The sequence below is a fragment of the Falco biarmicus genome, chromosome 4 (assembly GCF_023638135.1).
Source record: "Falco biarmicus isolate bFalBia1 chromosome 4, bFalBia1.pri, whole genome shotgun sequence".
NCBI classification, from domain to species: Eukaryota; Metazoa; Chordata; class Aves; order Falconiformes; family Falconidae; genus Falco; species Falco biarmicus.
Window position 1 is genome coordinate 16,793,494 of NC_079291.1, and position 72,089 is coordinate 16,865,582.

A 72,089-nucleotide genomic window follows, 5' to 3' on the forward strand; every position below is an offset into this window, starting at 1 on the left:
AGAAGGAAAACGCCCAAGTACATTGTTAGTATTAATAAACTATTAATCTAGAGTATACTTCAACTCTATGTTGAAATCTCTATAGACTTCTGCTGTAGATACAATTTTTCATAGCAAATTCACCCCATAAAACTAAAGACTAGCTGTCAGAAAAAATACTGTGATCTATAACCTTATTTAGGATTGTCGTATCTGAGTATTCTTTTTCCAACTGAAGTTGTGCACAATAGAATCTGAGTGTCATGGGCTTCTGTGGTGGATTTCCAGATGTGAACGTCATCTGTATTTGCATCTGCAGGATTTCTGTTACATCTCATCTAATGCATTGTACTGCGATACACACGTGTTATCCAACATGTGTGCGGGTTTTTTCAGGAAATCTTATGCAAAGATCTCTTCCTTGTTTTATCTTGGGCATGGTTGTACAGTACAGCTTGGTTTTTGCAACTGTGAAGTTTTTTCTCTCATATAACCTGACAAAGCTACAGTGGCAATTTCACCCAAGATAAATCTGGCAATACGTGAAGTACCTTTCTGAGAAAAGGGGAGGAGGGAGAAGGGGAAGAAGGAAGGGAAGAACAGACCTGTCACTAACCAGACTTAGTAATTTTTTTTTTTATCACTTAAACTAAGAAATGCAAGCAAAAGTAGTCCTTGGGAATTGGCTTCCCCTGGTCTAGGAGAAGGGATGTTGGCTAGCAAGTATGAATTTTTGGCTTTGGTTCTGACCCTGGTGGGTCATCTAAACAAAAGTAAATTGCTTTGCTTCTGTCCCTTTACCTCTTTCCCACTGATGGCTGTTACTGTGGGCTCTAAATGTGTAAGCTCTGCAGCCTGGAGGCTGAGTGGCTTGCATGGTGCTGGTAGGAGCTAAAGGTCTCCATATTATGCACAAAAATTTCCAGACAAACAACCCTACCCAATTAGTGTTCTTAAGACAGATACACAGGTTAAAATATTGTTTATAGGAGCATACTATAGCAGATGCAGGGGAATAAAGCTTACTCCTTAATGAAGCTTTGTGAGTATCCTATTGCAATAAAGTGTCATTCAATTAAAAAGAAATCAATTTAGAAATTTCCAGTGGGCTCAAAATACAATTCTGACTTCACAATTTCTAGCCAACACGGCTTGTATAAATGCAGCCTTTTGACACGAAACCAACTTGAAATGTGTCGAACTCCTTGAAGCTGGAGTTTTCATTGTGTCAGTTACCCACTGTGTATATTGTGCTGAAAAAATCCAGCACCTGGCATAGAAAGATTAAATCAACCTGATTTTCTTCTTAGAACACTCTCCAATCAGGCTTCTATTCAGCACACAATGCTGTTGCTGACATTACTAAAGTTTATAATGACATATTTTTCTTGCTGCAACACAGGAAGGTTTTTTTAAAAATTACTCCTGCTATTTATGGACCTTAATAAGGCCTTGAATGTTTTGAATCATAAAATTCTTGTCAAGTGGTTTCTTTCAAAAGGCATCTAGTGGTCTGGCTGTTTGTACAAGAGTGGCTAGTAGTGGCAGATTGGTTACTGGTTCAGGCTGTATACTATTTTACTCGGTGCTGAACAGCTTAACTTAAGGGCATAGTCTCTCTAAATTGGGATTGGCTGTTCAACTCAACTGATGTTAAGTCTTTGACTAGGAAATTGCTTCCTAAGGGATTTCCCTCCCCTATCCCTTTTATTATGTGTGTAATTCTAATGACTCCTGATTTATGAAAGGCAATCCCAGAAAAAGAAGTGAATTGACTTGGCATTTGCAAAAATGGATTTTGGGTGTGCAGGTGCAATACCATTGAGCAACAAAAGTAATGAGGAAGAATCCTGAAGTAAGACAAGGGAGGCAAATGGATATTCACTGATATGTGGAATCAGGGTTTTTCTTGGCTGTGGGTGTAAGGAACTCTTAAATTGTCATTGTAGGTTGTTTGTTTCGTCACCGTCCAGCTTTGGCCTGTTAATTTCAAGGTCCAAATTTTCTTGTTGTGAACAGTGTATTTTTAGTTACTTATGGCTTCTGAATGACTCAAGCCCTTGGCCCCTTTTAATGTTAAAAAACTAAGACTTGCAAAAGTATCTTATCCCAATTTTTGACAATTATTTAAGAGTCTAGACTTTATTGGAAATCAGTAAGACTGTGTAACTAATATCTGAAAATAAGTAGTACAATTACAGATCTCTGGGATGGTTTTGGAAATGTTACATGAGAATAAATATTCTGACATACTTTGTGGGTGGAAGGATGTGCACTCCAAAAGCAGAGTGTACTAAAAAAAAATCTGCAGCTTTTGCTTGTATTTTATGTATTAGTTTTCTCCAACTGTTTAGGTACCTGGATTTCTTGGATTTACTTTCCATAGATGTTCAGGAAACTATTTAACCATTAAATCTGAAGCTTCAGACCTCTCAAGTCAAGGGTCAAGTTCAGGGGTCCTCAAACTCTTTAACCAGGGGGCCGGCGCGTGGATGAAGTGGCAGGCAGTCATCTGCAGCTGCTTGGTTTCCCCCCCCCAACCCCCAGCGGGGGTGGGGGGTTTCTGTAAATACTGGGAGCCGGATTGAGGACCCTGGGGGGCCCTATCCAGCCTGCGGGTCATAGTTTGAGGACCCCTGGTCAAGTTCAAGGAAAGAACAGAGTCATGGCAGAGATGGAATGAATCAGAATGAAATTAAATCAATAACAACTTGACTATTGTCAAAAGTTGCAGACAATGCTCCAAATACAATTTTTCAATGACAGGGGTCTTTGCAAAAATAATATCATCCTCCTATAGGGTGAATTGTTACTTGTTATTTCCCCAAGAAATATGTATGTGTTGTGGAATGGCCAAAAGCAGACGGAGGCTTCTTTTATGGGAAGTGCTTTAGGTATGATGTGCTTTCTCAACCATAATACCCTCTGTGAAAACCAAGGACTGCTATAAAGAGAAGGGATCCACCTGACCAAGTGGGGCAAACCCATGTTTGCCAACAGGCTGGCTGATCTAGTAAGGAGAGCTTTAAACTAGGAATTGCAGGAAAGGGAGATGTCAACCTACAAACATGTGAGGGCAAGAGAGACGCTATAAACAACAGAACAGGGATGAAACGGGCCATCTCAAGTGTATGCACACAAATAAGGGAGTGCTGAACAGACTGGGAAATCAGCACAACTGGGTACCTCTCTAAGTGCTAATGCTTGCAGCATGGGAAACAGTGTTCATCTGTGTTTGTGGGGGTACAATCTTGGTGGCATCACAGAGACATGGTGGGATAGCTCACACAACTAATGTGTTGCCATGGATTGATACAGGCTCTTTAGAAAGGATAAACCAGGACACTGGGGAGGGGGAATTGCCCTTTATGTGAGAAGGTAGAAGAACACTCAGAACTCTGTCTTGGTATGGATGATGAGCTGGCTGAGTACTTATGTGTCAGAATTAACAGACAGACCAACGTGGATAATATGGTGGGTGTTTGCTACAGACTTCATGATCAGGAAGATGATGTAGATAAGGCTTTCAAACTTTTGGAATTTTTGGAAAAGGCCTCATGTTCACAGGCTGTGGTCCTCATAGGGAACTCCCCTAATCTGTGTTAGAGAGGTAACACAGCAGGACACAAGAAAACTAGAAGGGTTATAAATAAATTTATATTTTTTTATAACAAAGATAATAAATTCCTGACACAGGTGATTGAGGAATCAATGAAGGAAGATGCTCTGTGGGACCTGATACTTACGAGCAAGGAAGAACTGGTTGGAAGTGTGAAGGCCTTGGCTGCAGTGACCTTGAGATGGTGGGCTTCAGGATCCTGAGAGGAAGGAACAAGGCAAATAGCAGGATCACAGTCTTAGAATTCAGAGAGCTGACTTTGGCCTGTTCAGGGACCTGCTTCTAATAATCCTATGGAATGCAGTCCTGGAGAGAAAAAGGATCTGAAGACCTGGATAATTTTCAAGAATGACCTGCTTCAAGCTCAAGAATGATCCATTCTGTTTTTCAGGAAAACAAACAAGGGTAGCAGGAGGCTTGCAAGGCTGAACATGGAGCTCCTGACAGAACTCAAATATAAAAAGTAAGAATATAATGCATGTACTCAATTGACCTAGGAGAAACACGAAAATATTGTCTGAGTGTGCAGGAATGAGATCAGGAAAGTCAAAGCTTGCATGAAGTTGAATCTGGTGAGTGACATGACAGGAAAGGAGAAGGCCTTCTACAAGTATATCAAAAGGAAAACTAGGGAAAATGTGGACCTGGTACTGAATGAGGTGTCCTGATGACAATGAATATGGAGAAGGCCAAGGTACTTGATGCCTTCTTTGCCTTGATCTTCATTGGGAAGATCTGCCCTTGGGAGTCCCAGCCCCCTGAGACTCCTGGGGAAAGCCTGGAGGAAGGAGGACTTACCCTTGGTAGAAGATGATCAGGTTAGGGAACACTTAAACTGGACCTACACAAGTAGATGGGACCTGATGGGAATACACCTGTGAGTGCTGAGGGAGCTGGCCTGTGTCATTATAAGGCTACTCTTGATTGCCTTTGAAAGGTCATGGAGTTTGAGATGGGAGTCCACAGAGGTTTCATCTTTAAGAAGGGCAGGCAGGAGTCTCCAGCAAAACTGCAGGTCAGTCAACCTCACCTTGATTCCTGGAGAAGAAGAGGTGGAGCGAGTTTCTCCTAGAAGCTATTTCTAAACACATGAAGGAAAAGATAGTACAAGCTGGGTGGAATGACTGATAGATTGCCCAGGGAGGGAGGCTGTGACATTGCCATCCTTGGAGTTAGTCAAAATCCAGACACAGACTTGAGCAGTGTGCTTTTGTTGACCCTTCCAAGCCAGTGGGATTGGACTGCATAATCTCCAGAGGTCCCTTCCTACCTTTACAGTTCTGTGAATCTGTGTTTTAAACAGTGAATAGTTGAAGGAACTGATCTGCTCATAGCCATTCCACACACACAGAATGGTCTTAAGTCCGTGAAAAGTATTTATTACAGCTTCATTTGTTCACTTCAGAATTAAATATGCTGAATTAGATTTCTCTTGGATCATGTGTGCTAGAAAACTAATAAATTCACTTTTCTGCATAGATCCAGAAAAGTTTGCCAATGAATATTCCAGGCTTATTTTTACTTCTCTCACTATTTTTAACTGCTCTTGTACCTCATTTCTGAGCTCAAGAGCTGCCATCTTTTATAATAACTGTACTAACAGCCTACTGGTTTGGTTTCTTGAAATAATTCTGAAAAGTTGTGTTAGCGGAAAGGTTTACTACTCTGGATTCCAACGTTTTAATGCATTTTCTCCTATAAATCTAAAAAATAATCTTTGGGGTTTTTTCAGTTTGCGTAAAGATAGCAGTAAATACTGACAGAGTATTTTTCATTCTCAGTGCTCTAAATTTATTGGCTAATTAATATTCACAATAGTCTTGGGAGATTCATGTATTTAATTATCCTCATCTTATAAGCTCTGGGAATATGAAACAGTGGCACAATGGACCCAACAAGCCTTTGTTTTGCATTGCTGACCCAGTACCAAAAAGTTTATTTCCTGCATGACGCATCAGAAAGAGTACAAGTGGAAAGAGAAATGCCCTTGAGCTGATATCTGCTTTAGCCCCTAGCCTGCTCCCAAGTAAAAAGCTTTTTTTTTTTTAGCCATGAACTTTACTTTTATTTCATGACATCAAGTCCAATTAAATTTGTCTTGGAGGGAGACAAACAAATCATTGGTCCATTTCTATTGAAAGTGGTTGCAAGATTTTTCTTAAGCTCTGTTTTGTAAGCTTTGTTTGTGAACCTGTTGCAGCGAGTGACAAATGCATAGACTAATATAATACTTTTAATAATTTTTTTGTAAGAAATTAGAATTCTACTTAGAAATGCTACTGACATTTCAGTAGCATTTGTTTTGTGTCCCTTTCCAATCTTTTCTTTCTAGAGAAGAAAAAGCAAAGTACTAATTTTTTTTTTTCCCCCAGAATGTTTGGAAAGCTTATAAACTGTTACTTTTCCAGAAGCGTGCCATAAATTCAGGGCAAAAGTAGTTGAACTAGGCTCCTGCACAGCACTAGTGTACTTAATAAGGATGCTTATGAAAGAATTAACAAATGGTGGGCCTTTATATGGTGATTCTTGATGATTCACTTAACTTTCAAATACAAGAAAGGAAGTACTTTACAAGTGTTAATACAAATACAGATCAAGTAATTAAACTGACTTGGTTCTTCCTGTGTAGTAAAGTGAGTCTTCTGGCTTGTCACCTTATGTGTATAAAGAAAACGCAAGTATTCAGTTTGTCTAGCTCAGTCTCTCTAGATAATGTCCTGATTTGGCTATGGAGGAGGTAATTAGTAGTTTTGTGGTCAGATTTTCTCCACATGTGAAGAGAAAGAAAATAATTTTTTACTCTACTAGGAACTGTTGCTTGCTCATATCAAACAGCTGCTTATACTTGTTGGCTTTGAGCAAATAAGTTTTGTGGCACATGACCAGCCATTCCCCAAGCCTTCCCCAGTGGTGTTTTGCTTTGGTGCTTCTGAGGCAGGGAGCTACTCTTGCACAGTAACCCAAATGTCATGTCATCAATTAATACTTTCATAGGTAAACCCTGGCAAATATCTAAGCCGCAAAATGAAAGCATCTAAGCTATATATGTTTCTTGAGGAAAACTTAGGCTATGTTGGAAAGCCTATGTTATGTGAGAGGTTAACTCCAGAACTCTTCATGTCTCCCTTTCTGACAAGTGCTGTTAAACTCAAGTGGTTTCTTGACTAAAGCTGACCTATCAAATGCTACTTTATTTTTGGGCTGTATGTCTGTGAAGTAGCTACTGATGGGCTTTCTCCTGTGGTTTTGATAAATTTGTTCTATTCATACTGATTCTATCGGGTTCAAGGCTGGGGTCCCAATTTAAAACAGAACTGTCTTTTGTCTTTAGTCAGATGCAGACTAAAAAGTGTTGTGAATAATTTCCAGGTGCTGCAACTTAATTCTGCACTTACTACTATTAAAACAGCAGTCTGTTGCCAAGATTTAAATGGGAGTTTTACTTTAGTGTTGTGGCTGTTTTCTCCTGTATAGATTGAATCATAGAACAGTTTGGGTTGGAAGAGATGTTAAAGTTCCAGCTCCCCTGCCATGGGCAGGGACACCTTCCACTAGCCCAGGTTGCTCAAAGCCCCATCCAGCCTGGCCTTGAACACTGCCAGGATGGGGCATCCACAACAGTTGTATGAATTGTAACTTCCATTGGAAAATAGTACCTTTAGAGGTGATCTAATTAAACTCTAGCCGAGGGGGGGGGGAAAAAAACCCAGTCCTGGTAAAAGTGATAGTGAGGAAGAGGGAGAGTAGTTAGTTGCCCAGTCATTCAAGACACCCTTCTGGCCTTAACTAGAGCACCAATGTGAACTGTTATCACCCACAGCTGAGATGAGTTCTCTTGTTGGCTGTTCAGATGTGGGTCTGATCTGAAACTGATCTGTGGGTCTTGCAGCAGAAACAAACTATCAGGCCGCAACAAGGATTTTCCATTGGTCAGACTGAACTGTCTGTACTGTATCTCCTTCCTCCAGAGGTCAGACCACACTGCTCCTCCTCCATCTGACCCCCTCTCCCACAATCCTCAGGGCTATTTAACCACTTAGCAGGAACGAGCTACAGCTGCTCATCATCCATGTCAATCAACCCACTGCCTCTGAGCCCAGGCCACAGCTGCATGTTATCATTGCTAATCAGCCCACTGCCTTCATTCCTCTACAGGTCTGCTTTACACTTCATGGGAAGAACTAAATATTCCCTGAGTTTCCTATCAGCCTATTGCTTGATAGGATGCTTCCTTGAACATTGAGCTCCTGCTCAGTCAAGTGAAGCAGGATTTTCAGGATAGCCCCCATCTTATGTGAGTATGCTAACCAGTGAGCAGGTCAAGTCGCCTGTTCTGAGAGGATGAGTGGGCTGATGGTTTGTTTCTTTGTTACTTCTTTGTTTTAAGACAAACCTGTTTTTTTGACAGACTTTTTTTCATATGAATCCTGAGCAATGGGTTTTTTTATCTGCAGGGTGGAAAACCTGTTTTGTTCCCAGGTTGTTTGTTATTTCACTTTCATTCAAGCAGAAGGGGCTTGTGAAGTGTGTAGGAATATCCTTGTTGAAGTGCTGCATGCTTCTATTCTAGGGCTGACCAAATTTGTTGTGCTGATCATAGCTGTACCTGAGTGTTAGTACACATATTGGTATGCAGCAGGGGGTCACAGCTGGGTATACTGACACAGACTAAACCTCATTCTTTCTCCTTTTTTTATATGTCATTACTGGAAAAAAGAGGAGCGGGGGTAAATGTCAAAAGAACAGTAACAATAGAATACTTATAGTGGGGTTAAATAATTTTATGATGTTATTTTTGACTGATAATTTATACTGTACTCTATTAAATAGAATAAGTTCTTTTTTGGGGGAAGGAGGATTAAAGAGATATATCATAAAGAGCCATCTTCCACAAATAACTTTAAAAAAAACAAACAAAAAACCCTGAACTGAGTGTTGCACTTGTTGAGGGTGCTCATAAATATCTGAGGTAATACTGATTTTAAACCAGCTAGTTTTTCACTTTAGTTATGAGATCTTTTAGCTTTAAATAAAATATTGATTTATGCAGATGGCAATATAACAGACTTTGACATCCCCAAACATCCCTTCACACCCTACTTCAGTCTCTCTTCTCTCCCTGTCCTTCGCTGCCTTATCTGCATGAAAACCCCAAACTACTACATCTTGCTGTCCCCTGTGGGCTAAAATTCCTGTTAAGACTTGTGTGCAGACAGAGCTAATAAAATGAATAAGTAGCTCTGTCAGTCTTTATCCCAGTGCCAATTTGAACTCATGATCAACCTGAGCTTTAGTACATTGGTAAGGCTCCGGTGTATGGTGTGGGTCTCCTATGGGCTCAAAAGTCCTGTGTACAAACCTGCTCTAGCATGGGCTTCTTTCTCCACAGGTCCTAGCAGAAGCCTGCTCCAACATGGGATTCCCATCAGGTTGCAGCCTCCTTCAGGCACCCACCTGCTCTGGTGTGGGTTCTTCCACAGACTGCAGGTGGCTCTCTGCTCCATTATGGACCTCCATAGGCTGCAGGGGGACAGTATACTTCCTGGTCTTCACCATGAGCTGCAGGAGAATCTCTGCTCTGGTGTCTGGATCACCTCCTCTCCCTCTTTCTTTGTTGACCTTGGTCATAGAACCACAGAATGGTTTGGGTTCGAGGGGGTGTTAAGGATCACCTAGTTCCAATCCCCCTGCCACGGGCAGGGACAGCTTCCACTAAACCAGGTTGCTCAAAACCTCATCCAGCCTGACCTTGAGCACTTCCAGGGATGGGGCATCCACAACTTCTCTGAACAACCTGTTCCAGTTTCTCACCACCCTCACAGTAAAGAGTTTCTTCCTAATACCTAATCTAAATCTACCTTCTTTTAGTTTAAAACTATTACCCCTTGTCCTGTTGTGACAGGCTCTACCAAGAAGTCTGTCCCCATCTTTCTTATAAGTCCCCTTTAAGTACTGAAAGGCTGCGATAAGGTCTCCCTGGAGCCTTCTTTTCTCCAGGTTGAACAACCCCATCTCTCTCAGCCTTTTTGCACAGGAGAGGTGCTCCAGCCCTCTGATTAACTTTGTGGCACTCCTCTGGGCTCACTCCAACAGGTCCATGTCCTTATGCTGAGGGCTTGAGAGCTGAATGCAGTACTGTAGGTGGGATCCCACCAGAATGGAGTAGAGGGTGAGTATCACCTCCCTTGACCTGCTGGCCACCCTTCTTTTGATGCAATCCAGGATACAGTTGGCTTTCTGGGCTGCAAGTGCACATTGTTGGGTCATGTTAAGCTTTTTGTCCACTAGCACCCCCAAGTCCTCCTCTTCCTCAGGGTTCTCTACCTGTTTTCTGCCCAGCCTGTATTGATACTGGGTGTTGCCCCAACCCATGTTCAGGACCTTGCACTTGGCCTTGCTGAAGTTCACGAGATTCACGTGGGCTCACCTCTCAAACCTGTCAAGGTCCCTCTGGATGGCATCCCTTCCCTCCAGAATGTCAACTGCACTGCTCATCTTGGTGTTGTCTACAAACTTGCTGAGGGTGCACTCGGTTGCACTGTCCATGTTGCTGATATGAATGTAGAACCACACTGATGGCAGTATGGATCCCTGTGGGACAGTGTCAAAAGCTTTGCAGAAGTCCAGGTAGATGCCATCAGTTGCTCTTCCCTCATCTGTCAATTCTGTAACCCCATCACAGAAGGCCCCCAAATTTGTCAGGCATCATTAGTGAAGCCACGTTGGCTGTCACCAATAACCGCCTTATTTTCTGTGTGTCTTCACATAGTTTGTGGGAGGATCTGCTCCATGATCTTGCTGTGCACTGAGGTGAGACAGACTGGCCTGCAGTTTCCCAGGTCTTCCTTATTTCCCTTTTTAATAACGAAGGGTTAAGTTCGCCTTTTCTAGTCCATGGGAGCTTCACTGGATGGCCTCAGTTTCTCAAATATTATGGGTAGTGGCTTAGCCACTTCATCTGCCAGGTCCCTTAGGTCCCGTAGATGCACATCATCAGGTCCCATGAACTTATACACCTTCAGGTTCCTTAAATTGTTTCAGATCTGATCTTCTCCTACAGTGGGTGATTCTTCATTCTCCCAGTCCCTGTCTTTGCCTTCTGTGAGGTGGATGGTGTCGCTGGAGCACTTGCCAATGAAGACCAAGGCAAAAAAAAATAATCATTGAGTACCTCAGCGTTCTCCAGGTCTCCTGTTTTCTTCTGGAGAGGGAGGGCCCACATTTTCCCTAGTCCTCCTTTTATCCCTGATGTATCTATAAAAGTTTTTCTTGTTGCTCTTGATGTCTCTGGCCAGATTAAAATCTATCAGGGTTTTAGCTTTTCTAACCTGGTCCCTGGATGCTTGGACAGTTTCTCTGTATTCTTCCCAGGCTACCTGTCCTTTCTTCCACCCTCTGTAGGCTTCCTTTTGGTGTTTAATTTTGTCCAGGAGCTCTTCTTTCATCCATGCAGGCCTCCTGGTGTTCTTGCACAGCTTCATCTTTGTTGAGATACATTGCTCCTGAGCTCAGAGAAGGTAATCCTTGAATATTAACCAGCTTTCTTGGGGCTCTCATCCCTCTAGGGCTATATCCCATCCCATGATACTCTACCAAGCAGATCTGTGAAGAGGCCACAGTCAACTCTCCTGAAGCCTAGGGTAGTGTTCTAAGGACCTTGAACTCCACCATTTCACGGACACTGCATGGTTGCCCATGAGCTTCGCATTCCCCACCAGCCCCTCCTTGCCGGTGAAAACAAGGTCCAGTGTGGTACCACTCCTCTATCACTTGGAAGTTATTGCCAACGCATTCCAAGCACCTCCTGAATTGCCAATGCCCTGCTGTGTTGTCCCGCCAATAGACACTGGGGTGGTTAAGTCTCCCATGAGGACCAGGGCTTGTGAACACGAGGCAGCTCTTATCTGCTTGTAGAGGGCCTTCATCCGCTTGGTCTTCCTGGCCCAGTGGAAGAGTTGTTTCTCTCACTTCTCTCTCTGGCTGCAGTTCCTGTTGCACACCAACTTCTTTCCCCACTTCTTAAATATGTTATCAAGTGGATATCAATTAGTGGAGTTCTTCAGGGACTGGTTTTGACGTTGATCTTATTTGTTGTTTTCACTAATTACCAAAGAGTACGATAAAAACAAGATTGTGCTAATGAAATTTGCTAATGGCTTTAAGCTGGAACTACATAAAGAGGACACAATCCTACAGGATGGACCTTGAATAGTGATGAATTGGAGATGGAAACTAGTTAGTATCAAACTCATGTGAAGTTACATGCTTGGAGGAAAAATACTGAGTATTCCTGGCGTTCTTCATTCATTGGGAGAACAAAGAGTTTGAGGAAAGCTCAACTATATAGTTTAGTCAGAGGGTGGCTGTGCATCTTGTTTAAAGTACAGAGACGTCTGATACTCCTGCCACTGGAGGGAGACAAGAACCAACGAGAACAAATTCAAGTGAATGTGAGACGACAGTTGAAGCAAGCCTGACCCTCATGAGGTAGAAGATATTATTTTGGATAGGTTTATCTCTCTTCAGTTGCACCGTGATGAGATGGACAGAGTAGAAGACGGTGAATGTCCCATGGGAGGGGGAGATGCACGACATGTGCGATGAGCTGCTGTTTTAGTTTTATTCGTGGCACATGTGGTTTTGAGGTAGGCAGTTTAAGAAAAAGAGTAAAAAAAAAAAAACCCAACAAATATAAACCAAACCCAACTAATTGGGAAGTGCAGTTGTCTTGAATCAAAACAGTTCTAAGGATGATGATGGAAGCATCTCTTAAATAGCTGCTCTTAGTCTGTGCTCCCTGTAAAACTCTGATCAGTTTATTTTAAAAATATTTTGTATTTAATTGTAGTGGAGTTGTTCTGTATTACAGTTACAAAGTTGGTAACTGTATTGCAGTTCAGTTAATAGACTAATTTCTTTTCACGTCTTTGTAATAGAAGATAAAGAAACTACAGGCAAGCTAGCTCCATTAAAGATAAGGTGTATGTAGAGTTATGAATAGAGATGTTAATAACATCAAAACTGAAGAAGAGGAAGTATTTGCAAAGAAAAGAGAATAATCGCATAAGCACTTAATCCTATTCTCGGATCCAAATGAACAAAACTGCAATATTCCAAAATTTTGCTGCTGAAGAGCCAGGACACAACAGTAGCAAGTCTGACAGGCTGCATCTGCAATGATTGTTTTCTGAATGTGGAAAAAGAATAGTTAAAGGGATAAGCATAAATCAGATGGATCCTAATGTAGTGATTGTTCCCACTGTTCTTTTGCAAACTATTAATCTGGATGTCATGTCTGCACTGTGGAAAACGCCATACAGCCAACACTTTCCAGCTAGCATCTACAATGCTTGGTAAACAGATACCTGTGGTGTATGGATTTCATAGTCTATTTTAAAAGGTAGGATTGGAGGAAATGGCTGAAAATCAAGATGTATCTATGCAGTTTGCAAACCAACTTTTTCCTTTCATTTGCTAGAATATTACTTCCTGACTGGAAACTCCCACCTTGCTCTCTTTCTCATTTCTTCCTGTTTCTTTGCCCTTATGGTGGCTTCTTTAAGCCAGTGTCCGTACCTAAAAAGAGATTTTTTTATTGTGGGGTTTTTTTTGTTTGTTTTGTTTTTTAGCTCCTGAAGACTTATATGAACACTTGCCTGTTTTGGTAGAAGTCTCGGTGGTGCTATAGCAATCACATTCACAGGATTTAGCACCTTTTGTTCGAACTTAGCTCTGGTGGTACTTATGCTAGTGTTTCACCTGAAATCTGCAGTTATTTTACTCTCTCATGAATATGTTAATGAATTATTTCACACTCTCTTAAAAAAATATCGTTGCAGTCACAGAGCCAACTTTGCATCTTGGGGTGGTATTTAAATAACTTATCTTCATGGAAAATGTATAAATCTAGGTTAAAAAAAAGGATAGTGAATAAATTCAGTGTGGCACGAAACTGACATCTGCATTGCAAAAAATATTCAGTGCAAGTAAATTATGCATTTTTTTGTTACAATAGTTCAGAAAATATACTTTCAAATGTTATTTTAATTACTACCTTTATTCTACTGTTTCTAAATAAGATTCCTACTTGGCAACTTACTACCTGAAATCTGATATTCTAAATGTTTCCTTATTTCCTGATGTAAGATGTATCTTTTATGATCACTTTTATATTCTAATTTTCCTCTCAATCAAATTGGTATTTCAGCCTATTGTTTTCATTATATCCATAAAGACACAGGTGCATAATATTGCTATAATTTTCTTCATGTCTTATCTTTTCACTTAATTTCCTTTCTACATGGAATTTTCTGTAGTGATTATCTGTCACCCACTTTATTGATGAAATTTAAGTTATTTTTGCTCTAGATAATTTCTGGACATGCTATCAGACTAATAAGTATTGCATTGTTTTAAAGTACATTTAAATCAGCATATCATATATAAACTGGAATGTATTGGTACTGAATGTACGAAGAGTTACAAGTACTTTTTGTGTTTGTAGCTTCTATTTTTGTGAACTGTTAGAAACCTCATTAAATAGCTTGACAATGAGCCATACAACCTACTTTCTAGATCAAAGTAGTTCAAAGAAATCTAGATGTGCATACGTATTTTAATGAATATAAAAAATATTTTTTCCAAAGCCTGCTCCAGTCATCAGGCATTTTTTTTTTTTTTTTTTTCAAATGGCATCAGTGAGTTTGAACATGAGTTTTTATTTTACAATACCTGTAGCATTCTGGGGTGATTTAGGCAAACTAATATTAATCCATGGTTTGACTTGGGGGGTGCTTATTGCAACTGTTATGACCACTGAACTTCAATACCACATAATCTGTACTATCAGCCCTCTGTGGGAAAGAACAACAGTTATTTCCATTGATGCTAGGGGAACTGACAGCTGGGGAACCTTGTTTTGGAGAAATGCTGTGATTTACCCAGGACCGGCTTGGAAGTCCTTGGCAGAACAGGTTCCAGGCTAATGATCAGACTCATCTTTCTGTTTGTTTCTGCATCCTATACGCATCCTGTCCTCTCCCTATCAGCACCTTGATAATATGATTTAGCTGATCTGTGTTACTGGAGCTGTTGCTGGCTGTGTTCTTTAGCCCCATGAAAATGCAAGATGGGGAAGGGAAGTCTCCTCCCTGGTATTCCAGGTTACTCATAGCCTCAAAGGGTCTGCAGGTAAATAGAAGGGAAAGTACTGTAACATAGACAGTTGAAGAGAGCTGAAGCCTAAACTGTAATATTCAAGTGTCAGGAGGAAATACTTCTGCATCCTCTAAAAATAATGAAGATTTGCCTAAAAACAACAGCAAGAACTTTGCCTCTTTCTGTATATGAATTAATAGCTTTTAGGTTTTAGCTGTAAAGTAGATGAGGTGTATTCCAAAACATCAGTTACTCCTTTCTCTGTGAGTGTGCTCAAGGGTGCAAAGGGTTCTGTGCACTTGGGTGCAAAGGAACTCCAGGGTTTCAAAACTTCAGAAAAATAATTTATATTGATCTTTCCCACTGCAGTAGTCTATGTTTGGGTCTCTAGAAGTCATTACTCTTAAGATTGGTACTGCACATGCCATGATTAATGGAGCACCCAGGGAAGAGAGTTCAGCAGAACATCAGAGTTTGCTGTTGACTGGTGCCAGGCCCAGTAAGTCATTTAGACATACGGAACATAAGACTGGGATTGTAACTTAATTGAGAGGTTATAACTGAGCCCTCCAGAGAACTAAAAATATTTTTGTTCTGGTTGTAAATGTAATGTGGTAGATGTTCCTTGGTGAATCGTTTATGGTTTAAGTCTTCCTGAAGATAAGCTGGGACATAAATTGGCACTGTGATTTCATGATGTGAATCCTTCATGTCTCTCATGTTATGAATAGGTTTCTGCTGAGCTCTTTGTCTTGGGGTGTCTTCAGCGCTGAAAAGAATAGCAAAATTATTTTGTGAAATTTCCTTGTATTAATGTTGGGGGTGAATTCCCCTTCTTTTCAATATGGGCATTGTTTTAAAACATGTTAGCAGGTGCATTTGGGTTAATTCTGATCAGCTGGTGTGTTCTAATATGTAACAGTCTCTTTCACATCAGATGCCAAGTTGTCTTCCCCTTACTGCCCCACAGTGCAGGCAAGCCTTGAAGGGGTATGGACTTGAGCCCACAACGCTTGGCCACTTGTGGAAGGAGAGTTCTTTGATTATACTCAGAACACACTAATTTTAAAAGGAGTTCTGCTTGAATGTATGTTCCAGGAACAAAACCATCATCTGGAAGTTAAAGAACACTTAATTTTCAAGTAAGATAAGAACCGTAGTCTTAAACTGGGGTATGAATAGTTTTCTATTTGAATGCTTAAAAAAAAAAAGTGTATAGAACTTGCTGTTATGTGTGGTTGTGTGTCTTGCTTTAGTAACACACCACTTTAATTCTGTTGTTGAGGAGTTGAAAATCACCACTGTGGAAGATTTGTGAGAGATCTGGGTGTTTTGGATCTTAGTGAGCTCTACCAGGATGCTTACATGTAGTTAGACAGGAACTCAGCCCATCCACAGTCTGAAACAACTGGTTGTGAGTCAGCCTGACAGCTCTGTCAGCAAAGGGCTGTGGCTGAGGGATTGATTTTTGTTGAACAGTGAACTCTGTTTTCGAAGAACGCACAGAGACACAGACACTACCTGTGAATAACAATTTCATATTTAAATTTTGTCTTTAATCCTTTACTCTTTCTGAACAGTGGTCATAATTGGAATACTTCTTTTTTGTAAACTGGCTGATTGTGGAAAAAGGTGTATTACTGGGTTGAGATGGAATCAGTTGCATATGTGAGAGGATGCTAGTTAAACTGGTCCAGCCTAAAGGGATGGTGACTATTTGTACGCTAACAAAAGTCTCAGTTCATTTTGAGAGCTCCACAGTTCAAGAATCGATTGGATTTGCATATCCCAAAAGTTCAGGAATTGATTTCCTAAATGATGATATTCAGGGCATAATGATCATGTCTGCCTGCTATTATATGATCAATTCTATTCCATGGAGGGTGAATTATTTAATCTCTGTGGAAACATGGAATTTTCATGATACATTAGGACTGTAATGGGCACTTATTTTTGCAAAGGAATGAAATTGTTCTGTCTTCTAAACATATGATCTGTGATGCCTTGAAGGCTGCTTGGAGAGGTAGATAATTAGCTACCCCACTGCCTAGAGAAATAGCTTGGAGATTTTTAGAAGCCTTATGCAAATGGTTTGGGATATTATACAAAATTAGTTTCAGTTAGGCTTAAATTTATCTAATTTAATTATTGGGAAAAGTAAATCTTTGACTGAGGAAAAGAAGGAAACTTGACAGAGGATAAGACATGGCAAAAAATACACTGGCGTATGGACTGCAACGATTAGATACTGATGGATTTATAGCTGCCATTCACTTTGTAGATGTTCACCTCTAAGGCATTGGTAATGACTTCGTTTTATAAGACTCTCAGAATTAATACCCTAGACCACAGGTGAATAATTACTTAAGGGAATTAAACCCTGTTGCTGAATATGGCTGTATCCTATTTTAGTGGACTGTGAGCTCAGCTGGTGATCTAGAGTCTCCAGGGGTGTGAGTCCCTGCATGTTTTGCTTGATGTTTCAGGGAGTCTTTGGCATGGAGTAGACAGTTATCTGAAGGGGAAATCTGACAATTTTGCCAGGCCTGGTTGCCTGGTATGAACTGTGGTGGTCTGTTTTTATGCCTGTGTGATGTCTCCAGCAGCCTTTCCATCCCTGACTTGGTTATGAGTGCATCAAATTTCTCCTTAATCCAGGGAAAATGGTTGGAAGATTAGAGGAACAGGTGGTGCACAGCTGATTGCTGATGGCTAACTGTTAGCTGCTTCTTCAATATGCAGGCCTCAGGCAGAGAGCAACAAGGAAAAGGAAATATATTGGAAACAGCTCAGGCCTTACAGCTTGGCCTGTGGTTTGGTGGCTGAACTTAGACCAGAGGAACGGGGAACTGGCAGTTGTGTTGCCTGAGGTAGGTAGGAAGACTGCCAAAGCAGGACTGTACAAGCAGGCAAGACTGTTGCGTGGAGGATAAAATGGGGTATGCAGCATGTTGGGGTGATGTGGCTAGGTCAGTGTCTCTAAAGGAAGAAGGAAGTGCAGATCACTGCTGGGATTGGTAGACAAGGGAGATTATCACAGATAGACCTCTGCTGACTCCAGTAGAGCTTGTAAGATTTATACTCACTCTTCATTAGCTGAATTTCTGCAATTTCACTGAGCTCTTATTTTGTTCAACACGTGATGGTTTTGTAGAGCTATTTTAACAACTTCAAATGTGATGTGACCATTGTAAGAGCAAATTCATTGAGCAGCCTGAATACGTTTCTGAAAAAGCTTCAGGCACCACTTGGTTTATTTGCTGCTTTTGGAATGTATGCTGAATTTTTCTTCTAGGATGCTTCCTTGTGAGGTCTGCATTTTTTTTTTTTTTTTTGAGCAGTATGTTGTGGGCAACTTCAAGAATACAATTTGGAGTCTGATTAACTGCAGTGAAAGCTTTTTTAAATGGAAAGTGACAATTTTAAATAACAGTTCTTCCACATACTGATCTGTAAAGGACCCATGCTACCTCACAGAATGAATACAGTTTCAAAGAAACTCAGAAGCAGATTGAAATGGTTTAGGTAACCATCACAGTTCAAAGAACATATATAGTACATTGTTACTATAAGATACTTTAAAAATATAATACTGAAGATAGAGGCACAATTTATTATATAGCTCTGAACACAGGGTTCTGTTGACCTTAGTTAAACCACTTTTGAAATGTGAACTTCAAATGCTGTCCTAGAAGTCCTCCCTGAGTCTTGCAGCTTGGGGAAAGGAACTTAAAAGGATATATTGTGGGGCTGGGAAGTGTGGTGTTTCGTTTTGGACATATCAGTATATGCTCAAACGTTATTCCTTAAAGGAATAAGCAACTTAGGGTTCTGTACAATTACATATTTAGAAGAAACTGTATTTTACAGTGTTTGCTAGTTTTTTTGCATATTCAGGGTGTTGTATCGTTCCATCTATGTATAGCAGATGATGAGGACACTCTTGTTTTGTGTTCTCTGTCACTAGAAAACCTAAGCCAGACCAGTCAGTTGAAGAGCCAGGGAAAAGCAGACACCTGATTAGCTAAAGGACAGGTTAACAATCTTTTATCATAAAAGAAAACAAAAACCTGAACACTCACACGAGACGTTAGCTGTTCTGTTCTGGGACAGCAGAGCTGTCTTTTCTGCCCAGAACAATTTGTGGCAGTAAAAGAAATTTGCCTGTATCTCACCCATGTACCCTGGAATTCTGTACACATGTGGGATCTATTCTGTAGGTAATGCAAAACTAATAATTAAAAAATTTTTGCACTTAAGCTACATCTAGTTGGAGAAAGACTTTGTTAGGCTTTGCTTATACTATTTTAAATAGATACTTATTGCTTTTTGCTTGCAATAATAAGCTGTTGAAACTTGACACTATAACCTTTTCTTTACTAGAAACTCATCTTTCTGTTTTACAGTATTTTATTATTACTTTGATGTTCCTCAGGAAAGACTCAAGAATCCTTTCTAGGACCTGCTGCTCTTACCCCGTAATGAATGCTGTTCTTGCCCAAAATCTACAGACAGTGTTGAGCAGAAACCACAGGTAGGTCAAACATTGGTGTTACCTTCCTTTTGATTTTCATTTAAACACCAGGGACATAGTTTTTAAGTAGACTTAAGCTTCATACATACTGATCTGGCTTTATCTTTGTTAATAGACTCATTTGCTTCACATAGCAGTATCTTGATGATAAGACATCCTGAAATCTTTGAGCATCTGCAATGTAACTATCGACTTTCTTTTTAGCCACCTCAAATACACATGAAAATCCCTAAAACAGCAGAGAAGGAAGCTGTCTTCCAATACGCAAATGTTCATAAATTCTGCTTTCCACTCTTTATTCATGTTTGCAATGTGATGTTAAAACTGGAAACCAAATACGAAACTTAAATGAAATCCATACTTTTGGGTCTGATTTTGGCCATTACTAGAAATTCTCAATGTTCTGACTTTGTAAAACTAGCTTTTAATTGTTAAAGGATGAAAAAAAATAATTCAAGCTAGACTTGATATTGTTAATAAACTTAGACCTGAAGAAGAAGCTAGTACTTGGAAGACCTTGGTTGAAGGAAAAGTAGAGAAACAGGTTTTTTTCCACAATACCATCATTTTTGTTATTGACTTATCTCCGAGGTTAGAATAATAAATCCTCCTTAGAACAAAGAATGAAAATATTATTCTTGCATGTAGATGTGTGCCACAATGCTTTGTTAGTTATGAATGGGTCTTAATATCTGTTTAAATACTTAGAGAAATTCCTCAGTATTTGTGATGGCAACAGTGCCAGTAAAAATGCAGACAGGGGAACACATGCTGTTTGGCTCAGAGGCAAGAAGGAGCTAATGTTCTGTAAGCATCCAGAGGGAGATTTTTTTTTTCCAGAGCATAGAAAAGCACTGGTTAAAGGCAAATGAGCTGCTAGATAGCAACAAATAGTCCTTTGTAAGCCAGCACTCTTTGCCTCTCAAAAAGCAAAGGAACATCTTCTCTGGATAATTCATCCTGACTTTAAAAAATATCAAGTGTTCCCTTCCTTCAAGGTGCATATTGACTTGCTAACCTTCTAATCTGTCTTAATCTTTGTCAATATTTACCTCTTTATGCAATAAATACCAAGAAGTTGACAGAACCAACTTCATCTTTATTTTTGAACTTGTGCCATTTCTTTGCCCATTTCACTGAAATTCATAGAGCTTGAGATGAAAAATTAAACTTGTTATATAACTGCTGGTATACAGTTTGTAGTAATAAACGTGATGAACTGTTTAGACCTCTGGCTGTAAGCAGGACTCTTCCACTTCTAAAGAACTAAAGAATATTAGATATTTTTGACCTTTGACAGGTATTTCTTGTGAGATGGAATGTAGTATTGTTATACTGCTAACCTATTGAATTCTGTATTAAATTAAGTGTATTATATGACTTCTCATAAGGTTCTTTAGATGGCTGGTTCATTAGACAATCATGAAGTATCCTGTGAAAGCACATACTTCTCTAAAAACTGAAGGACTGCAAGTACATTCTTAAAAGAAAATGCTGTTATCTGTTCAGATCACTGATGTCCTATGATGCTTCTTGCTGTACTCACCTGTTTTGCAGCTTCTGAGCAAAACCTGTAGAACAGAGGAAGTAACCTGAGAAATTGCTGCTTTTGTTGTGCATTGACTTCAGTATCCAGTCACACTGCTGACTGAGGTGGCAGGAAGGGGACATTTCGTGGTGTCAAAACCCCGCTTAAGCCCCTTGATTGCTATGCAGATACTGAATCAAGCAGTGCTGAGCTGCAGCATAGTGCTGAGGACATTCTTCCATGGCTCTGTTCTGGCACTGAACAGTCTGAGTCAGATCCCTCTAAAGCCTGCTCCCTGTGAAATCTGAATATGTAAAGCTGCTACTGCTGCTTGAGGGTTTTGAGGATGTGGGAGCTGTTGGGACATCTGCTGCTTGCACAGAGCTCAACTGAGCTGGTCTTCCTGGATGCATTTCTTCTCTGCCCTCATTGCATCCTTAAACTTACTTAACTAGGCTTCCAAAAGTCTTGTGAAAATGAGATATATACAGGGTTGCTGCTCAGGGCAAAACACTCCTTGCAAACTGCTTCCTGATTGCAAACAATTGGTTTTGAGCTAGATAACGACTGTAATTGTGTGTAAGGCTTTCCCTGTACATGCCTTTTGTTCATCTAAATGTTAGCCTGCGTGTTTCACATGTCAAACATATCAAGAGAAGTATAGTTCAGCTCTAAGAAGCAACCACTCAGATATAGGTGTGTGCATGGAGAGGAAAGTCCAGTTTAAATGCAGAAATGGAAGTACTGGTATAACTCCATGCTGGCTATGGGGAGGTGAAATATGGGAGGGAAGGGAAGGAGCTGAAGCATACAACAACAACAATTACTGCTAAAAAAGGGGAGCTTGGATTGTGATCTACTCCCCCAGCTGTGATCTATACCCCATCTTCAATCCCTCAGTCACTATGTGGAGGACTGATGTCCTACTGTTGTGGTTCGCTGTCAGTGCTGAAATGCCCAGAGCATGTGTCTTTGGTGCTGATTAGGAAACTGCTGCAGACAGAAATTAACAAAACTCTAATAATTGTCACGGTATTTAATAGAGCTAGTTGTGTATTTTCCTTCTGAGTGTTTTCCCTTCAGAAAATTGAAACGTTTCCTGGGAAATAAGTTATTTCATGGAAAACTTGTGGCAGCAGACCATTGGAATGCCTTGTTTCCCTTTACATGCTTTCATGGCATAAAACTCAAAAGGATAGATTAGCCATGAAAAATTGTACAGTTTCCTTTGCCAGTTTGAGCCAAGAGAGATTTCAAAGTGCAGAAATTTTATGAGATCAAGGGGAAAAATTGGGCTCTTCTGCAGAGACATCATGAGTTTGAGACCTGAATTACATCTTGGGAGAGAACTGAGTTGACATCCAGACCAGTTTTGGCTGAGTAAGTAGCCCTGTTAATTAGCACCATATCCCGACATAGCTATGTTCCTTGATACTCATTAGTAGGAAATTGTAAAATAAATTATAAAACCCAAAGGGCATTAAATGTCTCTTACCTCAGAAACTGAAAACAAGTAATGTAGTAGGAATAGGGATAGGCCATTCACACTACTGCTTTCTCTTCCTCTGAAATTTCATGTCTTATTAAAAACCTTCCCAGTAGGATTATTGGGCTGGTATTATACATTAAAAATGAAAACACAGTAGTTATTCTCTTGCCTACAAAAATAAATGGTTAACATAACAGTATATTTCTTAGATAAGTCAATTATACCTTAAAATAGGAGGAGGGAGAATTTTTTATCCATGTTTTTAAGGCTAAGCCTCTGCTGAGATGCATTGGATAAAAGAGCAGTGATGTAGCTGGGGGTACACACAAGTATTTTGGTGTCTGCCTTTATGAAGATTTGGGACTGATTGAATCAAACCCCCTGTGAGGGTTACAGTCCCATTATGTTTGTTACAGGTTGACTGGTGTAATTGTTTTTCTGAAGTTATCAGCATGTTCAATCAAAAAGCTAATATGTATGTTATTGCTTTGTTAGTTTTTAAGCCCTTTTCTCATTATAGGTATCGATCTTGATTAAAAGCTGTTCTCCAAATGTTTGGTTCCATTGACATGAAGCAATTCTTGTTTTCCCTGCTACCAGAGGGAAGGTATCTTCATTCAGGTTAATTGCTGGTGCCTGATGCTAAATGCAAATACCAAAGCACTGCTTGAGGTGAAAATTCAAAACTCTGTGTGTGTGTGTGTGGGAAGGGGGGGGTAGGCAGAGAGCAGCTGTTAAAATATCCTTTCTTTCTGTATTTACCAGAACAGTGTGCTTTCTTTCGGCATTGCAATATGCCAGAAAAAATGTCATGAATACTGTTTTGAAGACAGATAATTTTCAGTTTTTGTCAGCGACTGTGTATTGTCTCTGTCCTTTAACCAGAAGCAGGGGGTGGGGAAGATAGTAGCAGACAGCACTGGCTTATAGAAGTATTCAACAATCAAAATACAATAATCCAGTGCCAAAGGGACAAGTGATGTACAGTTATATTGAGCTTAGACAAAACCAGAAGCCTTGCTATTGTAATCTGAAATGCGTGGGTTGGACCCTTGTGTCAATGATCGTGATGATGTGCACAGGCATAAATCTCCAGTCAAAGTTTGCAGGAACACTGTAGCCTTTCACAATAGATAACTTGTTCAAAAATAATACTTAGAGACACATACATGTACAAATGGATTCTCTGTCCAAAGCTTGCTTTAGTTAGGGCCTTATAATGATGCTTTATTTATTGTAACTTTATTTATCAGGATAAAAGAAAATATCTACTAGGCTCAAAATGTCCTGATGTCTATCTACACACTACATCCCAGTTTTACAGGCAAGAGAAAAGGATGGGATAATCAGCACTGGTTCTGTAAAGCCTAGGAATTACGTACGAGATGGACTGGAGGGAGCTTTTTAAGGCTAGCAGTGATACGTGGCTTAAGAATTTCCAGGATTGTTTGGTTTAAAGTGTTCATGAACTTTAGTAAAATGTTTCAATGGCAAATGATCCTCACTTAACATTTGGGCTTTATTCCTTGTCTGAAATGGTTTTGGCTCTGTTTCTGGCTTACAGATCTTGCTATGTATTTGTCTGCTGGATTGGGATCCTGCCACTATAGGCTTCTGTGTTTTGCAGGTAGAAATCATCATTAAGTTACTTTTATCAGTCAGTAGGCTGATTTTATTTATTTATTTGCAGTAGGTCAAATCATATTTTCTAATATTTTTCATTACTCTTCCCTGAAATTTTCCCACTGATTTTTCTCTGCCTAAAGTAAAACCTGGAATCTTTTGTGACAAAAATGAATGCTTCATGAACCTGGTTTCAAAAGAACCCTAAATGAAATGTTTTGGTTTCTTGGTTGTCTATCTAGAGGATGGTCTTGTCAATATTTCCTCTCGGTGTGCAACACAAAGGGAAAAAAAAAAAAAAAAGGAGGCTTGGCTGTCTTGGAAATTAAATGTCTTGTCTGTCTGTGCTCTGCTGGTGTCGAATATGTTTATCTGCCCTCAAGCCAGCCATAGTGCCATAGCTGTCTTTGTGGAAGACTCTTTTGTCAGATTGAAATTAGCAATAACTTTCCCAACGTGTAGACAGAAACCCCTCACTTCGTTTTTTCTGATGTATTATTTTTTTTTATTAAATTCAGTATGTCATGATAAATAGATTAATTTGTTTGTTTGTTTGAGAGGTGGGAGGGGAATGGGGAAAACAACTTGAGCAGGGATTCCTAAAAGGGCTTTACTGAAAAACATATCTTTCTGGGGTTTGTATTTCTTTTTGCAGTGTGCCTGTGAGAACCTAAGTCCAATTAATACAGCACCAGAAAAAGCTTGAATCCTAGAGATTTTCATGAGAGAATTCCTCTTCGCTCTCATCACAGAATCAAGCTTTGTTGTTTCTGCTCGAACTGAGCAGCACCTTGATCCCAGCAGAGCTATCTTTCCTTACTCTTTGGAGGGACTGTTCATCGTGTAGGCACCTGCCAACATGAGTGAAGGCTTTTAGGCCTTTCAGACATTAGCTCGGAAAAAGTGTCTCAGGTCCCTTGAAACAAAGCAAGAAGTCTCTCAATCCTTTGCTGATTACTGTGTCTTGTCATCACAAAGGTCCTTGGGGCAAGGGTCATTTCTTGCAATGCCAAGCACCTGACTACTTACCTGGCTACTATATTTGGGATAGAAATTGGTGCAAAAAGCTAAAAGAATGTTTCTTTTTAATACCAAGGGCTTATTTCAATCTAACTTATATCCATTCTTTAAAATAAAATAAAGACAAGTTGCAGATGTGTGATTTCACCTGTCTGCTATTGTTATCTCTTGTCTGAGAAGCAGAGAAATTCTGCCACACACATTTCAAACATGCATTAACTATTTACCTTACTTCACCAAAAATGTAGCTAAAAGATAAATGAATAGTATTTTAAACAGAAATAATTTCTTTTTTACTGATATTCCAAATCTATTCAAACGGTCATTCTTAATTTTCTTTGTTCAACTCTAAATGGAGGTGCACCCATTGTAATAAAAAAAGTCACTCTTCAAGGGATTTATATTTCTTTTTAGAAAGTCTTATATGTTAATGAAGCAGATGCTCACTATTGATTTCCTTTTAAGAGCCAAAATAATTTATATTTAATTGTATGGCATGAGTACTCTTTGGTTAAGTCAGAAAGTAAATAGAGATATGCTTGAACACAAATATTGATATAAAAATGCACTTAAAATGTTCTGTCTTGAAAAATTTTCAGACATACCTTCTATTCCTACCCTGGAATACTCTATTTCTGAATTGCATTAAACTCCTACAAGACAGGATAAACTTTTAAGGCAGGGGTCCTCAAACTTTTTAAACAGGGGGCCGGTGTGTGGATGAACTGGCAGGCAGTCATCTGCGGCTGCTTGGTTTCACCCCCCAACCCCCGGCGGGGGTGTGTGTGTGTGCGTGTCTGTAAATACCGGGGGCTGGATTGAGGACCCTGGGGGGCCATATCTGGCCCATGGGCCATAGTTTGAGGACCCTTGTTTTAAGGTTACTTCTTCAAGGTATTGGTCCTTAAATCTCATTTGTCATTTATCTTCTCACTTGAAGTGCTACATGATAAATGACCTGGTGAGGATACAATATTTGATGCCACGTACCTCTATGCCTTTAATAAAAATCAGGATTTTGCTAGGAAATGCTTTTCCTTTAATTACTTTCCTGCTGTGTTTGGATTTTAAATAATGTTTTCATTTTGTCTAGTTCTGTGTGACATTATTCTGGTTATTGTGAATGACATTTAAATGGTTATTCTTGGGTAATGAATATAATTCTATTCAGAGAATTAATTTTAGAGAAAGTCTCTCTACAATAGAGGTTGTGTGTGTCGTCGTTCCCCTCTTCCCCCCCCCCAACACACACACACAAGAATAAAGGAAACTGGCTTCTTCGGTATCTAGTTTCCACTATGGAGCATCAAAGGAATGAAGAAGTCATCAGCTGTCAGTCATCACATCAGTGACACTGTTTCCAATTTGATTTAGCTTCAGATTAATTGAAATGGGCAGTATTGATTGCTGTCACTAAAAGAACTGGAAGCTATTTCATACAACAAGTCAAATGGGATGGTTTGGAAGATGAGTCCAACTCTTATGCAGACATGCTTATTTTCTGTTTGGAATTTGTCCTTGAAGGAAAGAAGCCTATTTGCATTTGGAAGGAGATGCTTATTCATAGTTAAATGTGTCATGCATGATCCTATTTACTGCAGTTTGTGCAGGCTTTCTGGTCCTCAGGTGGTTCTTAGATGCCATCTTGAAAGATCACGTTTGGGCTAGTGGTTTTTTCTTATCTCAGGACTTTTTACCTACAGAAACCTACATCTTCCTACTTCTGCCAGAATTAACCACCTCATATTCTGACACTTGCTGCCTGCCAGAAATTTCAGGGTCAGAAGTAATCAAAAGCTTGTTTCTGGATCTTGCTTAATAGACTGGGCAATGAAGCCCACAGCATCAGAGCAGGTCAATGAATTAATTGCTCTTGAAAAACTAGGAGCATCACCCAGCAATGTATTTAATTTCATTTGGTTCAATGAATAGCTGTTCCATTCCTGGATCGAGCTTGAATCTTGCATACAGCAGCCAGGCAATTTACTAATGCTTAGTTATCAGGCTCATCCTAAATGATGCTGTTCACTAGTTTTATTTAGTGTTTGAGTCTAAATGAATAAGAAAAGCCTGAACCAGATTTTCACTCTCTTCTTGGAAATAAGGCCAAAGTATACAAAGATACTACAGGAAATTGAGCTACAGGTTTTTAATGAAAAATTTTACCTACAAAGTTGTTCCCCACTAGGGAAACTAAAGTAGGAAGGAAATTTTCTTCTGCTTGCCACACCACTCTGAAGAAATAACATCACATACTAGGGCAGTAGCACTGCTTTATTGCTTCTTACTGGAGAAGAGTCTTGTAAACCTGTGTCACAATTCCACATTGTGGAACAAGGGACCCTGGCATGTGTGCATGCACCATTAGTTGGCTTCCTCTTTCCACCAAATTCTGTCTCTGTTCCTACAGTGTACTGTGGGAGAGGGAGGAATGTCTCAAAATCTCATGTTAATTCCTGAGAAGTTATTTAATGTTTAACTCTATATAATGCAGTCTGAGCACTTTGAGTTTCGGTTAAATTATCTACAGGGGAAGGACTTTTCCTGGATGTAAGTGTGGCATAAAGCATCGCAATGTCCGTGCAGGAGTAGCTTTTATGCCAAATGAAAAATAAATCAATGTAAGTTATTGATACTTCAGATTAGTGTGGCTGCTCCAAACTGTCAGTCTGTACTGGACAATTATATTCTGGGTCTTGGCAGTATGCATAGAGATTGTGGGGGTTGGCCAGATAGTTTTCCCTTAGGAGGAGGAGGAATTTTGCATTTCTTGTAATATGCTTTCTGGTGTTTGGTAGAGGTGTATTTCTACTTCCGTTGTGTTCAAACTTAATGTCATGTTCATATTCTAAATGTTTTTTAGGAGTCATCACAACTGGTATAAAGTGATGTTCAACACTGGTTAGCCTACATAGATGGCTGCATAACTTTCTATTGTAGACCAGACTTTAAGTAAAGTTTTTGTCAAGGTTCAGAGTTACCAGCCCCCTGGGGTGAGGAGGACTGGGTCACTGTTGTTCTCAAGCTGCCTGCAGACCTAACATGACAACCCTGCTTAAATCTGGAAGGATGTTTTTTTGAAAATAAGTGTTATTAATTTTTTTAAAGGCAGGTTAAATTCTGCTCCAGAATGTTTTCTATGATCTGTACTCTAGTTGTAAACTATTCAAAACTCTGCTTTTCCCCCAGAAATAATTCTTGACTCTGCGTCAAAGTTGTTTTATATAATTTAATCTTTGGTTTAGGTATAAAAATGATCAAGTTAAATAATTAAATAATTGCTTCCAAATCAAAGTTGCAGTCATATCCTCTTAACCCATCCGCATTTCAAGGTAAAATAACTGTGTGTGTCTTCCACCAAGGTGTTGACAGATGAGCTGCAGCAGTTGAAGTAACTTCTCCCAGGTGTCCAACCTTCCCAGGAGGAGAGTGAGGGAGACAGAATGTGTCTGCAAGCCTCAGGCTGTTCAACACTGAGTCTGGCAGTCTTGCTCCAACCCATCAGAAGTGTAAAGCAAGCCGTCAGATTTTGCACTGAAGTGGGAGAAGTGAGAATACATTCCCTCCTGCTGACTATGCAGGCAGGGTGGCAACCTTTCCCTACAGTGATAGCTAACTGTTGCCAGCATCTTGCACTGCCACAGACAAGTGTGTATCAAAGACCTAAACACTTTTGTATGTATAAAGCTCCACCTGTCTTAAGAGTGTGCTCTGCCTAGGGTTGGATCAAGGTCTTTAACATCTGCTTCAGGTTGATAGTGTTTCATTCATGGCAGTGTTCTTGGACATCTACCTAATATTAAACTGAAAGCTCATATTAATGCAGAATGAAAGTTTCATACATTCAGTACATAGAAGTCGGGAGAGAAAGTTAACTATCTCATTGTAATATCAATTCACCTACTTAGTTTTTCTAAATTACTCGGAAAAAAGCTAGTGTATGTAGGAACGCACAAGGCGTGCCCGATATGATAATTAACGTTAAACATTGAGTTAGAAGCTTAATTTTTATTTCCTTATTTCTGTGTAGCTAAAACTTAATGCCTTTAAAGGTGACTTCAAGGCTTTTTTTCTTTTCTTAATTTGTGCTTTGGGTAGATTCTTAAAGAATCTACCTTTTTATCTTTACTGGAATGTCAGTAAATTCAGTCCAGAATACAAAGATGGTGCTTCTAGTAGTCAGAGTGCTGTCTGAAGGAATCAAACTTTGGTAAAAACTCCAAAGCTGGATCTTTAAAATAAGAAATAATAAAAAAAAAAAACCAAACCCAAACCCACCCTACTTCTTCCTAAACACGGCATAAAACTTCTTCCTTCCTCCTTCCCAAACAATCTTTCACCTTTAGTACTTGTTACTGCCTATTACCTTACTGTTAAAAAGCTGCTGGTTATCAGGAACCTTCTGTCCCCTTCCCTTCACAAGTATATTTGGTAAAATGATCAAGATAATGTACTAAAAGGATTCAAATACAGAAACCAGACTAACTACATTTTCCTTTGCTGTTTGAAGCTGCGTATCTGCATTCTTTCCAGAGCTGGCTAAATCACTGCTGCTTTGAAGGACTGTTTTGCTACAAAACCCTCTTCTTGCTTTGCAGGTTATGTGCTGATTAAGTGACTCATGTCATAGCTTTTGATTGAGAGGTCTGTTTTGGTGATTACATGAGAGTAATAGTCTAGTGCTCTTAATACGTTTGAATCACTTGTAAATGACTTGCCTTCATTTTGTCTCTTGCTTCTACTATTGTGTGGTACCTTCTTACTCATATGTCAAGGTGAGCTATTTCCTTATGCCTAAAGAATGGGCTCATGTAATCCCACAAAGTATGAGGAAAACATGGCACTTAATAAGGTTTCAACAGTTACTTATGTTATAGGGTATGTATAGATTTCCATTAGACAAACAGCTCATCTACCAAGTTGAACAATTTCCTTAATTCTCTTCACCTGAGTAATTGTGTAATTGTATCAATTCCAGAGGACAACTATTGACAAGTATTACAGGGCTGTCTTGATCTTTACAATGGGGCCTTCAGCAATGATTCTCTTGTCATACGTTTGTTCTCTGGTCCCTACAGTGTCTGAGTTGGTTGTTGGACTGCACAATATTTTTACTGTTCTCTGAGGCATTAAGTCTTTTGGAGGTGAAACCATCCTTTCTCTGTGCTTGCTGAGCATGAAATTGCAGGGGTGGTCAGGCAGTATAGCTGAGACTATGCAGTGGGTTGGGGCTACTGAAGGGTGGTAGGCTGTTCCTTCTTTTCTCCTCCTCTCCCTTGTGTTCTGTTCTGGGCTATGTAGTCTTGTCTACTTGTATCAGCTCTAGCTCTTTTACGACTTTGCCATAAACTAATTGAACTCACTACCCCAGAAGAAAGGTGGTCATTGCATTTGTTGGGTTAGTTTCCTGCTGGATTAACGAGGTGAATTCTTTCACCACACAGTTACAAAAAACATTGGAGTTGTGAATAATTGTCCAACAGGAAAAGTAGTAGAGGCATCCTCCTCCCAAGTTTCATTCATCTCTATATGTATAAGTAACACAAGAAATGGCTTCTTTTCTATAAGCCATACTAAGGTACTAAGTAATTTTTTTTACAGTGAAGTGCTCTCTTTCCCTCCCCAGTATCTGTAAAATAATATTTTTGCAGCTTGTTACCATCTAATCAGAGACAGGGTTTTACTTTCCCCTTTACAAGCTACATACCTTACCTCAGATAATTGCTCGTGCCTGTTATTAGCTGATGAAATAGATGACCATAACATTGATTTTAATAGTCCATTATACCCTGTGTGCACCCTGGGAGACTAAAAAGGCTAAGATCTTTGAGCATAAAAAAGAAAAATATAAGTCAATTTAATTGTATTGGATGGAAACGACAAAGTATAGAACAAAATCAATCTTTGCAATGTCAGGTAGTTATTGTTTTCTTCATGTAGTTTATCTTTCATATAGTTCTCTGCATTAAGATTATAATTTTATTTTGAAAATGTTTTGATTCTTTTGATACCTTTATTTTGAACTGATACTAAGGAAGAAGATTGGAGTTCCCCGAAGGGAAGTTTAAAGCCACCTAACTGCATCTGAGTAGTCAGAACTTTTTGGTTTGCCATTTGCTTTTTTCTGTGTTGTTATGGAAATGTTGATTCAAAAGGCAAATAGAAACACAACTCTGAAACGTAGAACAATTTATTAAATTTTTATATGGTTTTACCTAATTATCTTAGTCCTCTGACCTATGGAATATGTCTCCATTTCTAGTGTCATTTGAGGAAACAGGAGATGCTTGAGAATTATCAGGACTTGGCTCACCTCAACCAGAAAGGAGCTTGGAGCTGGTAAGCAGGAATATGACTCCATGTTAATGCAACTGTTCTCAGGAACAGATGCAGCCTCTGCAGGAATGGGCAGGCTGACCAGCCCTAATCAGATCAGCTGGCATGGAGATGGGATGCCTGTCTTTCTTACCTCCTTCCCCCACCAAGTACTGGCCAGCAACGTCCCTAGGGACTGGAATAAATCTACACTTGTTTAATAGTATTGTTGATTCTATCCAAATTTAGGAACGGTGGCAGCACATCAGCATGTAATATCTGTATTCCAGTATTATTCACGTAGTCTGACTTTGTTAGTGAGAAAATAGTAGCCTTTTTCTTCTTTTGAGTTGTTTTGGTACTTAAATAAAAGACACACCTTGATGCTACCCTGATATCTATTGACAAGTATACTTGTTAATGTTGTACTTTTTAAAGAACCTTCCTTGTTTAAAGGCTAAAAGGTTAATAACTGAACCCAGATTGTCTCCAATGAATCAAGATCAATTTTCTTGAGCCTATTGAAAGCAATCTGCTCCAAAGAAGGTAATTACAGTGAAGGATACAGAATGTCTGGGTAATACTGTCTATGTGTTTTCATGTGTATTATGCATTTGCTTTCTGCAATTTTATGAAATCATGTAGTTGTGTCTAGCTTACTTTACCTTGTGGTGGTGAAATCAAAACATAACCCCCTCCAAAATGTCTAATTGGACCTGGTCTGATTAAACAACAAAGATGTTCTGATACTGGTAGGTAAATAACTTTGCTAATAAAAATGATACTGTCAGATTTATCGGCTCCCTGCTGTTGAATTGATGGCTATTGGCTGGTTTAGATGACTGAAGAATGCAAACACCCACATCTATTTAATTAAGGATACTTACTTGAGGTTTGCAATGTTAAGCAAGTTAAGTGTGCTTTTCTGCTTTTCATCTGCATTTATATTTAAAGTCACATTTGTCTTACTCTGTTTTTTTGGTTTGGTTTTGGTTTTGAACTACAGAGTAGTAATTGAGAAGCCATCATTGTCAGGTTTTGTTCCATGCAGGAGGGTAATGTTTCTTCATTATATAGAAGATAACTATATCACCTCACAACTGGATGTAGATGACCTTGAATTTAACGGTTGAATTGAAAAGTTTAAAAAGCAGACTCGTGTGTTATGTGGGCTCTGGATTTGCAAGTTTTAGTTTTGACAGCAGTTTCAAAATTATTTGCTTTTAATTAAACTGCAATAGAACCTGTTACAGTTTTGAACTTGCTTGATATCCCTTAGGCAAGGTGTTTGGGAAACTGGTGGTGGATCAGATCTGATGTGGAGTTCATCTGAATCTGAGCCCTTTAAGGGCTTTTAAGCCTTTTGCTTCTGAGAAAGCATTTACACTGGAATATCTACCACCCGCTTCTTGTATCGTTGGCCTGAGAAGTCTCTACTGTGAATATTAAGAATGCTGGCAGTAATCATGTCTATCAGAAAATGCCTGGATATTATGAAGATGGGTGGGTGGCACATCCCGCATAGATAGGGAAATGCCTGTCTTTCAACAACGACTTTACCGTTTCAGAAGCTTTCCTAAATCCTTCTTTGCCTTCCTTAAAGCTATGTTTTAAGATAATCCAATTCTGCTTTTAAGCCCCTAAATGTTACAGCTAAAAATAGATGCTGAAGAGGGTTTTATTGTTTGTTTCTTTCTTTTTTTTTAAAAAAAAAGAAGCAGCACCAAATATCAAGGGGGTGGAGGGAGAAATATTTCCAACAGCTTGATCCGCCTTCTCTTTGTATGAGATGGTGAACATGAAAATCTGAGAGCAATTAATCAATGTGAACTTTCCAGATTCATCATTGTTAAAAGTGCACCTGTGCCAAGCAACATTGTGCTGATTCTGGGCAAAAAAATTGCAGCATATTCATTAACTACCTCTGTTTTTTGTGCCTCATTTGCAGAGCAGAGGCCAGGGAGAGGTGGAATTTTGGTTCATGCTGAGCCAGTGCAGTACAAAGCAAGCAGAGACTTTGCCTATAACTGCACTCTGTGCTTTTTTTCCCTTTGTTGCTTAAACTTTTTATGAGAATAGAGGCTGTACCTTGACCACTGATGCTTATTTAGCAAGTCCTGGTACTACTCTGTGCCTGTAAACATGTTTTTAAAGATGTTTAGTTAGGTGGTGGCTTGTGCATAACTAGGAATACATTTAGTGGTATGTAGTTTTGGAGTCTATCTTCTAATATATTGGAAAAGAGTGTGGCTGCACAAGCACTTACTAGAAGTGGTGGGAAGGTCTTGAAGCTGTGGAGCTGATGTCCTCTTTGGTTGTGAGGTGCCTGAGAATTCCTTCTGCCCAGTGGTGATTAGTGTCCACTGAATGGTCTTGCTTGTGTTAAGCATGCTTGTGTCTCAGCTTTGCTTGCTGGCTGGTGTATACAGCTGTCAGATGTATTTATGCATTAGCCTTGTCTAAGCAAATGTGGTCATAAAGTTTATTTTGTTGGAACTAATTTTTCTGACAAAATTTTACCTGTGTTAATAAGGAATTAGAAAAAAAATTAAATGAAATGTGAAACTTCCCAAACAAAAATTGGTGAACTTCTGAAATGTGTTCCTTTTAATTTTTTTTTTTGTAATATATTATCTCTGCTGTTACAGACACAGGACAATTTTATTTTATTTTACATGCTTTTGCATCAAACTACTTAATAAAAAAATAAAATAAAATTTGAGATTCTCCAAACAGTACTAACAGTACTAATTAGACATTGCCCTAGAGGACATAGAAAATAATAGAATATCCATATACTGGCATCAATAATAGTAATATATAATTATACAGTACTACTTATTTGTCATGAAATAATGAAAATCCCTGTCAAATGTGGAAGAAATTGGACGTTATAATGTAGTACTTCTGAAGGTTCAACACAGTTTTCTGTTCAGAATTGCTTCTTCATGAATTCATAGGAATGAAAACTAGTTTTTGTTTCAAAATTTCCTACAAAGCAGAAAATAAAAATTTTGGTCAGCTTTCATACTCTGATAATTAAAACAACCTTTTCTAGAACAGGAAAGTTATTAATAATCTGTTTATTATTATGTTTGAATTATTAGACTTCTGGCTAAATAATACAATCACGGATTTGAAGGAGCTCTTACTCCAACTATGTGGCTACCAACCAGCAGAGAAATTATCTGAGTGTATGGTAGGGGAGTTAATTTATCTTTTTTTTTTTTTTTCTTAGAGTTTAGTCTGAGGTATTTTTCACAACTGTGTTTAAAAATAGGAAATAGATACTGGGGTGTGACTGGCTGCGAATTCGCTGCACCTGGATTATAAATAAATAATAGAATATATGGATTTATTAAATCCTGCAGAGAATCAATGAAAATTATGATCCATGCCTCCCACGGGTCCCACGATTTTTAGCTGCCCACCTTATACATTCTCTGCAGAGGCTGCACTATACCTATTCCTCCTAGTTTGTATGTTGTGTCTGGCTTTTAACTACAGGCATTTACAATGCTAGCAGCTCTGTAAACTTGGCCAAGAAAAATATCTTGAATGCTCAGTGTGTATATGCAGACTTGACTGTTACTAGTCAGCTGCAACGATGCACACAAAGTCAAATAAAAAGAGCCATTGTGGAACTTAAAAATATCCCTCTCCCTAAGCTCAAAGCCCTGTACCCCAGCCTTTAGCCAAAGCTATCAAAAGCCAGTGTAACAGGACCAACTGTAATCATTTCATGTATGGATTGGTAGTATGAGTTATTGAACTTGATAATATTGATGATAAACTAGAGCGGCAACTTATGGTGTTTCAGTCCTTGATTATGAAGTGCTACTTGCCGTTAAAATAGATAGGTGCTGAAGGCAATTGATGGGTGTCAGAAAGCTCAGATGAATCTGGAATACCTCGTGATGATACAGTGCCATCCAAACTATTTGGCTAATCTTGTCATTCACCAATATGTTAATCATATTGATGACCAATATACATTTTTGTTTGCACTCCTGCCACCCCACTGCAGGTATGGGAGGGTAAAGAGATGTCATGCAGTATTGTAGCAACCATAGGGTGATAGATAACTGTCAACGTGAACTGTGTAAGGACATGAGGCATGCTGGAAAACAAGCTATTAAATGTTTGGTGTGTTTCAGCCTTCTAAGTTTTTGTTTGTTTTTTGTTTTGTTTTTTTTAAAGGTGTCATTGTTCCTTGGAGGTTTCTTCCTCTTGAAGACAGTTGGAAAGCTGAATCTCTGCTAGCAGGTAGAAACTAAGACAGTTGCGTTAAAAGTATCATCAGGCTGATGTTCTTATCTTGGAATTCCACCAGTTCATGATGATGTTGTTGGTTTGTAGACTGCAGCAGAGTTGTGAATGAACAGAACAGGCCTGTCAAAGTACTAGAGCTTGGGATACTAGACACAAAAGCTGAGAGAAACAAGGTCTTGATGATGTGGTGCACTACTCCTAATGCCAGTCTCTTGAGACTGCAGTGTGCTTCAAGGCCCACTGGGCTCTGGTAGGTTTTCTACCTCTTCTCATCTCTGTGAAAGTTTAAGGTTTTCAACTGATTAGGCCACGCTCAGTCATGTTCAGTCATGGGTATGCACTGAACCTGACTATGTAGTCTGTAGATCATAAAACTAATGTCTAATGTGTTTTGAGAGCTACTTCCTTTCCCTCTTCACCTTCCCCCAAAAGACATTTATATTCAATTCTCTTGGGATGCTCCAGGATCTAGCTACTGGGAACCAAAACAAGTCAACATAATGCAGGGCAATCTGACAAGGAATTGAGGACTGCAGTTTCAGAAAGAGTATCTCACTGTAGTAAATCAAAAGCACTCAAACTGTGGCTCTTTAACATGCCTTGAGGTTATTCATACCTCAACTTGACCCTTTTAATGAGACAATGCTTTAGCAGTATTTTATGTTGAGTAATATTTCTTGCCCAGTCCCTCCTGGTAGTCCTTGGTAGTCCTTACCAACCTTTGCTTGTGATGTTGACTGACTTTCCTAGTCAGAAGAAAATCTTGCTTTTAAATGCAGCCTGCGTTTCTACTCAAGGTGAGAAACTCCAAAATTGCTGCTGTGGTTTTTTTTCTCCTCACCTTTGTCCGTTTCAGATTTGTGTGAGACTTATTGCATGAGAAGAGTCAGTATTTGAAATGTAGTCAAAATTCCAGATTTGCAGCCTTGGTGGCTGTCAATAGACTTTTAATCAGGTGTCTGAAAACCAAGCAGCTGTCTGGAACGCTGTGTAGCAGGGGAGGCTTACAGCTAGTGTTCGTGGCAAAGAACAAAATAGAATATATAATTTAATATAAATTCCACGCTCTCCCCTGTCCTGTGCAAAGATAATAATATGGCCTTTTTTGTGTGGCTTAGTGTTCCTCCTTAGGATGCCTGCCAACAGCCCCCTGCATCCTTACTGCCCAGCACCTTGTTATGGCTTTGAAGAAAACATGTGTGTGTATCGCTAACCATTGCTTTGTGAAATATACTGCTTTTAGAACTGTCATCAAAAAACTGAGGTTTTAACTACTGCTTTTAACTGTCCTTATTTCACAGCTAAAAATGCCTTAATGGAAACAAAAAGTTACTGTATTAAAAATAAGTTTTCTTCTAAAGAAGGGGGAATTGAGATGCCATCTGTACTACTTCTGGCTCCCATTCAGCTCCTTCAAATGAATGCCAAATTAACAGCAGCACTTTTCCCTCCCTGCTTCCTTCTCCATCCCATAGCTCTTTTTCTGAGGTTCATCCAGAAGCCTTGTGAAAATAGGGAATATCACCTCTGCAAAAACTTGTGGAGGGGAATTTTTTATTTATTCTGTGTTTATTCTTTTTGGCTGTTCACAGCCCTAGTGTTTCGTTCCTAAGGTCTGACCTCCCTTCTCTGCAAGGAGGTTGCTGCTTACCTGGGGAGGCTGAACAGAAAGTTGTGTCAGTTCCTGCTCTAATCCTGCTTGCGGTTACTGGTCGAGGTCTGCAGGCATCCCCTGACACTGGTCTCCATGTGTTTCCCTCATCTCTGGGGTCTTCCCTTATTTCCTCTGGGTCAGGATCTTCACGTCCTTTCTGGGCCCCCTTCTTCTTTCTGAGACCACTTCTTCCATTTAAAGCCCCATCTCTTGGCACCAGCTCTTCTTCCTAGAAAAACCAAACTCCCAGTTTCTCCAGTCTCAATAGTGTACGTGAAGAAGCACAGCAGGTGATCAGCCTCTTAACTGGTGGGTCCATCTCATGTTCATTAGTTAGAGGGTTCAAGGTGTGCCACTCCTGTTTAATGCAGGTATCACCAAATTTCCAAGCAGCCCATACTGGTTGCAGCTAGCAAGCTAACGGGCTTTTGCTTGAGAGTTCAGGAGTTCAGTTTTCAGCATTCACCCAGGCACCTACACATAGTCATCTGCTGCCTGTTTGTGTACAGAATTTCAGCTGGTTTTTGCAGTGACTGCAGGTGTATAAATCTTCCCCCTGTGCCATGTGGGATGTGATTCCATCCTTGGCCTGGGCACCAAAACAATGAGAACCTCATGTTTTAAGGGCATATTTTTTCGGGTTTCAAGACTTCAATTATGTATGTGGGTTTTGCACAGGACAAAAGATGTTTTTGATGTGAAAAGAGTGCCCAAGTAGCATCTATTGTTTCTGCGAGGTAGGCTGGCTTTGTTTTGAGGAGGAAATTTAGTTACAATGTGTGTGTTTCATGAATCTATCGGTGCAGTGTTTTCCAAACTGCAGATTGCAAGGCTAACAAAGACAATTGCTCGTGTCAGCACATAACATACAATTCTCACTAACTGGGATTGCTGCCTTGTACTTTTTTAATAACAATAGCATTATCTAGAACTCTCCTGAATGCCTTAAGAATTCTCTGCTCATCTCCCTTTTGAATAAAAACACTTTCTGTGGTTTTTTTGCTAATTAAGTTGGGGATTGGGTAGGGAAAATATTTCGTAACTGGGGAGGGCTGCTGGTACTCATGCCACTGCTTAGGTGGGAGGCTTTTTTTTTCCTCTTTCCTTTTGGAAGAGGCTTAAAGTGGCTCAAAAGAAGTGAGGCTCTCAATTCTCCTGTGGAGACTTGTTTCATAGACAGGTTCCTATGACAGAAAATGCTTTGCCCCAGCTCTTACGAAGCTCGGTCTGGGCTTTGTGATCAGCGTTGTCCCAAAGAAGCACAACTGTTTAGGCAATTTGTAGATAGCTATTCGGTCTCCAGTGTAGCAAAGGCTCATCTGTTAATTGCTTTGAAGATTAAAGTCAAGACCTTGAACTGGCATCTGAAACTGACTTTAGAGATAAGGCCCAGCTGTGAACTTCCATCATCTCCTTCCCAAAGCCTTTGGTATTTAGAGGATAATAGATAAGCAGGATATCCAGGACAGCATCTAACTGATCTAAAATATTTGTTTTATGGAGACGTAAATTATTTTGGGGGCAAAGCCCAGTTATTCTCTCTAGATCTGTTATCCGGGGATCTCTTCAAAGAAAATATCAGCAAAGAAAAAAAATGTGTGTTGGGCCAGGTAGCCACACTGAAATGACAAGGCAGTCAAGTGTTGATAACATACACTACATAAATAACAGCCACTGCAGTTTGCTGATTGAAATGATAGGATGATTTTTTTTCTTTCACATTAAGATTAATCTAAAGGAACATTTTCCTAGGTGTGGTGTTATTTATCTTTGATGAAACAGTGCTCTCTCTCTTCTGCTACTGCACTACTGTGCTCACTTCCCTCCCCAATTTGGATTGAGTTGAAATCCTTTGCTTAATGAAGTGAAAAAATCTTACTTTGAAATTATTTAACCATTTTGTCATAACCTCTTTTTTTTTTTTTTCAAGGCAGTTTCATTTCAAACTGTTTCATTTTTTCCATGTTAAAAATGTTGAAGGTAAATGCTTCTGGCAAGTTAAACAATTTGTTTAGAGATATTTAGAAGTAAATGAATTCCCTAGCAGTTTTTTCCATCACTCAAAATGTCATTCTTCATCAAGAGCAGCTCCATTAGTCAAGTATGATGCAAGCAAATATGGATGTTTTCTCAGAGATACTCTACTGTGAGCATGTTAGAGGCTGATTTAAATACAAATTTAAGTGAGCCCTGTGGATGGCATTTGTTTTTATGGTGTTGGAGAGCAGTGCCTAAGGAATAGTTGTTGCACTTGGCCAGCTAAAAGGACAAAGTTGCAGACACTCCATGTGCTGCAGAAATAGTAACGTTGTTAAATGAGGGAAAATTAACACCTTCTGAGGAAGGTAGTGACAACAGATTTAATTAGGAGGAGGATACATTTAAGAGGAAAAGAACATAAGGTGTTGAAGTTGAAGGGTGAGGGAGATGAGGTTGAGGAGTAGAGAGCGAGCAAGTAATTGGTGAAATATAAAATGGAAAGAGATTGATGATGCTGCATGGCAGGTAATGGGAGACAGTCTGAACAAATGACCATCCATGGGAAGTCTGATCAAAAAGAGTTATGTTTTTGCAAAAAAACCCCAACAAAACAAAAATCCTCAGTCTCCTTTGGCCATATCTGCTTCTGTCTGGTTTCACCCTACATTGCCTTTCCTAGGATTACTTTTCTTGAAATTAATTTTTCCTGTTAACACTGGTGAGGTAGCCCAGTGTGAGATTATGGTTTGCTTGTCTTGTACTTGGGTAATACAGTCTGTCCTCCTTGCACTGCCTGGCCTGGGACATCAAACAGTGGAGTTACCCTTCTTGGTGCTTCCCTGATGGTTATATGTCACTGGTAGTTGCAGATGGATGATTAATGTAACTAGCAGTGTTGCTCAGCTGGGGAAGTGCAGGGACCCAAGGGAAAACACTTCAGGCAGCCACAGGCCCTTCCAAGCTGCAGCCAAGTGTGAAGGTATTAAGGAGATGTCGAAATGGGTATAGGGCCCTGAGTTCTGTTTTGGGAGAGCATTGAGGGCACCTGGAAAGGGAAGAAAAGAGCCTTTCCACCCTTCCATTTTATAGGAGGGACAGAAGGGAGGAGTAAGAAAAAGAAAGGACTCCCTTGAGTTTCAGAGTTCTTACTCGGCTGCTGTGGAGCTTTCTGAAAATGATGCTGGGAGAGATAAGTGTTCCCCTTTTGCTCAATGAGCAAATCCCTCTGTACTTTCTCTCTCTCTTCCCTGCCCCCCTCACTCCTAGTGTTTATTGTGCTATATAAAGTGGATGTTGTTCTCTGCTACATCCTAGCTCTGCAGCTGGTGCTCTATTTTGAGAAGCAAGATGATGAAAAGAGGATCCTATGATTTGGTTCAAATTGCAGCCCCACTTACCAGCTCAACTGGGGCTCTCCAGAACAGGAATGGTGCCTTCCTTCTCTGTCTTTTTAAAATTATTACTAATTGTAAATATATTGATCCTGTAGGTAATGGTTATCCTATGACGTCTGAACCAAGCACAAATGGGATTCTGGTTAATTTCAGGGAGCTGCAGATAACTTAATTTTTATTATTCATTTTTATTATTCATTTTCTTTGTAGCAAAGACTGGTTACTACGTACTTGTGTAAATTGTTTGTGTGAGCAGAACTACAGGGCAATCCTATAGAGCAGGGGTCGTCAAACTACGGCCCGTGGGCTGGATATGGCCCGCCAGGGTCCTCAATCCAGCTGCCAGTATTTACAGACCCCCCCCACCCCCCCACCCCGCTGGCCACTGCCTGTCACTTCATCCGCACGCCAGCCCCCTGTTTAAAAAGTTTGAGGACTCCTGCTCTAGAGCATGGTATTGCTTCCTTGTTCAGTTTTTATTGTAAGAATATCTTAAAAGTTAAGCTTCAGTAGTTATTGCTTCCAGGTAGCAGTGATGTATCAGTGCTCTTTTGCAGAGGGATCTGCCATCTATGTTAAAATTAACCTTTCTGCAGAAGCAATTGGCAATCCCCGTTTTATTGAGAAAAATAGGTCTCTTCAGCTTTATAGGAAGATGGACATGGGTAACTGCTGGTTTATGTCCTGAACTAATGTCTTAATAAGAGACAAACACAAAAGGAATTATTTGTTACTGTGCTATTAGTGTTTATCTTAGTATTTATTTTAGTATTAATTTAATTTTTTCTGGCTAGTAAAATCAGCTTCCTTTGTATTTTCTACCTGAGCCTATGCCACAAAAATCATACCTAAAAAAAAATATCACAGCAGTTATCTCTGTGCAAAATTGAGATGCTAATGATTTTGAATGCTACAGCTAAACATGTGACATGACATACTGTTACGATAATCTACTTATGGAGCCTGTAAAAGCAAGACTTCCTAGGGCAAGTACACATAAAATGATAACCTCACTGCATTTCAGATACACAACATGAATAAGGAAAATCTTCGTAGATGCTGTGACTAGCATTTCTGCAAATATGATGAATACATATAGATCTTTAGCAAATGTTTTATAGAAGTCATAGTTGATGAAAATTTTCAAATATTTCAGGCAATGACAGTTTTAAAGAAATATAAGCAGCATAAATTTTTTGAAGGTGTTTCATGTCTGAACTAAATTTTGATCGTATCAATTTACAGCTAGTCCTAATTCAGATAAGACTTCTAAAGTCAGCTTTGAAAGCTGCAGCTTCAAACTTCAGTACATGTTGGTTTTTTCTTTAGTGCAGAGGTACCTGTGGCAATGGGGATAATCACGTAGGATTTTCACTTAGGGAAAATTCTTTGTGACTTCTACTTTTTTAAGAAAAATCTAAATAGCATGGTGGTGTTTTTTAAAAATTAGAATTGAAAACAAATTATCAGTTGGGTAAGTTTTTAAAGGATTGACTGGACTATGTTTCTCTGTCATTGATCATCCATAGCTTTGAGGTACACAAACCAACAACTTATTTCTAGTTTGAGCAGAACTGTGGTGCCAGTTGAAGTTTTCCCTCAGCGTGAGCTGTGGACTTTTATCCAGATATTGAGATTCTTTGTTGGGCCAGGTCTTGAGATGTTTTTGGCACCTGCAGCTCTCATTGACCTAGGAGAGAGATCAGTAAGTAATACAGTAGCCTGGGGTATCAGCCTGTTGGAACTCAGCAGAGTTTAGCGAGCATCCTTTGAAATCCTGTTTCAAGCAGCTGTTACTTAGGCAGCTTAAAATACTTGTTATAGATAGCTTGTGACATTCCCATACATCTTGTCTGAGATCAAAATAAATTAAGAACTGTAAACAAAGCACAAGCGTTCAAAGATAAGAACTCTGTAATACTGTACTGATTTCTCCCTTTTCTATTCATTCTTTGTCTTCAGGCTATAAAACTCCTTAAAATTAAGTAAGTCTTAAAAAAATTAAATTATATGTACCGGAAGAAAAATACTTGTCTTTGAAGCAACAATGTCAATATATAGGGGAAAAAGTATTTTTATTCTGCACTGATTAGAGAGAACTTCACACTTATACCAATCTGTATAAATTCTAGAGATTAATTATAAATGTAAATGTTGCATTGATTTTTGCCCTCCCAAAACTTACAGGATGCTTGAGTCTGTGATTCTGACTAATGCCTACCTACAATATTGGGCCAGTTTCTACCAACATAAATCTGTAAAGATGCATTGTTTACAGAAGTATCATCAGCAAAGAATGTAGGTAGTTAGGCATGATATGGATCATCTATTTGTTACTAAGTTAGGAACTACTATATCCTAAATAAAAATTCACTGGTGATTTAACCAAAGCAAAGAAAAAGGATCATACTACCTCTGTTTCCTAGAAATTTGCAATGGGTCAGCCGCCTAAGTCAACCTCCAGCTTTCTCAGTTTGGTAATCAGATGTTTGGATACTCCCCAAAGTTGTTTGATCTGCATCATTCAACTGGAAGAACTGAGTCTTCAAACAGTTGTCCTGTTTTTATCAAATGTTGAGACTAAGCATTAGAATGAGAAGGTAAAAAAGTGAATATCCAAGGTGAGAGAAGTTTGATGCCCTCTGATATCAAATAAGCTGTTGCTGGGTTAGGCTTTGAGTGACCTCTTGCCTGAAGGAGCGTACCAGATCTATCGAAGGGTTGCCTTATGTAATTTCTAAGTTGGTGACTTCAGGCTGTTTTGAAGGAGAGTTAATGAGAACATTGACAACTTTCTTTAAAACTGGAAAAGATAACTTTTCTTTAAAATTTAAAATTTATAAATTCATACTAGAAATGATAATAAATAAACACTAATTCACCAAGTACCATCAGATGTGTAAAGATCTAATTATTATCTGTTACTGTTTTCTATAACAATGCTCACTATTTCAGGGTAGTGCTTTAAGCAGTTGCTGTTGATAGCCCCTTAATTTCAGGCATGAATTTATTTTGAAAATTTGATCACCCAGAACTGATTTCAGCTGAAACTTTTTACTCTCCCTCCCTCTCTCCAGAAGCTAGCCCTAGACTGCTTCACTGGATAGTCAGAATGGGGAGGGGTAGTCTGCATGGGCTTTTTGAGAATTTATCTTGTCCTAATTGTGTAAGGGTAAAAAGTAGTTATGATGAACTGTTTTGTTAGAGTCCCCTAGTAGGTTCAGTTTAATTTTTGAGAATTATTTTTGAATTATAATTTGGGACCTTAGAGGGCAAGAAAAAGGCTCAGACTGAGTTTTCATAGATCAAGTCATGCAGTGCGCTGGGTACCTAATAAGGCAACCTGAGAAAATAGCTCTGTAGAGGACAAGTCCTCAAGATATCAGCGGTGCTGGGATTGTAGTCCTTAAACATAAGCAGCACGACATAACCTGAAGTTATAGCTGCAGCAAGAGAGGAAGAGTTTCTCTTTTTCATAGCTTAGACTTTTCAGGTCCCCATCTATTTGTTCAGTACTTTGGATGCATTGATAAGAAAGGCTTCTCTTGAATTTCCTTCACTTTGGAGTGGAGAAAACCTCAGTTCCTTGTAAACATCCCGAAAGTGACCAGCTAGGCGTCTGGGAGGAAAAGAGACATTTTCAACAAACCTGTCTTCGGAGATACCAGCTGTACACAGGGCAATTTGACAGATGAGTAGGGGTGGAATTGGTACACTTTATTGCTGTGTGAACTGCAACAGTTCATCACACATAGCTGCCAAATATCTCCTTAGTTTAATGACCCAGTATGCATCAAGTAGCAGCGAATCTGTGGTTCTTGCTGAATGTTTCACTCTTGCAATTCAGAATTGTGATTGTCATTTGCCCCCTAACTGTAGCTGGTACTGCTTGCTTTGGTTTGCCTTAATTGAGGTTGGCTTTAATTTCCTGAATAATGAAGTTCTTTCAGAAATGGAGATATAATAATAAATCAAAAAAGTTGTCACAGTATATCTGACTTTCTTGAACTTACTAAATGCATTAATAAAGATGAAGAAGACTAAATGCAAATATAAAACTGAGATTACTATTCTTCTGCAATGTGAAAAATGCCATTTGAGTTGCCCTTTCAGACAGTGAGGGAAATGATCTATCCCATGAGAACAAATTGCCAAATACGTACATAAGGAGGGGGTAGAGGAATGGATTCAGTGAGTTGAGGGGGTTTGGTTACTTTTCTGTTTGTTTTTGTTTGTTTGTTTTTGTAAACTTTTTGAATACCGCATTCAAAAGTAATTGGCGGGTTTTTTGCCTAATTTTACTACATACCCTTTCATTTTCCTTTTCATGAGGAAAGATGTAAGACATGTCCGTAATATTGGGACAGATTTGGCTTGCAAAGCACAAATCAGAATATCCTGTTAGCCAGTTGAGGACCTTTCTAATTACTAGCATTTTGCCTTCTAATGTTAATTGGGCAGACCTTCATGAAGCTGTACAGGTGGGTGGGGAGCCTTCCCCACATCATGTAAGTGATATGTTTCAGTGTACTTTGAGAGTCACACTTGCATGGGCCATGCTTGAATAACAACAAATAAATAGATATCTGTTCTTTTCAGGACGTTACAGTTCAGGATAGGAACCTTCCTATCTTGCATAGTATTTTTGAATCTGGCAGTATAATTTAACAGTAAACATGTAAATGTAGTTAAGAATGGGAATGGGAGGGGAAGCATTATGAGCTGTGAAATAATCATCAAAAATGAAGTTGGTTTTGGTTTGAATGTATACTCTGTCCTGCTGCTCTGACCTGCTCCCTAGCTTTTCCATAATTACCTGCAATAGATGCATGCTAATTTGTCGTCATTCTCTGTTTACCTGAGAGAACCTATGGCTGGCTTCTCAGCATTGTTTTGTTTCCTATTTCCAATTGCTTGGTCTTTTTTGAGGTTCAGTGACAGCTTAGTGAAAATGCCGTTGATTTGTGCTCCCTGCTTTTCCCTATCTTTGTCTTCCGAACATGTTGTAATTCTTTGCCAGTGTCCAGGTATCTGAGCTTAAATTTTCCCAAGAGAAGATAATTTTGGGCTACTTGTCTTTCTTTGATGACCACCTTAACATACTTTAATAATTCCCAGGGGTTTTTTTATATCAGGTGCATTTAACTTACTTCCTGTTAGGCGCTTCAGTCCCTGATTGGCTTGAAAATTTAGGCTGATGTGGATTTGGATTACATTTTTGCTTCCAGAATCTCATCTTAGAATTCTGTCTTGATGATGAGAAATCCTCAGTGTCATCTGCCTTTCCACAGGAAGGTTTCCTTTTACTGCTCGAGTTCTGGGAATAATTCAGCTTGTGTTTTTTTCTCGAAGTCTCCTGCACCATTAAATGAGTTACAGTTACCCAGGAGAACCTATGAGTGTGTGGCGTTTTGGTTCTGGGAGGAAAGGATAAAGATGCAGTCTGAATATCTGAGCTGGATTTTTTTTTTTCTGATTTTTTTTCCCCTTTTTTATTTTTTTTCTTCAAATAACCACAGTCTGGAATCAGTCTTAAAACATGTTTTCCAGAAAGTCTGCAAGCATTTCTAAAGCCTCAATAAAGTGACTAATGAAGTAAATGACAAAACAGCATCCTGCTCTAATCAGAGATTGGGTCCTTAACTTATTCTGTTTGTTTCAGATGTCAGCTTATCAACATAACCCCTACTTGGGGTTTCAGATTTCTAGGGACAGGGAGAGACTGCTCATATTCTAAGAGTCATGCAGTGCAACGAATGTTAAGCATATATATATGCCACTACAAGTATCTTTTTCTAACTAGAAGCCTACTCCTATATTGGATTTTTTCTCATATTTTAACATCAAATAAAAACACCATTGGATTTAGTATCTGTTCATATTTGACCTGGATGAACTGTTCTAGCTATCATCCAGAGCTTGTCTCAATTGTAAATGCTTTTTTGCATACATAAAATCAGAAACTTGGAAGAGATAGTTCTTGCATAGTCACAACCAGGAGCAAAAATAATGAGGCAAAGTAATGAGCAGAATTTCCAGTTCTGGAGACAGAGGTTTATGCTTAATTTAGTCAAAATGTCAGCTGTATGTATTGAACAGGTTCATTGTAACACCTGGCTGGTGGAGCTATCTGGACATAAACCTGGAAGGAAAGTGTGCGTGGCAAAGTGTGGCTCTTAGCAGCCATTGTCACCCCATCCTCCCCTTCTGAAAATTAGAGACAAGGTCTACTAGGGAAAGGAAAAGCCACACTGAGGAACTGTGCACCATGAATCTTCTACAGAGCTGCTTCTAGCTCTGTTTCCTCGCCAAAGTTGCCAATGCTCTTGTAGCTGTTGAGATCACATTTGAAGGCCTTTGTGAAAATGATACCCTTTCTTAGCAGGTGAGACAGTTTATAAGCCTCCCAGGATACAGGATTTTGAAAAGGATAAAATGTTGGATCCAAAATGCTGCCCTTACTGGAGCTGTAGATGTTGCTGATACGTCATTGAATCCTTTTATTTACTCTCATATAAGAATAATATTTCCCCAAAACAAATGAACAAGCTAACCTCTACATAACATACCTATTTAATATTAAACTTTGGGCTTCGATATTGTAACTCTGTCCTGAAGTTTGCTTTTTGTTCTAGTAGGCATCTCTTTATACTGGCTTATAACATTCAAATTGACATGCTGAGCTGGCAGAACTTTTGAGTACTAATTGAAACAGTTTGAAAGGAAAATTGGATATTTTTTTGAGAAAGTCAAATCAGAAAGAGTTACTAAATTATTAAATGGGGGAAAAATATTCCCCCCCCCCCCGGAAGTCTTAAACTAATGTGAAATTATTAATTTTTTTTGTATCTTTGTTGAACAAGTAATAAAGTTTCAGTTTTAACTGAAAATGCTTAAATACCAACAGTGCTTCTCTGGCTTACACAACTGGAAACAAAGTGATATGTGCTGTGATAGGGGACTGATTTTTTTTTTTTTTTTTTACTTTAAAATGTTTCTTATATGAAGGCATATTTTGATTAGGGGCGTGTATGTTTCCAGAATTGACACTTTCCTGTTGAAAAGTACTAATTTAGACAAAATGGATATTGGCAGGCAGATTATTTGACAGCTGTAGATACAACTCACAAATGATTACGAAAGTGATTTGAAATATAGTAATGGCAAACATCATTTGAAAATCGACCAAAGTTTCTTGTTTCTGTTATGACTGTATAAAGACTGTATTCTGTATATGATGCTCTTGAACTATGGTCCCTGTTTCTTGCCTGCATGCCCACACGGCTCACCATCAAGGCCTGCACCTGACTCTTTGTGAACATGTAGCATGTTGCAGCTGATACAGCTCAGAGCAGCCTATGTCATCATACCAAAGCCAGGTACATCTCAGTTGTTTGCTGACCTCTTGAGCATAATTCTTTTGAGCCTGTTAAAAATTTGACCTGTTTTAGGAATATATGACCTTGGGAGTGAATAGGTTCTATGAGGAAGATGGAGATACCTTGGCTTCTGCAGAAAGTTATGCCAAAAAATGGGAAAGGTGGCTATGTTCATTCTGGCTGCGTGACATGCAGATAAAGCATATGTATTTTCATGGTGATGCTGCTGTCCTTTATGCAGTGCTCTCATTAAGTGTAATGAGGCTCATCTAAAAGTCTTAATAATCCTTCAATATATTATTAAATCCCAATTATTCACGAACAATGCCCGTATATGTGCTTGAGGTCAATGCAGCATGCAAGTGATTTAATTAGTGCATCATGTCCAGTTGTATTCACTTACATTGTTTTAATTAGAATGGCAATTGAGAACCAAGTATGTATGTTTTGTCTTGCAGTTGCAGTACCTAAACCTATTTGTTGCTGCTGTAATTACTCCTGGCCCTACATCATCTACCATCCCTCATTCATTTATTATTAAATTAAAAAAAAAGTGATTCAGCTGTTGCATAAAGCTTATTTGTTTCAGTCTGACTAGATCACATAATAACGTAACTGAATGTTCATCAAAGATGACTGTGAGATAGAGAATTGCCTATAATATCCAGTCCTCCTCTGTCATGTTGGATCTTTGGTCCCAATTAACCCGTGCAAAACCAGTGCAAAAAAAAAAAAGGAAGGAGACACTTTTTGGTCTTTCAGTCACTTTCTGTGCTTTCTATGGCACTCAACCCATCATGTCATCATGCACTCTAAATATCAGCTGTGATCTTAATAACCACATTAGCTGCAGTGTCTCGGAGAGTTTTGCCGTTACCAAGATGACTTGAATGTTCTGAGAAAGAAAGGGAATAGAGAAGAAAAATGTGATTTTTATTGAAGTCAGGTTTTCAAATAGTTGCAGCCTGATTTGGAATTTGCATTTAACATTTGACCATGTAAGAGCTAATAATGATTTCTGTTGCAGTGGAACATCTGTTAGATAATCAGAGCTTGAATTAATAGGGAACTGAAAGCAATTAGCTAAAGGTTACAAACTAATTAATGTAATAATATTATTAAACTATCCCTTCTATAGCTTTAATTTCAGCCAGATACCATAATATAAATCCCGTGATTTTAAGGGACCTCAAAAATCTTGGTTAGGAGAACAAAATCACTGGAAAACATCTATGCAAAGTTTGAGAAATTGCATTGAATTGGTCTAGGAATATACTTTTAAATTTAAATAAAAAACAAAACAATTTTGTTTTTTACCTTTTTGTCTCACATGAGGTCAAAAAGGTTTGTTTTCACTCTTTGTAACATTTATATAGCGAAATATCCCTGGAAACAAATGCAGAAGCTTTAATTGAAAAGGTTCATTACAACTGAAATAAGTTTAATCCTTTGTGAATAATATTGAGGGAGACCATCTTACTTGCTTCAAATTCATGGGCTGCTATGGATGAGTTCCTGCTCTCACTCATGTAAAAGGATGTTTTGGATATTTTTTGTTATTAGGGAGTATCATGTGGCTACTGATATCAGAAGGGGATGGTTTGTTCTTTTGTTTTTGTTTTCTAAGATGATCAGTAGGTAGATATTGGTTGAAAACTCAGAAGCCTGTCTGAAAGATGAGGGACTTTGGTGGGTGGGTGGAAATGTGATGGGCTTATTGACAAGCTCCTTCAGTTGTGAGCATCTTGCTCCTTTAAGGGCTGTGTTATCTGGAAATAAAACATTCTCTGAGCAATTGAACTAATTTGTTGACATAAAGCCAAACTTCTTATGGCTTTCTTTTTTGGGTTGTGATTGGACTCACTGTAGTCTAGCAGAAAGTGAGCTTGTGGCTTTCTTGTGGCTAGGCAACTCACAACCTTTCTTGTGTGAATTCTCTAACAGCAAGTAAGTTGAACTCACTCTTCAGTCTCTCCTGCAAGGGCAGTAATAATGCTTCTCATTTATCTGCTTGCTTGTTTTCTGGAGGTGTGAAGAAACTCTGTATCTTCCAGACAATTACTGTTTTATTGAAAATAGAGGTTCTGGGGTTCAAAAACCAGTGACGAAGGGAGGGAAGAGACAGTGTGTATATGTGCGTATGTTACATGATTACATAAACTTTGTTTCCTTAAAGGCACACTAAAAGCCTCAGTATTATGTTGGCAGTAAGCTAATATAGCTCTTGCTTGAACTGCTATGTTAACATCCTGCGCTGTTAGATTCATTGTTCTTGAGTTCAGTACAGGTGGATGATGTGGTTTAGTAAGGGTTGAGCTAACCTTTTCTTGATAGGGGCAGCAGGGTCACAGTCAAAGTCTCCTTTTGGTTTTGTGCATTTGATATAAAGAAAGTGTGTTTTTAATGAATAAACAATTTAATAATGATTTGCAAGAGTTTTGGGGTAAAAATTAAACTAGAGTTGTCTTCCAGCAACACAGTGAAATCCTATCACGACAGCTTTTGCTGTCTGTGTTGATTTGTTGATTGATTTTTTTTTTATTATTATTTTTATTTTTTATTACTGGAGAGACCTCTAGGAATACTGTAACACTAGAAAGGAAACACATGGAAGAAAATGGACAACTGTACTCCTTGCACATTGCTATATTTATTTCTTTGTCATCAAATTCCATCCCTTCATCTGTCCAGCTCCCAAACTGGCAGCTGTGCATGGCAGGCTTGTGCTCAGTGTAAATCTCTCGTTCGTCACTTTGCAAGGTTTGCAGTAGTGGGTTATTTGATACAGGTCATAGAACTGACTGGGCTGTTCAGTTAACCAACTGCTGAAATATCTGCTAAGTCTCTATCCAGAACTTCTAAATAGCTTATTTAACTTGTCTGAAAAAAAGACCAAAACAGTTTTGCCACCTTTGTAAATAACGCTGTGTTTATTACTAGTCCTCCTTTTGGGTTTTTTGTTTGTATTTTTTATGGAGGGATGGCCTAGGCCTGTCTGTGCATCAGTCACTGCTGTGTTAGCTCTCTCACTTTTAAGAAAGTTGTTACTCTTTTAGCATCTGATCAGGATACACACGCACCCTTGAAAGGGGAGGAGTGTCAGGAAACTTTCATAAGCGTTCTTACAAAGTTTAGTTAATGTAAAATACTGTCAGTTATTTGGGATATAGCCTGCTGGAAACTTGGAGGCACCTTCCCATCTTTTCAGCAAGAACCTTTTCCTTTTTGAGTGGAGACTGCTAATCCTTTATTTAGCTGTAGGTGTGAGTCCCTCAAACCTAAGGCTGATACACCCTGGTGGTGTTACTGGCTTTGGTTACACCTCTCCTGTCATCAAGCAGCCCACCCTGGGACATGGACCACCTCCTCAGCTGGACCTTGCCCTCCCTCCATAGAGAGACAAAGCTGCTCTGTATCTGGTGCTGTCATTCTGGCATACTTTGTGTACACAAAAAATAGGTCAAAGCAATCCTTAAAGTAGTAGAAAAATATTCTAGTTTTATTCCTTAGAGCACTCTATTTCACATGCATGTGCACTGAGTTTTGCATTTCTTCGCTGCCCCAGGCCCCCCATATGTGTTTCCTGCCTGCCTCACTGACACCCTTGTCTGTGAGTCAGCAGTCTGGGGGGAAGGATGGGCATTACAGCCATTCTTCTTGTTCCTGTTCAGAAAAAAAGCCTGCTTCTGTGACACAGAGAATAAAGCTGCTTTCCCCAGCCCTTTCTAAAACATACACATTGCACTCAGTGTGATATTTGCTTCTTATTGGCACCATTCAGTGTTTTGTTCCAGTGCCCTTCCAATTATTACTGTATATTAATTTTGATTAGACAGGAGGCTGCTTTGTGAGGCTTGACTTCCTGCCAGCACAATCAAGTGCGAGCCATGGGAATGAAAAGCAACTGTTACTTTTGAAACCTTGTGAAGAATATATTACTTATAATTCACAGTAAATATATATAATTTTAAAAAGAATAAATATCTTTGTTGGTATACCAGGAATTGAGATAAGGCATCCACGTTACCCTGAAAGGGAAAGAATATCTGAAAATAGATGCTGTATCCATATAAATGATTTTGTTGATTTGTATGTTTTCAGTGCTCGACCTTTGTATTCCTTCAGATTTTAATCAGTTGTTCCTTTTGATGGAACAGGAGTAGAACCAATGTCAGCTAGAAAAAATAGGAATGGCATAGGTTTCTAAACTCCTTATCGCAAAACATACCACAAAGAATTCAGGCAGGAATTTGTTCAGGCAAGTTCTGTGGTCTGTGCTATTGAGAATGGGTGAGCATAGGGTGTCCCCCTCAGTCTCATATATAAGTCTGTGAAATCTGACAGCTTAACTCTCAGAGCCTGCAAAAAGGGAACTGCAGTACTTGCACAGAGATATTGGGGTTGGGGTCCAAAAAAAGAGCTTTGAATTTATTTCTTTCCTCCTTCTTGCTCTTCCGTTTTTCTGGCTAAAGTAATTGTCCTTCTTAGTCCTCTTGTTCACCTCACTCCCTTTTTTGGCTGGTGACTACTGAGTTGTCATCATACATTACTTACTGTTGGGAGGATAACTCCTATGGCCCTGCTGTACATAGCTCCATCAGCAGCAGGTGCTGGAGGAGCAAAGCATGTCAATATTTCATGCATTTAAAATCAAACACATTGACTCACATATGGCTGCTCTAAGGAGCACTGTATGTATATCTGCTTTCTTTAGGTAGGTGTGCTAAACTGCTACCACTAATGTACCACCAGCCTGGCAATATAAATGTGATTGTAAGCAAGCAGTATGATAAAGAAGCATTATCTAGGTTATGAAATTAAGTACCTGACAAATACAAAATAGCAGATTTATGGTTGAGGACTGAACAGGATTTTTGTGTGTATCCCTATGACACAAAAGTCATGCATGATCATGGAATTGTAGAATGGGTCATGAGGGGTGTGCACAAAGCGGGGAAAGGTTTAGTGTGGACACTGCCTATTTGTTTTCTCCTGATTTTACAGCTGCAATACTATTTTTTCACTTAGCCTTTTGTGTATAATTTAAGTCTACTGGAGTTAGAACATCATAAACTTAGTTTCACCATTTTCACTGCTTAATCATTGCCATCTCCTTGAAATCTTCCTCCAGAAGATAAGATTGAGCTCTGAATTTTTATTGCAGCACAGATCTCAAAGAGCTGAGGTATAGAAATAACAGTTCTAACTGGGCATGGTGAGAAGGCTTGCAGGTCAGATGGAGGGATGATGGGTTATTTGCTATATTTGATTGAGGAGGAGTTGCTGTCTAGCTGCTTTATTCCATGTTGTGCACATGTTAAGCACAGTTCCATAGATCTGCCAACACAAACCTTGGCTTAACAGGTTTATATACCCTTGTTGTTCTTTCATTTGAGTGGTCCTCTTTCTGGTAGCAAGTCAAAGGAAAAGAAAAAATTTTAATAATCTACTGCACTGCTAAGCTGGAAACTGGGAAAGGGTGTTTCTGGCTAATGACTTCCAGATTTTCAAGTCTGTGTTAGAACTTCACCAAAAAAGCAACAAAAAAGCTCCTCCTAAGAGACCTATAGGCTGATTGCTTAGAAACTTCATATTTAGGAAATGTTAACAGCTTCTCCAAAACACAAACAGCCTGCCCCTCACCCCCAAAGTACTCAACAGACAAAAACGACATGCAAATAAAAAAAAAACCCAATCCAAAACACCACCCCCCCCTCAAAAAAAACCCCAAACAAAACCAAAATCCAAAACCCAAAACCAAACAGCAAAAACCACCAAACCCACTAAAACTACCTAAAAAGCTATTGTATTAATCATACAGCAAAGATTAACCTGCTGCAAAAAACCCCAAGAAACTGGACTTAAAAGACAGGTTTTAGTTTTTAATGTTGTTAATATAGGGCTGAAACAGTTACTGAGGAAATCTGTGAACATTCAGCAACCCTGGGGAGAGATGAAAGCATAATACATTGACATTTTTGTCTTCATATTATTCTAGATGATTGTTTCTACTATTGCTGGGCCTGTAGTCGAGATTTAACTATCTACTGAGCATGAAGGTGATACTGCAGAGCACAAGGAAAGGGGAACAAGTGGAAATTCACCGTGTGAAAATCTTTTTTCTAGAAAAATTAAAATTTCATTTTTCTGGGCTGGAATTTTGTTTCTAATATCAGTTTTATAACTACAAAAATAAAATTACTTGCGTTTCTGGTTTTAATTGAAAAGATTGACTGAAAAGAATTAAATTTTATGTCTTATTTAATGGGGAGGATATGTTATTGCCTTTTTATTGAAAAAAGAACTCCCACTATTTTTTTTTGAAGTTATTATATACTAATGGTATTACAGGCAAACCAGGAGATATATATATTTATTGTCATTTCCATGCTACCCATTGTAAAACACTGCAGAAATCTCAAAACAGTTTTGCTCAGAAAGTCATTTGGCCAGTTAATGTAGTAGTTGCAAAGTAAAAGGTATATCATGTTTGACACTTTTTTTGATGCCTTTTTTTGAAAATTTTCCTAATTTTGAACAAATTTACTTACTCTCTCCCCTCTTCGCATTCCCTCTTTTGATCTGCCTGTCTTCAGGAGGTTTGAGAGTCTGAATATTTAACCTGAGGGACACTTACTGCATCACAAATCATGTTGATGCTGATGAAACAAAATGTCTTTGTTTTGATCATATTGCAAAACTGCAGAAGATAAAAACAGAACCCAGGTAATCCTCTGTACTGTGGACTGAGAGAAGACAGCAAAGGTTAGACCCTGCAAATTAATGTAATAAGCAGAAAGCACATGAAAATGAACAAAGCAATAAAGGCTTTGTAGGAATGCTAACCTTTTGGAAATATTTTTACAAGCATATTTTAAGGACATGTATTTATCTTAGCTCTTCTCTATTTCCTGAACCAATGGGTGTCAGTGTTATCTCTGCCTAGACACTCATGTGAAAGCTCCCATCTGTAGATCCCACCCAATTTCAAAACCTACAAATGTATTTAATCTCCCAAAATCCTTTCACAATACCAGGGAATGTCAACTCTCTGTCATCAGCTTGCTCTTGACTTTCGAAAGAGATTTATTTTACTACCATGGATAGGAGCAGTATGTCTGATGTTAGATGTTCACAGGTATATTGAACAAACTCTACAGTGTGTTAAGATTTTCTTTTAATTTCCTCTAAGTAACAAGTGCCTCTATAAAGGGAATAAGCAATGGAATGCCTGACTTTGTTGCTAATCCTTTGTCTTATTAGCAGTTTTCCAGCAGTACCAAGGGATTCTCTCCCCCCTACAATCCCCCCTTGTCTTTTCTAACTTGCTGAATTATGGCCTTTTAATTTTTACAAACAGGGTTTTCAAAAATAAATGCTTGAAACATGGTTGAAAGGTGTTTGTGTAACTATGCATACATTTTCATATATGCAGAGACCCAGGAACTTACCATGTTTTCCTTGATGTGTGACTGTATTGATCCCAGGACTTCCAGACCTACCTGATCAGCTCAGGCTGAAGGAATGTATCTCTGGAAAAATAAACAAGTAATAAGTAAATGTTTGCTTATTTCTGTTTATTTTCCCAGAGATTCTTTTTTTATATATTGGTGTGCATGTGTATATATATATATATACACACACAATGAAGAATTTGATTATGGGCCTCACCTGAATTGTCCTCATTTACTGCATTAGGTTTTGCCTTCCTTGGGTCAAAAAGCTGATTTCTTTTAGTGTTAAGTGATTGCCTTCAATGCAAAAACAAGCAAACAAACACCAAACCTGACAGAGATATTCACAGTAGTAAAAGAGACAGTCATCTCAGTGTAGCTTTCTGAGGTCAACCCTATGCAACAATTATTTTATTGGGGTAGACTAGCAAGAAGCTAGCAGATTTCTGGCTGAATTTTAATGGACATTTTCAATTATATTTAACACAGCTGAGGTAACCCAACAGACTTATACATTGGTTTTGCCTATTGATTATGTTCACTGAGACCATTTACTCTGGAAGTAACAATATATACTGAGGTTTTATCAAGTGCTGAGCTGGTACTGCTGGAAGTATCTCTTTGTCCATGTCATACAGAACATGAATGGGTGTTTCAAACTTTTGAAGCCTGAACATAGGCCACTGTGAAGCAAGACCCACAAAGTATATCCTGTATAGGAAATGTGAATGCAATGAGTCAATTAACTTTCCTTTGTCATAGAACGGGGGACTTGGAAACAGTCACTTTGTCTGTTTCTCTGCCTTAACTGTGAAACAAGCTGGGAATGGTGAACAGCTGGGCTTTTCAAATTATAAATTCACCTTTCTATGTGCTTTATCTGGGAGATATGCTCAGTGTAGGATCTCAAATATACTGACAGGATTAAGCCACTTATTAAAAGTATTCCTGAAGGAAGATTTGTACTTCCCTATACAATAGTTCAGTGGTTACAGCACATGCCCAGAATGTGGGAGACCTGGTTTCTCGGATGTCTACTGGCTTGGAGATACCCTCACCAGGTGCTTGATTGTCTACGCTTAAACTCTGAAACCCTGGAAAAGGCCAGCTTCTAAGACGCCTCCTTCTCAACAGCATGATATAGTAACTGCTTTAAATGGATTTGCACGAGCAAGTTCTGAATCCAAACTCTTAAAAACAGTATCTTTAAATAAAGCTGAATTTTAAGCTGCTTTAAAAAAAAAAATTGAATACCAGATTCAGACCTTAAATAAGGAAATCAGTGTTCCATAGCTGTAACCCTGCTGTTTCTTGCATTGACCTAAAGCTGCTTCAAATATTCTAGTGTGGCAATCTTTCTGAGACAGACTGGTCTCTCATGCATTGCATAATCTGAGGTTCGAACTTTCCCTTCAGGTTTCTGCTGGAAGGTTAGAAGCTGTAATGCTGTCCTTTTGTGCATGTAGTCTGTTGAGACTCCACTCTGCCATGTCCCTAAAAAGTAATGGACTTTTTAATCAGAATTGGTAACTGTGCTTAGCACAAGGGAACATAAGTAAATCTTTAATGAGAATTGCAAATGGTTTGCTTTACCAGTGGATATGAATTTTCTCTCTGAAAGATTCACTGAAAGCTATTTGAAAACCACCTGATTAAATGAGAGAGGAGGACCTTTAGAACAATTTAGCATTAATTCAACAGTCAGTCTAGAGCTTGACCTCATTTGACAGCCAGTCTCATCCAGACCATTGACCTTGTGACTTCCAGTCAGATTCTGTGTCTTTCTGCTCCTACCAGCTCCCTTTCAAGGAGCAGATGCCTTTTGAAGAAACAGCCTCAGACTAACCAGTTGGGATCCTGTTAGCCTTGAAATCTGTACCTAGCAGTCATCTCAGTTCTCTGGAAGTTGTGTGCCAGCTTTCTCTTCTGCTTCATTTAAAATGTTTAGCTCTACTTCTTTCAGTGTTCTCTCAGCTTTTCTGCACTACACAATTAAGGGTCATGCAGAAGTGCCCAAGACTGATCAAGGTGAAGTTGCAAATTCCCTGTGAGTCCATGCAGTGATCTGCCAGATTCAAAAACGGCCCTGGAAGAGGTGGTGTACCTATGCTTTCTTGTTGGCACCTTTCAGCAGTGCTTCTTTGCTTGGGACACTGCACCACAAAGGTACGGTTGCATTGTTTTAGGAATTAGACTGGTCTGAACTAGCTCCAGTGTTTGTGCAATGATCTGGCTTTGCAGTTTAATTATGCTTGTTATGATCTGGATAAAACATTCTGTTCACGGCAGTCTTATGGGCTAGCCCCCCCCCCCCCCCCCCCCATTATACTTTAAAAGGAATAGTGGGAAGCTTAAGCCCTGATTTTTCATGAACTACTTCTGCTTGAATTTAGAACTACCCATGACAGTGTGTGCAAACGAATGTATAGGGAAAATTTTTTGAGTCTTTTCTAAGAATCAGGATTTCCTGGGGCTACAACTCTGGCTGTGGAGCTCAGGGATCAGCCTGTTCTGTGGTGCTGTTGCTCTGACTGCTGGGTGCATGAGGGCCAGTCTCATTTTTGGTTCTCGAAATACTGCAATGAAAAGTTTATCCTCAAAATGACAGGTCTCTAAAATATTAAAATCCTTGTATGTTCCCTGCTGTCCTCAGCTCACCCAGCCAGCTGGCAGAAGAAAACTGAAGGAAAATTTTAGATATTCTCCCTCTTCACTAAGGAGGGATTTATGTAAGTGCGTATTGGCACCTATTCATGTATGAGCATATATACAGGGAGCTGCTGAAAATACACTTGCTGTATTAGTTGATAAAAGTCCCTAGGAGTTTAGACTTATTTTTCTGTCTCTGTATGAATATTAGAAATATTGGCTCTCCGGTGCTACAGTTAGGTGCTTTTAAGGTTATCCTTTTGTATGCAACAATACTCAGCTCTAAAAAGATCCACTAATTTCATTTTTAAACAAAAGGTGATTGAAGCAAGAGCTATAAATTACGTAGAAAAGCCGCTAGATTTTTTTTCTTTTTACAGATACAGATTATGTTCAGGAAGTCTGTTTTATTCAGTACCATGCTCCACAGCTCTTACTAATTATGAAAGATAAGTGTTACAGTGCTTGCAGTAGTGTGATTAGCCTGCACACTTAAAATGTTCTCAGAGACCTCGTCTCATTTTCCAAAGTGACTTTTATTAGATGCATAGGGTGATTAATCTCATTGTTTCTCATGAGATGTGGACTCTTAAGTTAGTGATAACTGTGTAGTAGAATATAAAGAGAAGAAGTGTTTAACTGGGAGTAGGAGGGATGGGGAGAATATAGAGTTAGGAATCCTAATCTGGAAAGGAGCAGTGAATATAGAAAGGGAACTAGAAAGTGTCAGGAGCTCCACTTGGTACCTGTGCTCAGGAGTGAGTGAGGTGTGACAGGACAACGTGGAAGATGCTGCGCAAGCACAGGACAAATGTGATGTGGAGACTGATAGAGCCGTTGCAGTGAAGACAAATGGAGAAAAGTATATAATTAAATCTAAGATTAGAAAAAGATGAGGAAAAAATGAAATAGTCAAAAGTCCACAAAGGCAGCACAGTAAATTCTGCTTTCTGTAATGGTTTAAAGAGATGGAGTTGCACCAATATGAGAAATAGGAATAAAAAAGTAGATTTGTAAAAAAATTTGCTAGATTTCATGTGAGAAATTCAGAGGAGTTATCTGAGGATAGGATGCCGTGTTTGCGGTTACAGTTACTACAGATTGTTGTTACTAAAAACAAGGAGGTATTTGTGATACCTGGATATATAATATTGAAGTTTCTGATTCCTATAAATCTTAATTTTACCTTGTGCCTCATATTGTTTATGCTGCTTATTGATAATACAATGGCAGGATTTCTGCTTTTTGAAGGATTCTGGGAAGAAACTTTTCCCTAGATGCACGCACATTATTTCACTGTTACTCTTAGTCGTTTTGCGAATATGAAGAACAGTCTTTTCTTCATGGGTTAGGACCTTTCTTTCTGTAAGTTTCAATATCTTATCCTTGCCATACCTTCTGGCAAATTTAAAGAGGTAAATTGGATATAATAGAAATTGAGTTCTTTTTATAACCTTTTAAATAATTAAGTCCCCTCTACATCTCTACTGTCCAAGCAAGCCTAATCCTCTCTGTCAATTAATGAACCTTGTAATTTCCCTATGTGCCATGTATTCCTTCAAGAGTCTTTTTTGTAACAGTTTTGGCAATAGACTTGTGTTCTTTCCTGAATTATATTATGATAGGTTATACCAGGTGAGAGTCAAATTAGTATAATCTAGGATTGCATAGTAAGAGATTTATTTGAAATTTTCTTTCTTAGAAATGATGCATCAATAAATGTCTTTGTTTATTTTGAAACCAGTAGAAAAATTTCAGTTTTAATTACAGACTTTATTTCAATGGCATGTAATAAATGTGTTCAGCTGCTGACCATTGAAAGGGTTACTGGAAGTCAGGGACACAAAGTCAGTCAGTTATTTTAGTAGGAGCCACAGGAGACAACCTTCAATATACTTGAATTATGTATTTCAAATATTACTTTTTCACATAGGACATTATTGCAACATGAATCTTTTTTATTAAAATAAAAAAACACTAGTCTTTGTAAAAGCATAACATTTTTTAAGACTGAAAAAAAAAGTAAGACTCCTTGAATAGGTGACAGCATTCATGACAACGAAGGGAGATGTGATTCATTAATGAAAGCTGGCTGTGAAAACAGAGCTTTCTCCAAGGTCTTATAAGTTAGAGGGGCTTCTGTGCAAGTCTTCTAACATTAAGGAAAAATATTCAGCTGGAGATTACTCATTTATCAGGACGTTACCCTTGTAATTCTGCTTTCCTCAAAGTACCAACTTTCTGGTGAAAATTATCACATTTCATTCTTTTCTAGAGGCTGCTGTAGGAAGCAGCCAGCTGAGTGCTATACTTTTGTACTTTATTTAAATACATAACATGTCAAGCAATTTACTGCTTTGTCATCACAAAATTATCTATGGATCTGTTTGATTTTATTTTTCTGAATAATTGGAACATGGTGCTGCTTTGTATCATTTTTATTTTAGGGTATGGGTGATATTTTGTGTATGCATGTATTAGGCTTTCATCAGACTTAATTGAGAACAATAAGCTCAGCTAGGTTACCATGACTCTTAGAAGGTTTCCCTTGCAGTGAGAGACTGTCCTGTCTCAAGATCCTGCATATTTGCTGAATTTGGACTTATACCATGCAGAAAGCACTACTCTACAGCTTTGTTCCTGATAAATATGGACTGTAGAAGGCAATTAGCTAGTGGGGAGGGCTAGATCATCTTTGTTGATGTAAAGACATAAACAGATGATAGACAGTAGAGAATACTGGGGGGGGGGGGGGGGGGGAGGGGAAGGGGAAATACAAGGGTGAGGTGGAAAGGAGACACCGCTTTGCTTAAGGCAACAATTTACAAATAGAGGGAGTGCACAGTGAGGAGGAAGAAACCCGTCTTCAAACTCTTCAGAACTGGCAGATAAAAAGCATTCCAAGTCAAAAGAGAGGGCATTATGACTGGAAAAAAGTGAATGTTCCTCTCATCTTCAAAAAAGGCAAGAATGACAGCAGGCCAAACGGCCTTAATTCTATGAGATGAAATGTTATGGAGGAAATCCTTAGAGAAGCCACCTCCAAGTACGTGATGGACCAGCTGACTGGGAACAGCTAGCATGGATTTACCAAGGGCAAACTGTACCTGATCAGCATGATTGCTTTCTGTGGTGGGATGTCTGGCTCTGCGAACAAGGCAAGAGCAACGAAAGCTGTATACCTTTACCTTAGCAAGACTTTTGTTGTGGTTATCATAGTATTCCTGTAGTCACTGAGAAGTGTGGGCTGTATGTGTGGACTACAAGATGATTAAGAAACTGTCTGGCTTGTCATCCTCCAAGTGGGGTGGTAGTGGTTCAAAGCCTAACGTGGTCAGTTATGAGTTGTATTCCGAAAGGGTTGATACTGGAACATTATTTAATGTTTTCATCAGTAGACTGCACAATGAGCTAGAACACACTTCAGCAAGTGTACAGGTGATTCCCAACTGAGGAGAGTGGCTAACGTAAGTGCAGGTAGGGCTGTTATTCAGAGGGACCTTGGCAGGTGGCAGAAACAGGTGAACAGAAACCTTGTGATGTTCAGCAAAGGCAGATGCATTCCTGTATGTAGGATGGGATAACCACTTGCAGCAGCACAGACTGGGGACCAGCTGGCTGACAAGCAGAATTACAGAAAAGGACATAGGAGTCATGGTGGACATAAATCCACAGGACTTCTTTGTGAGGTGAAAGTTAACTGCATGCTAATCTGGGTGGATGAAGGTGGTTGTTTCCTTCTTTGCCACTCACAAAATAGTATCTGAGAAACTTTGTCCAGTTCTTCCCAGCCCCTTCCAGTACACGACAGATGTTGACAAACTGCTGCAAGTTCAGTGGAGGATAACCCAGGTGACTAGGACTGGAACAGATAAGGAAATGCTGAGTGAGTTCAACTTGTTCAGCCGGGAGAGGAGAGTGAGGGGTGATCCTATTGCTGTCTACAACTATATAAAGTTAGATTGTAGAGAAGGTGGAGCCAGACTCTTCTCAGCAATGTGTGATGTAAGTCCAAACAAGACATAACAGTCACAAGTCATAGTAGGGGAAACTGCAAATGGATATAAGGTTAAAAAAAATAATAAATGAAATCCGCCATGAACCTGGTTAAGTACTGGAGCAGGGCCCAGAGAGACTGAAATCTTCATACTTGGAGTGTTGACAAAACTTGGCTAGACGATGTCCTGAGCGACCCATTCTAACATTGAAGCTGGCCTTGCTTTGAGCAGAATGCTGAATTAGATGTTTCCTGCAACCTAAAATGATTCTGTGATTCTCTGGCTCATCTCAGTATAGTAATTTTGATAACCACAAAAAAGCCTGATTGTTGATTTTTGTCATGGCCATCCACTGCATGTATCTCTCTGTAGGCAAACAGTATTAGATGCAGGTAATACTTCAACATTCAACATGCATGGTGAAAAAAATATCATTATCAGTAACTGCATCATTAAATAAGCAAAAAGCCTTGCAAATCACTGGTCATTGTTAAAGATTCATATAGCTCGAATACTTTCCCAGGATTTTAACGACTGGTCTCTTCAATTAAAAAAAACACAACAAAACAAAATGCATCAAAGCACACAGAATGATCAAGTGCAGAAAAGTACAGTTGAAAATGGACATTCCTACTCATTTGAAAAAGTCACCTAATCAATGGGATCAGTAAAGTAATGTATAATCAAGTATCAGAGAGCGTTCAACAGCTTGCCTGTGCATAGAAGTCATGAATAGAATTTGATTGCTCCTGGACTGACATCTGGTCCTGAAATCAAAGTATTTTTTCAATAATTTTCTTTAAGCACCTTGACTTGTGTGTCAGCCACAACATTCTGTGAACTCTGAGCTGCTACTAGCAGTTAGCCTAAGGAAAGGTTTGCTGAAGCCTGTAGAGAAGTCTTCAAGAAGCAAACAAGAGGTGTGTTTGATATTGTATATAAAGTTCCTTTTCTTCAGAGCTAGAGCTCATAAAAACTTCTTAAGAACTAAAGAGTAACACTTAAATCTATCAAATCCAGGATTATCACTTGACAAAATATTTTGATTAATATTTGCTCTTTGGCCTGGATTGTTGCAGTATTTAAAAGCACCGTTGTAATGAAGAGCATCTTCTGTTGAAACCCTTTAAGTTTTTTGTTTAATGAAAGCCCTCTTGATAAATGCTGCTATTCCCAACCAATGGCTTTGGTGCAGCCTAGATAATCTTATGATATAGTAGATTATATATTATTTATGTCGCACTGTATCTTAACCTTGAACTTATCTCTCTGGCACCAATTCTGCTGATGCTTTGCATAATGCTGCCACTGACTTGTGTGACACTTTTGGATCCACATTAAATATAGGGTTGATACCAAAGGGACCTTATGTTATTTCTGTAAAACACTCTTTTCTGTACTGACTAGAGCAGGTAACAGCAACACAACCTGCTTTATTTGCTTTATTTGTTATACTAAGCAGCAGAGGTTTGGTTTGGTGTGTTGTATTTTGGTTTGTTGTTGTTGTTTTTTTTAGGTGGCCTGTTTTTCCAACTTTGAAGTCAGAAAAACTTAACAGTAGTTTCAGTAGATGTTCGATCTATGAGATCTATTGACTGTCTAGTGTAAGCATTCTGATAGCTGTGGTGCTAAGGATTTGGAACTGAATGAATTTAGGGCAAGGAGTGTGCAGATGTGGTCACGAGTGGGGATTACTATTACTTCAGCGTATTCACCCTGAAGTCAGTCACTGGATGCAGGAGATATTTGCAGGGAAAATGATGTGTACAACAGGTATGGCTTTGAGAGGAAACCATTTTATAACAGGGACTTAGCAAGCTTGTGGCTGCCTGCCTTTTGCAAAGTAGTTATCAGAGTTTTAAGAAGACACTTTCAGATATGGAAGTGGGTATTAGTGGAGTATAAAATTTGACATTAGGAGATGCCTTTTTGCCTCTGAAAGCCACATCTCAATGAGATTTTAACTTTATCATACCTTAACTTTATTGTGAACTTATCTAGCAAATGTTAACACTGTACTTAGGGGTTTGTTTAGTCAAAATCAGAATGTTTCTCCTCAATATTGGAAGTATAAGCATGCACATATAGGTGGTTTGGCATTTATTTCTGAACTGAAAAGTAAAATGCAGCAGTCTGTCTTCAGTGTTCAGGCTTTGAAGGGCAGAGAAGCCTCTTTTTATGAAGAGAAAAATACTTTTTTTGGCTATTATGATTATATTGTTACAGAAAAGCATCATAAAATGAAATGTAGGGTTTTGTTAAATGCTAAAGCACTTTTTTAATGCTACCAGAAGTTCTTTCTTGTTGTTCTTTAAATACGTTATTACTCTCCAGTTTTAGCTTTCTTGTGGAATTAATTCTTTGCAACCTTATTTGTTTCATTCTATTAAATTCATCTAGACTCCTCCATAACATGAACTGAAAGAAGACCCCAAGGGGCATGAACTTACTCTTGGCTGCTATTTTTACCCTATTGGAGACTATGTGAGTGAAGTACAGTGTTATGTACTGAGAATGAAATCTGTCAAACAGTTTGGAAAAACGTGGCTAATTTAGCAGTGTTAGATAAAACAACTCCTTTTGCTTTTTCCTCTGAGAGTAATAGCCTCTATTTTCAGCACAACTGGCCTTTGGCAACTGTTGGTAACATGGGAGGGTATTTTTGGAAGAGGAAGGAAATAAAAAAGGATTAAACCACAGGGAATTGCAAAGGAGACAGAATGCCGAAGAACACCACCACTAAGGAATAAACAGATTTACAGCAAGGTCCTAGACTATAGATTTTTATTTTTCATGCATTACTTACATGGGTTCAAAACAGGTCAGTCAGACACAGAAATGCATGCTTTATTTTACATATGTACTCATAGATAACAGATATGAAAAGACATGTGTCTATACACAAGCATTCAGAGAATTTACACGAGTGTGCTGTAAGAATTTACTTTAGTCTTTAAAAGAACAGACTGTCATGTAGTTTTGCATCCTGTTTCTCTCTTCATATTCACCATCGGAACAACCTTTAAAAGAGAATTTCATATTCATCTGAATCCTTGTTTACATAGGACATACAAGTGCACTTGGCCACTCAGGGAAACTTCTAACTGTTCACCAAGAACTGGCATATCCCAAGAAGTAAATGTATGTAGACTACTGTTTCCAATCTGGTCATTGACTTATTTATGTTTTTTTTTAATAACCATACCATGTTTAATACTTAGAATAATGAATATGCTTATAGAAAGAACCATCTGCTTCTAGATGTTCTGCAAGTTGCAAAAGGCTATGTTATTATTTGTCCCATAAAGTATTTATTGCAAAATATTTCTTAACTTACCAATTAAACAGTAATAAGAAGTGACTGTCAAGCTGATTATTAATAGGTTTCAACAATCTATACCAGGAAATTCATGTAGTACATTGTCCTTAGGGAGGGAGGAATTGGATTGAATAAGGCAAATTCTAGAAATATTTCTTGAAAGCCAGTTTGACAGAAGTTAATTTATTATTTGCCATGAACTTCAGCACTGAAAAATAGCAGCTTTTTCATTTGTAGCCATATTTTAATTCTGTTTTGAGGTTACCCAAAAGACATCTTAGGAACTTCTGCTATTCTTGCACATTAAAGAGCAGATCTTGTGCTGGTCATTTTGTAGTTGTGTTTTACTGCATAGGTACATCGTGAAGATATTTTTATTAGTTGGTCCTATCTTCATTAGTACATAGTGATGTTAAAGGCAAAATCTGTCCAAATGTTGGTTATTAGTAGTCTTCCAATCAAAATTAAAAATGTCTCACTAAGTCTTTCTGTAAATGATGATAAAGGACATGTAGATGCCAGATAAGCTTGGATCCTTCATATTACTTTCATGTTAACGTTAAGCTTTTGTAAAAGTTGTAAGGGTCTCCCAATAAAAACAAAACCAAACCCCAAAACCCAGAAACCAACCATAAAACATGGGGAGACATCTTTTTCAGGCTTTTTGCTTTTTGGTTTTCTTTTATTCGTTATCAGAAGCAAGGCATCCTACCTAATTAGTCAACAGCACCTGAGTGTCTCCAAGTGTGTAAGTTGCTCCTGCAGTTCAACTGATCAGTTTCTTGCCATCTTGATTTACTAGTAGGTCTTAGGCCTTTTTCCTTAAGATTACTCATTCTGCAAGGCATTCTGCAAGTTTGTAAGTTTCTTACAAACAAATGGCTTTGTAGAGTTGGGCCCATTTTCAAAGAAGATGAACCTGCATGGTGGCCCAGTGCTAGCAGCTCTGAGAAACACTGGCTTTTTCCACGTTCACTCTCCTCAACCGAAGTTAACCATGTTAATGACTGACTTTGGAATCAGTATCGTATATTTAGGGAATCTATGTCTTAGTTTACAAGTTCAGAGCAGTATGCCCTCATAACGGTATTGTGTATTGACAGGTTATTCTACAGCATTTGCGCAATTGCCACTTGCCTTTATTGTGGATAAAAGGCATTTTTACAATGTAAATATTTAATATGTAATAACAATAAAGAATTACATAGTTGAAGCAAATTAAAACTAATTTTTGCTATCATGAGTGACTGACATATCTTAAATTTGGACAGGACCATCATGACTTAAACCAGACTACTCTGTTTAGTGACTAGAGGCAGAATTATTGTCTTCAGTAAGAGATAATGATGTTCAGTATCATTAGAGCAGAGCTGGTGTTCAGTACGAAATCGTGGTATAGGGAGGTGAAGTGATATTTGCATATGCCCTTCACCAAAATCTGCTGACAGTGACCTGCCATTTCTAGCAATTAAAATAAATTCAAAATAACGATCAATATGAATTGTAATGTTTCTGATGAGTTCTAGCTATCTGTCACAATTTTGTTGGATGGAAATGCATTGATGTCCGATCTGGTCTCTATGCCTGATTTGGAAATACCTGAGCCTGATTTTGAAACTTGATGATGGCTTAGCAAAGTTTCTCTTGATTAGCAGAAGTAAATTTTGTCCCCAAAATAGCCTGTAAACTGGTTTTTGCTGCTTATTAGAGACTGTCCTAGCAGTTAACTTCCCAGGGCTTTGCCTGAGGCTGAAGTGGTTTCTAACAATCCATCATTAACTTCTATGACAACCACGGATAGGTTGGCATTGTCAGAGTTAGTCATGATGTACTGTAGGCCTCTTACTGTCATTCTAAAAATGCAGTGACACCCAGTTTTGCACTACCGCTAAGTGACTGGGTATGAGAATGAATGTGGAACTGATTTATTTGACATACTTTTGCAGGCAACTTTGTGCTGTATTTGTTCAAGCTCCTCAACGTCTTTAAGTGTCTAGTAGTGGAATTGTCTGTTCTTCAGTGTCATGTCTTGCACGCATCACAAGTACTCCCATTTTTACCCACAGCCATGTGCAAATCACTAGAGGGAAGGACAGAATCTGCAAACAAACCTGATGAAATGGAAACAATCATAAGTATAGGACAAATTGTTGATCTCCTATTGAGAAGAAAATACACATATGCAGCTTTAGCTTCTGAAATTTAAAATCCATTTTTAAGCACGTGCTGCTAATAACATTTCAAATAAATTTCTCCAGCTGCTAGTAACTTGTACATTGACTTTGTTCTATGTTGTAGCCTGGACAGGGGGTTAGCACCACATACCTGAGAACTCCCTCTTTTCTCTGGAATGAGTTCGTAAGAAAACTCCAGTGTCCTTATTTCCAGACCTCCCTCCAAACTTTAAACACAATACATCTGGTAATCCAGATGTTTATATTGCTAATAGGTAACTATGTTTCCAATGCAGTAAATCACATGATATCATGTAAAAAAGATGGATCTGGTGTCAATCATTTGAATGGGAATCTTGCCTGGGAAAATGTCTTCATAACTGTATTTGTAACTGTGACTTACTATCTTTTACTTCTCTATTGATTAGGAAGGAAGCCTATATTTTCCTAGACTAACTTTATTATGAAATAAGAAGAATGTTAACACACAATTTTAAGAAAAAAATATTAGTTTCTGTGAATAAATGTTCATATTTCAAGTTGAGAATTTTGTAGGGGCAGAAATCCTACTACTTCTGTTTCTATATTTAGGCATGACTGATAGGCAGAGGTTGCCTTTCTACTCTGCTAGGATGCAGAACTTTGTAGTTATTGTTTGGGCCAGTCATGTATGCTGACAGAAAATACATGAATGATAAAGAAGCTCTCACCTGATAAACTGAAGAACAAAGCATGCATTTGGGGAAAACAGAACACTTCAAGGGCAAACTGAAATACAGCTTCAAGTGATGTGCAACTGATGTCAATTAAGTGGACATTATAAAGAGTACACAGATTCATGATGATATATAACACCATAAATCAGAAATATCTTCCCTGAAAGAGCCAGAACTAAAGCAGGTGTAAAGAGGTGGCCTTGAAGGCAGCCAAAAATTCAACAGGCAACATTTTCCTATATGTGTATGTAATGAGTGCTGAAAAATTGACTGCTTATCCACTGGAATTTTTAGCCATACTTGTAAACCATAGTGCATGAAATTGCCAGTTACAAATCACCTTAAATTTCAAAATGCACACAACAATTATATATGGAATCAAAGAACTTGAAAAGAACCTTGAGATGTCATCTAATCCATTCCTTTGTTCTCAACAAGGATCAAGACAACTTGCAATCATTCCTGAACGATGTTTATCTAATCTTTTTTTAAGACCCAAACTTCTCCAGTTAGAGATTCCATAAAGTCTTAGGAAATCTATACAATATGTAACCATCCTTGCTGCCACAAAATTGTGGAGGGTGCGCATGTTTGGTTGGTTATTTTTGTGGGGTTCTTTTTTGGGTGGGGAGTGGGTCCCACTTTTACTGTAATTTAAATTCTTCACTTACCCTATCTGCAATTAGAACAAGAAGACCAATTTATTCTCATTCCTTTCAGCTATGCTTCTTACTATGCTTCTCTTCAGTCTTCTCTGGTCTAGAATAACTAACTACTATTCCTTCACTTTTTCCATATAGATCATATTTTGCAGGCTTCTCACTTTCTTATTGATCTCTTCTGGACTTTGTCCAACTGGAACGTGTAATACTCAGCTGAGATCTTACCGGTTTCACAATAAGCAAGATGATTACTGTGTATGACTTGCCAACAATACTCTTATTTATGCATGTCGAGACAGTGTTTAAAAGCACCACATTCTTGCCTTATGCTAGCTTGTAATCCATAGTCATTGACATCCTCTCCACCCCTTCTGTGAAACACCGTTACTAATCCACTTTTTCTTTCCTCTATTTGCACGGTTTGATTATTTTTATAAACAGTTATCTTTATTGATTAGTATCTTATATTTTTAAATAACTTCTTCAGCTTGCCCATATTTTTGAACAGCAACCATGCTTCAGGCGTGCTTAAATCTCTTCTACACTGATGTCATTTGCATGTTTAACGAGCATACTTCTTATTGCTTCATACAAATTTGATTAATGATAGTCTTCAGGAGTATGGGAACAAGACAGTCTCTTGTGGAGTTTTGTCTTGCTTTGCTTTCTGGTTTAGTGCTGATCCACTAATAAGTATTCAGAGCATGGTTTTCTGTCATATATACATGTGTTTTTAAGAGTTTCATTTAACTCTTATTTTTTTTTAGCCACATAGTATAAAAATGTTATGTGAGAAAGTGTCAAAAATCCTGCTAATGGCCAAATGATGTTTGCTGGTTCTTCCTATCTTGCTCTATATTCAGACATTTCTATCTACATGAATACATATACATTAAGTTAGTAGTATGCATCTATACAGAAGTAACATTAAAACAGGGAAGGTGGTATTCCAAGCAGAGCTTTCTGCTCAGAGGGGCCTTCTGGAATTGCTTTGCCGGTTGGCAAAGCAGTTCTGATAGCATATTAGAAATTCTGTTTTATTTTTCCAAGGAGTAAGGCAAGATAGTTGAAGTTCACATCATACTGCTGTGTGAAGTGGGGGGTAGCAATCTGATAAATAACAGCAGTGTCATTTTCGTGAGAGTGAGATCTCTCTGTTCATTTTTCTGTGTGCATTTGGAACTCTTGATTGAACAAAAGACTGAAAAGTTATGGATTAGGTCTAGAAACAGTATCCTTTTTAATAAACGAAGCTAAAGATACATAATCAATAGAAAATTTATAAAGCTCTCTTTAAAAAATCTTGGAACAGTTTTAACAAATAGAAAGTAAAATAGCTGGTTGTGCAGAAAGACAGTGTCTGAGAGAAAGAAGTATGACTGGTTAGAGACCTTTGTATCTGTAGAAATAGTACAGCTTGCTCCCTGCACATATTGACCGTGTGGTGTCATAGGCTTCAAGTAGTGTTGGGTTGACATAGAACCATAGAATTCGTTAGGTTGGAAAAGACCTTCAATATGATTTGAGTCCAATCACTAACCTATCACTGCCAAGCCCACCACTAAGCCATGTCCCTAAGTGCCACATCTACAGGTCTTTCAAACACCTCCAGGGATGGTGACTCAACCACTTCCCTGGGCAGCCTGTTCCAATGCTTGACAATCCTTTTGGTGAAGAAATTTTTCCTAATATCCAATCTAAACCTCCACTGGCACAACTTGAGGACATTTCCCCTTGTCCTATTGCTTGTTACCTGGAAGAGACCGACAGCCACCTAGCTACAACCTCCTTTCAGGTAGTTGTAAAGAGTGGTAAGATTGCATGGTTGCATGTGTACAGCTGCTCAAAAGTAGCCCCAGGGAGGGGTCATTTGGCCATGTCTGTGGTCTCCTTGTGGCTGCTGACCCACTCAGGGGTTGCTGCTTGGCTTCTCTGGGGGTATTCCAAGGGAACACACGTATGGCCCATACACCTGCCCCCAGATACTTGTAAACTCACTACAAGTGCATGTATTTGCCATTTGCCTGCATCCTACAGTCTGATCTTGGTCTAGGAGCCTCTACATATACCCTCTGTATTTGTAACGATACATTACTGTAGCTGGGCAGGGGAGGCTTCCTGAGCCATTTTGCAAGGAAAAATGGGGCTTGTAAGTTCATACTCCATGGAGTGTCTTAATAAATGTTGGAAAGGTGGAGCTGTACCCATAGAATTATGCCTCCTTCAAGCCATTTCATAGGTATCTAAATGCAGGCAACATCTTCACATCCATGTGTCCCTCACTAGAGTTTCTGTTCTAGATGTGCTATAGTTTGTACAGATTTCTGTTAAATCAACATACAACATAGAGTAGAACGTGTAAAATGAGAAAGAGAGGGAGTTCATAAAATCTCTATAACATTTTTGTGAAATATACAGTGACATTATTTGCAATAGATAGCTATAGTTACAAAATCCATTATTCATATCCCTGTTCATTGAAGTAGTACTTAACCAGGCACCAAATATTTATGAGTTTTTCTAATCTAGTACTTTTTGAGGCATAAATACTACCATGTCCTTTCAAAATGAATGTCATAGCAGGGAATCGGTCCAATGATCAATATTTATTTGGGAGAAATGGTTCCAAAAGTGCAAAATGACTTTTATAACAACTGTGATCAAGATAAGAGTGCTCTTGCTTATGTGGTGCTATCAATTTTAGAAATTAAACACAAGATTTATAAAACTTAAGTCTTTCTAGATGCAGAATATAATTTTGCTGCTGTTCTAAAGTGTAGCAAAGGTAGTAACATGAGTTAAGTTCCCCGCTAGTAGTAGTACTATGTAGGTAATATAAATACTGGGCTATTGTCTGGCTTCACATAGTATGCAGCTGTGTAAATCAAGTTGTTTATAAGGTACTTTTTACACAGAACCAGATTTCCTTTTCTGCTACAGACAGGGATGCAGTTTGGTAAAAGTAACTTGGCTGTACCAGGTGATGGGTGATGGTGTGAGGGGCGGATTTTCCTGTGGATGCATTGAGATGGCACTGGAAAAATCTGCTGCTGTTTCCTCTCCATCAACACTCTCTCTGAAGAGGAGATTATCTACGGGCAGGGGGGGTTGTATGTTTAAAAGGTATGTTGACTTTTTTCCTTTTCCTAGTCATGTGATCATGTCTCATATATA